The sequence below is a fragment of the Capra hircus genome, chromosome 6 (genome assembly GCF_001704415.2).
Source record: "Capra hircus breed San Clemente chromosome 6, ASM170441v1, whole genome shotgun sequence".
In the NCBI taxonomy this organism is placed as follows: domain Eukaryota; kingdom Metazoa; phylum Chordata; class Mammalia; order Artiodactyla; family Bovidae; genus Capra; species Capra hircus.
Genome location: NC_030813.1, coordinates 111,267,616 through 111,339,704, shown reverse-complemented (window position 1 = coordinate 111,339,704; position 72,089 = coordinate 111,267,616). Strand labels below are relative to the sequence as shown.

Sequence of the window (72,089 nt, the reverse complement as noted above, 5' to 3'; positions counted from 1 at the left end):
ATTGAACCCGGGTCTCCCGCATTGTAGACAGACATATCTGCATATCTGAGGTTATTGATATTTTTCCCTGCAGTCTTGATTCCAGCTTGCGCTTCATTCAACTTGGCATTTTGCATAAGATACTCTGTATATAAGTTAAATAAGGTTACAATACACAGCCTTGACGTACTCCTTTCCCAATTTTGAACCAGTCCATTATTCCATGTCTAGGTCTAACCATTCTTCTTGAACTGCATACAGTTTCTCAGGAGGCAGGCAAGGTGGTCTGGTATTCCCATCTTTTGAAGAATTTTCCACAGTTTGTTGTGATTCACACAATCAAACGCTTTAGCGTAGTCAATGAAGCAGATGTTCTTCTGAAACTCTCTAGCTTTTCCTATAATTCAACAGATGTTGACAATCTGACTTCTGGTTCCTCTGCCCTTTCTAAATCCAGCTTTGTAAATCTGGAAGTTCTCGGTTCACGTACTGTTGAAGCCTAACTTGAAGGATTTTGAGCATTACTTTGCTAGCATGTGAAATGAGTGCAATTGTGTGGTGGTTTGAGCATTCTTTGGCATTGCCTTTCTTTGGGCTTGGAATGAAAACTGACCTTTTCCAGCCCTGTGGCTACTGCTGAGCCTTCCAAATTTGCTGGCATATTAAGTGCAGCATTTTCACAACATCATCTTTTAGGATTCGAAATAGCTCAGCTAGGATTCCATCAAAACCTGGCCCACTGGAGAAGGGAATGGCAAACCACTTCAGCATTCTTGCCTAGAACCCCGTGAACAGCATGAGAAGGCAAAAAGATTACTGGGTTAAAGGTGGAAATTTTCTTACGGGTCAGGGAGATCATGGGAGAGCAGAGATAAAGAGTTGAAAACCGTTCTGTTTGAGGCTCAGTGATAACAGAACATATTTGTTGGTTACAATGATGTTGGCTGAGGTTAGGCTTCCAGCGGAGAACTCAGAAGTGGAATGTCAGGTTCCAAGCCAAGGTCCCATGATGGAGATGCCCACTGTGTCAGGCATGTGCCTAAGACTGGAACTCCACCTTAACCAACATGCTTGGACCAAGATCATGCTGCTGAGGACTTGTTAAGCATTTAAATTTAAACAACGTGTTTCCACCCTGCGGGCCTGAGCCTGGGCCCTGTTGTCCAAGTATGACAAAGAGTTGGATCCCTTTGAGGAGTTACTGCCTCCCTGAGAAGACCACTGGGATTCTCGGATGATTGATGGGGAGAAGATTGGTTCCATCAAAGTTCCTCTTCCTCCTCTTGATAGACTGCACTGGGCCTGATCACCATCAGGCTTCCCAGGTGGTGCTAATGGTAAAGAACCCACAGCAATGCAGGAGACATAAGAGATGCGGGTTCGATCCATGAGTCAGAAAGATCCCCTGGAGGAGGAAACGGCAACCCACGCCAGGATTCTTGTCTGGGAAATCCCACAGACAGAGGAGCCTGCTACAGTCCATGTGATTGCAAAGAATCAGACACGACTGAGCAACTAACACTTTCACTTTCACTTTCTACTCAACCTCAGATTTATTCTTTACTCTGGCTTCCCTGGTGGCTCAGAGGTTAAAGCATCTGCCTCCAATGCGGGAGACCCGGGTTCAGTCCCTGGGTCGGGGAGATGCCCTGGAGGAGGAAATGGTAACCCACTCCAGTATTCTTGCCTGGAGAATCCCATGGACTGAGAAGCCTGGTAGGCTACAGTCCATGGGGTTGCAAAGAGTTGGACACGACTGAGCGACTTCACTTCACTGCCCTGCTCTTCTCTGTCTGCAGGGAAGCTGACCCCTGAGGGCTCAGTGTCTTCTGGCTTCTTGACAAATTCAGTAGCTGCAGGAGTTGATGGAGACAGGAAGGTGAGGAAAAGAGCAAGATGAGGGCTACCCTCCCACCCTCTCTGCTTAGGTAGCCCTTCCTTCAGCAGGTCGGTCATCTCTGGGACTCCCTGCGTCTACCCAAGAGGCCCGCCTGGTCCCATCTCCAGCCAGGTGACCTGGCCCCTAGGATCTAGTGACAGTTTTTCCTTCCTTTGATTTTCCAGCCTTACAGTAGTGAAGGCTTCCAGCGGTTATTCTTCTCCAGTCCCAATCTTGCTTCCTGGCTTCCTTCATTACTGGTGCAGTAAATCCCTCTATTAAATGTATCCTCTTGTAAACAATTAGAGGGCTTTCCAGATTGCACTAGTGATAAGGAACCCGCAGGAGATGTAAGAGATGTGGGCTCGATCCCTGGGTGGGGAAGACCCCCTGGAGGAGGGCATGGCAACCTGGTGGGTGGGTGTGTGCACTGTACTGGCAGAAGACGAGCACTTTGATCTCACAGCTCGCCTTGAATGGGAGCGACAAGACAGACCTCTCAACCTGGAGCAGGTCTATCCGTTCCAGGACAGCTTGACCGTTGCTGTAGTTTTGCCAAAACACGAAGCCCTCTTTGTCATGTCTCATGCAGCTGAGGTCCCTTTAAACTCAACAATTTTCCCTCAGTTCAGTTCAGTTCAGTCGCTCAGTCCGACTCTTTGTGACCCCATGAACCGCAGCACGCCAGGCCTCCCTGTCCATCACCAACTCCTGGAGTTCACTCAAACTCATGTCCATTGAGTTGGTGATGCCATCCAGCCATCTTATCCTCGATCATCCCCTTCTCCTCCTGCCCTCAATCTTTCCCAGCATCAGGGTCTTTTCATACGAGTCAGCTCTTCGTATCAGATGGACAAGTATTGGAGTTTCAGCTTCAACATCAGTCTCTCCAATGAATACCCAGGACTGATCTCCTTTAGAATGGACTGGTTGGGTCTCCTTGCTGTCCATGGGACTCTCAAGAGTCTTCTCCAATACCACAGTTCAAAAGCATCAATTCTTGGGCACTCAGCTTTCTTTATAGTCCAACTCTCATATCCATACATGACCACTGGAAAAACCATAGCCTTGACTAGACGGGCCTTTGTTGACAAAGTAATGGCTCTGCTTTTTAATATGCTGTCTAGGTTGGTCATAACTTTCCTTCCAAGGAGCAAGCGTCTTTTAATTTCAAAGTTGCAGTCACCATCCACAGTGATTTTGGAGCCCAAGAAAATCAGAGTCAGCCATTTATATAAAAAAATTTTTTTATTGCTTCACAATGTTGTATTACTTTCTGTTGTACAGCAAAGTGTATCAGCCATACGTATCCTTAAGTGCTGTGTATGTCCTGCCCTAAAATTCACTGTGATGTGCTTAGTTACTCAGTTGTGTCCGACTCTTTGTAGCCCACCAGGCTCCTCTGTCCATGGGGATTATCCAAGCAAGAATACTGGAGTGGGTTGCCACGTCCTCCTCCAGGGGACCTTCCCAATCCAGGGATTGAACTCAGGTCTCCTGCATTGCAGGTGGATTCTTTCCTGACTGGGCCATCAGGGAATCCCCAGAATACTGCAGTGGGCAGCCTATCCCTTCTCCAGGGGATCTTCCTGACCCAGGAATCAAACCAGGGTCCCCTGCACTGCAGGCAGATTCTCTACCAGCTGCGCTACCAGGAAAACCCACATATACATATATCCCCTCTTTACTGGATTTCCTTCTGGTTTAGGTCACCACAGAGCACTGAACAGAGTTCCCTGTGCTGTACAGAAGCTCCTCAGTCGTCAACAACTTTATACCTAGTCGTGCATAGTCATCACGCTAAATCTCTCCATTCATCCCACCACCCCCCTCCCCTCCTTGGTGTCCTTGCATTTTTCTCTGTGTCTTTCTCTCCATTTCTGCTCTGCAAATAGATTCATAAGTACGATTCCACATACACGTGTTAATGCATGATACTTGTTTTTCTCTTCCTGACCTACTTCACTCTGTATGGCAGTCTCTAGGTCCATCCACGTTTCTGCAAATAGCAAAGTCTCTTTCCTTTTATGGCTGAGTAACATTCCATTGTATATATGAGCCATGTCTTCTTTCTCCAGTCCTCTGCTGATGGACATTTAGGTTACTTCCATGTCCTGGCTATTGCAAATAGTGCTACGATGAATGTCAGGGTGTATATATCTTTTCAAATTATGTTTTTCTCAGGGTATATGCCCAGGAGTGGGATTGATGGGTCATACGGTAGTTGTTTTTAGTCTTATTAAGGAATCTCCACACTGTTCTCCATAGTGTCTGTGCTAGTTTGCATTCCCACCAACAGTGTGACAGGGTTCCCTTTTCCCCACACCCTCTCCAGCATTTACTGTTTGCAGATTTTTTGTTGATGGTCATTTTGACCAGTGTGAAACGAACGTTCCATTTCATTTTTTTGTTTGAGCCCAATATGGTCACCTTCCTTCAGCAAACCAGGAGTGAAACAACTTAGAAAAACCAAGCTCACAAAGAAGGTTCAAAAGAACGAGCCAGTAGCATTTGAGCTATAGTCACAACTTGTTACCGTTTAGTTGCTAAGTTGTGTCTGACTCTTTTGCCATCCCACGGACTGTAGCCCTGGAGGCTCCTCTGTCCATGGGATTTCCCAGGCAAGAACACTGGAGTGGGTTGCCGTTTCCTTCTCTATGGGATCTTCCCAACCTAGCGATTGAACCTGTGTGTCTCCTGCTTGGCAGGCGGATTCTTCACCACTAAGCCACCTGGGAAGCCCATATAGTCACAAATAGAAGACAGTCTGAAGGGGGCGGGGGGTGAGTACTCACCTATTCACATGCCCCTTCTGGTATACATTGACAGAATGCAGATGGTATGAATAAATAGAACACGCAAATAAATAGAAGCTAAGAAGGCCCCGCCACCCCTGGCAGGCGTGGCATAGCCCAGTGGGTGGTCAGACGCCCTGCAAACCCTAGACCCTCATTACTCACCTCCCCAGCGACTGGCAGTGCTGGAAGCTGATGGTTCTCAGTTGAGTCTGCTCCAGGATTATTTCTGATGAAGGGACCAGTTTACCCACCTCTAATGACTGTTCAACATTCATTGTTCCAGCCCTTACCTCCAGGAGGGACTCCCAGGAGGACCATCCCAGCTCCCACTGGGATCAGCCAGACCTTTTCTAAGGCTGCCTGGCAAATTCATCTCTCCTTCTGGTCAAAACTGCTTCTTTTGTTTCCCCTCCCAAAGTGTTGATCCCAAGAGCACTGCTCATAAACTTTCTGCTCTCACATCCTCTTCTTTTGAGTCTCTATTTCCCAAGAATAACCTGATCAAGTTGTTTGAAGTCATGAAAGTATTTCTGAGTTTTCTGTTTTGAAGCAGGAAACTCATTTTTTATCATTTGGAAGTGTGTGTTATAATAAGTGTGTGCTTATAATTTGGAAGTGTGTGTTAATAAACAGATTACAGAACAGTTCCCATGATATGAGTATAATTTTAAATATATATAAATACACATATTCATAATAATAAAGATCAAGGACATAGTCAGTGAACTAAAACTTCTTGAGGACCTACTTTTTGACAGGGATGAAGCTTGGCATTACACCAAAAATATGAGAATGGTAATTATCTCTGGGTGATGGAATTAGAAGTCATTTTTATTGCCTTCTTCTTTTTCTTAATAGCATATTTCCCAAATTTTGTTTTGTAATTAAATACAAAGTTATACAAATTATATATCAACCTTACATAAATAAAGGTTCATTTTATCAAGTGTTCCAATAAACATTTACTGTAATTTTTATGTTACACGTAACCCCAAATCTTCTCTTTATTCTCTGAAAAGCCCAATACCTTCAAAAATAAAATGTGTCAATGTGATAGAAGTTGAAGAGCAAGTTTTAAATTTCAAAATCTGGGATATGCTGAGTTGTCATTAATTCTCCAATACTGAAATAAATGGCCCGAGTGTTTTCTGAATCATTTGCATTTTGAAGCTAGAAAAGGGGACTTTCAGGTACTTCCTGATGACGTCATTACATGGTGTAACATTCTGATTACATGGTAAAAGGAATATAAAATTTTCCCAGCATTAAGTCTTTGAGAAAGATACCACAGGCATGAAGAAAGGCAAAGCCTGGACTTGAGAGTTTGGGACCACACCCTAAATGCCCTGATATTCTTTATCAATCCAATCTATAATTTGTCATTCAAAAATTGTATCCTCTAGTTTTTCCTGGCCACATGTCTATTTAGAACATATTCTTAACTGAGAATATTTGGTCTTCAGTTCAGAGAGAAAATTCAATATATCCTCACTCTAAGACTAAAAGGACAAAATGTAGGCACAATTTTTAGATAAATATTATTATTAGTTATTATATTAATAATATTATATTGTGATATTCAACCCTGAATATTTATTGGAAAGACTGATGAAGCTGAAGCTCCAATACTTTGGCCACCTGATGTGAAGAGCTGACTCGTTGGAAAAGACTGATGCTGGGAAGATTGAAGGCAAAGGGAGAAGGCGATCCCAGAGGATGAGATGGTTGGATAGCATCACCGATTCCATGGACATGAGTTTGAGCAAACTCAGGAAGACAGCGAAGGACAGGGAAGCCTGACATCCGCAGTCCATGGGGTCACAAAGAGTCAGGCATGACTTAGCCACTGAACAACAACAATAACAACTATTACTAGGAAGAGTGAATTGCATCGCTTTGAAGAACGCTAATTCCTCATTCACTCTCAACTCATTTGAGATGTAAATAATTTAGGTGAAAATTCACGAGGAAAAGGGCGCATTCTCACAGCACCAAACCCTCACATTCTACTGCCCTGGTCCCCAAAGTCTCAGGGCTGTTGCGGCATTTAAAGGGAACATACCTGTGAGCTGAGATGAAAAAACCCAGAGAAGAAAAGAGAGGGAGGATTTGCCGGCCTCTCCGCCCCCTAGTGGGCTTCCTCGGTGGCTCAGACGATAAAGCGTCTGCCTGCAATGAGGGAGACCCGGGTTCGATTCCTGGGTCGGGAAGATCCCATGGAGAAGGAAATGGCAATCCATTCCAGCACTCTTGCCTGAAAAATCCCATGGACAGAGGAGCCTGATAGGCTACAGTCCATGGGGTCGCAAAGAGTCGGACACGACTGAGCGACTTCACTTCACTTCACCGCCCCCTAGTGGCCCAGGATAAAATGAGTCATTCATCATTTATCACCTCAGCAGCAGCGGCAGAGTTTGCGAAAACTGGGAAATAGTGAAGAACAGGGAAGCCTAGCGTGCGGCAGTCCATGGGTTCGCAGAGTTTTTTTCAGCAGAATTATTTTTAGCAATAGTTGACAATCAAAGACATTGAACATGGGTCAGTAAGCAGGGTGGCTGGACATTAAAGTCAGATGGTCCAAGTTCTAAGCCCATATTTTTAGCTACTGTCCTTAAACAGATAGGGCTTTCCTGTTAGCTCAGCAGGTAAAGAATCTGCCTGCAATTCAGGAGACCCCGGTTAGATTCCTGAGTCAGGAAGATCCGCTGGAGAAGAGATAGGCTACCCACTCCAGTATTCTTGGACTTCCCCTGGTGGCCCAGTTGGTAAAGAATCTGCCTGCAATGCAAGAGATTCCCAGAAAGGTTACCCACTCCAGTATTCTGGCATGGAGAATTCTCAAAGAATTGGACACGACTGAGCGACTTTTACTTATTTAAGATGCTTTTGAACTGTGGTGTTGGAGAAGACTCTTGAGAGTGTCTTGGACTGCAAGGAGATCCAACCAGTCCATTCTGAAGGAGACCAATCCTGGGATTTCTTTGGAGGGAATGATGCTAAAGCTGAAACTCCAGTACTTTGGACACCTCGTGCGAAGAATTGACTCATTGGAAAAGACTCTAATGCTGGGAGGGATTGGGGGCAGGAGGAGAAGGGGATGACCGAGGATGAGATGGCTGGATGGCATCACTGACTCGATGGACGTGAATCTGAGTGAACTCTGGGAGTTGGTGATGGACAGGGAGGCCTGGCATGCTGCGATTCATGGGGTTGCAAAGAGTCGGACACGACTGAGCGACTGAACTGAACTGAAGGAGGTAACTGTATGGTAGAAGCACAGATATGTAAATAGATCATTTCTATTTACCCCTCTGTCCATGGAGACATTCAGTGAGCATTTATTAACCATCTACTATATGCAGACAGGATGCTAGCCTCCGAGGATACACAATCCAGGGAAAAGTCAGGGCCCCAGAGTGCAGAGAACATGAGTTCAATCCCTGGACCAGGAACTAAGATTCCATATGCAGTGAGGCCGCTAAGTCCGTGTGCCACAACTACTGAAGCCCGTGAGCCTAGCGCCCACGGTTCTTAACAAGGGGAGCCACTGCAGGGAGAAGCCCACCCACCACAACCAGGAGAGCAGCCCCTACTCCCCACCACTGCAGGAAGCCTGTGCAGCAATGGAGACCAGCACAGTCAAAAGCAACAAATATTGAAAAGTATCTAGAATCATGAGAGACCTGGGTGAAGAAATGACTTTGGAAGTCAGACATACAGGTATGAAGGCCAGCTCTGCCCCTAATTGCTTTTTGTATAAATCATTAAACTTCTCAGAGCTTCGGTTTCCTCATCTGTAGAATGGGGATAGTAATCTACTTCATTGATCATGGTGAAAGCTAAATGGTATGATAGTTAACTTTATGTATCAACTTAGCAAGTCACCTAACAGAAGCAGAAGATGTTAAGAAGAGGTGCAAGAATACACAGAAGAACTATACAAAAAAGATATTCATGACCCAGCTAACCACAGTGCTGTGATCACTCACCGAGAGCCAGACATCCTGGAGTGTGAAGTCAAGTGGGCCTCAGGAAGCATCACTACAGGCAAAGCTAGTGGAGGTGATGGAAGTCCAATTGAGCTATTTCAAATCCTGAAAGATGATGTGAAAGTGCTGCACTCAATATGCCAGCAAATTTGGAAAGCTCAGCAGTGGCCACAGGACTGGAAAAGGTCAGTTTTCATTCCAATCCCAAAGAAAGGCAATGCCAAAGAATGCTCAAACTACCGCACAATTGCATCCATCTCACATGCTAGCAAAGTAATGCTCAAAATTCTCCAAGCCAGGCTTTAACAGTATATGAACCATGAACTTCCAGATGTTCAAGCTGGATTTAGAAAAGGCATCGGAACCAGAGGTCAAACTGTCAATATCCGTTGGATCATAGAAAAAGCAAGAGAATTCCAGAAAAACATCTACTTCATTGACTATGCCAAAGCCTTTGGCTGAGTGGATTATAACAAACTGTGGAAAATTCTTCAAGAGATGGGAATACCAGACCACCTTACCTGCCTCCTGAGAAATTTGTATGCAGGTCAAGAAGCAACAGGTAGAACCAGACATGGAACAACGGATTGATTTCAAATTGAGAAAGGAATGCATCAAGGCTGTATATTGTCACTCTGCTTATATGCAGAGTACATCATGAGAAATGCCTGGTTGGATGAAGGACAAACTGGAATTAAGGTTTCTGGAAGAATTATCAATAACCCCAGATACTCAGATGACACCACCCTGATGGCAGCAAGTAAAGAGGAACTAAAGAGCTTCTTGATGAAGGTGAAAGAGGAGAGTGAAAAAGCTGCCTTAAAACTCAGCATTCAAAAAAACAAAGATCATGGCATCCAGTCCCATCACTTCATGGCAAATAGATGGGGAAACAATGGAAACAGTGACAGACTTTATTTTCTTGGGCTCCAAAATCATTGCAGATGGTGACTGCAGCCATGAAATTAAAAGATGCTTACTCCTTGGGAAAAAAGGTATGACAAACTTAGACAGCATATTAAAAAGCAGAGACATTACTTTAGCAACAAAGTTTCATATAGTCAAAGCTATGGTTTTTCCAGTAGTCATGTATGGATGTGAGAATTGGACTATAAAGAGAGCTGAGCATCAAAGAATTGATGGTTTTGAACTGCGGTGTTGGAGAAGACTCTTGAGAGTCCCTTGGGCTGCAAGGAGATCAAAGCAGTCAATCCTAAAGGAATCAGTCCTGAATATTCATTGGAAAGACTGATGCTGAAGTTGAAGCTCCAATACTTTGGCCACCTGATGTGAAGAACTGACTCATTGGATAAGACTCTGATGCTGGGAAAGATTGAAGGCAGGAGGAGAAGGGGACACAGAGGATGAGATGGTTGGATGGCATCACCGACTTGATGGGCATGAGTTTGAGCAAGTTCCGGGAGTTGGTGATGGACAGGGAAGCCTGGTGTGCTGCAGTCTGTGGGGTCACAAAGAGCTGGACACAACTAAGTGACTGAACTGAACTGAGCAGGTCACTTTGTCCAGCCTTTTGGTCAAACATTATCTTGATGTCTCTGAGAGGCTGTTTTTTTTTTTTTTTTTTTCAGATGAGATTAACATTGAAATCGGTGGGCTGTAAGTAAAGCAGATTACCCTTTATAATGTGGGTGAGCCTCATCTGAAAAGTTGAAAGCCTGAGTAGTAGAACAAAGACTGACCTCTGCTGAACAAGAGGGAATTCTGCCAGCAGGTGACCTTCAAACTAGAGCTGGACCATTATCTCTTCTGGGTCTCAGCCTGATGGCCCTCCCTGCCATTTTGGACTTGCCAGCCTTCATAATCACACAAATCAACCTCCTAAAATCCTTCTCTATCTATCTATCCTCTATCTATCTATTACCTGTCTCTCCGTCTATTACCTGTTAGTGATCTATTTATTATCTCTCTATCATTCATCTACTTATCTATCTAATCATCTATCATTATCCATCTATCTAATCTATCATCTATCCATCTTCTATCTATCTATCCATCAATTTAATCATCTCCCATGTGGCTCAGATGGTAAAGAATCTGCTGCAATGCAGGAGACCCAAGTTCGATCCCTGAGTTGGGAAAATCTCCTGGAGAAGGGAATGGCAATCCATTGTAGAATTCTTGCCTAGGAAATCCCACAGACAGGGGACCCTGCCAGGCTACAGTCCATGGGGTCACAGAGTCAGACACAACTGAGCGACTGACGATCTCCTCCTCTATCTGTCTACCTACTCATGGTTCTGTTTCTCTGCACAACCCCAGCTAATACAAATGGTATGATTCATGAAGGCCCCTGACATATACCAGGGGCTCAATGGGTAATAGGTTTATCCCTGCATCCCCAGAGACCCTCAGGCTCTTCATTGCACCGTAGGAAGATGGTGGCCCCAAAAGGCTCTAGGATTTGTCCACTCCCTCAAAGTTCTGAGATCAACCAGGTAATCCACTTTGAGTTTCACAATTTAAGGCATGGAACATCTGTATAGGTTCATCTGGCCACATGTGATTGTTTACAGCCTCCCAATCTGAGAGGCACGAGATGTTTTAGACTTACTAAAGGCAAATTCTTTTGGGGAGTTACAAATTATTAGTATAGTGGGTTGGTTTGGAATTATATTGGTGAAGGGTTTTTCATTTGTTGTGTCAATAACTGCTGCTAATTCCCTGCTCTGGGTGGGACAAGGATGTCTCAGGTCAAACCTCTCTGCTGACAGACTAGCTTGTGTGACAGGATTATCCATACTGCTGCCACTAGGCACATGATTGTTTACTACCTCTCAACCATAAACAGCACAGAGAGTTTTGGAGTATTTTGAGAGTCTTAATTAGCATAGGGCTTTTTCTTCTTGTTGAGTCAATGATTGCCGTCAGGCCTCCATATCCTTAGGCACCTGGGAATATATTAATCAATGTATTTGGAATATAGAAAAGGAAATATAGTAGTTTTAAGGTTAGCAATACTAGACTTTTTGAGTTAATGGATTTTCTCTTTTGATATAGATCACTGTACTTTGTTATAAATCACTGTGTCCTTGTTATGTAAAAATGTAACTTTATCACTATCTTAAGACTAAATAGATCTTAAGGGGAACATTGGTGAAAGGATTTTCATTTGTTGGGCTGATGTTTGCTGCTAAATCTCCATGTTCCCTACCCTTATAATGAATATAACTAGCATATAGGAAGAAATAAGTATTAACATTTAAGCATATAGGAGAAATAAGTATTAACCTTTAAGACTCATCATGTTAACCTTGGGTTAAATAAATTCCTTTCTTGATTGTAACTCACTACACCCTCACCCTATAGGAATGCAACTTTATTTGGAGGGTGGTGCCTGGTTTAAGAAAAAACACCTTTGGAAGAAATAAGTTTTTTGGTTATCAGAAAGAAAGGATCATAAAATGTCAGCAGGTCTCACTCATGGCCAGAAGATGATGTAACATCCCTAAAACCTTTTTTTTATACATTTATGTGAAGCACCTGATTTTGATAAAGGTCAGGACTGCTGACCCCCGCATGACTCTGTATTGATCCCTATATGTAACAAAAGGTATATAAGCAAATCCAAAAATAAAGAAATGGGATCAGTTTCTGGAAAGACTGATTCCCCCAAGTCACTTTTTCTTGCTCCCGTTTTTCTGGCTGAATTCCCATCTGGAGCATGGATGCTATTCCACGTAATACAAGTTATTCAGCCCCTTTTTCCTCCACCAATCTTCCTACTACACTATCCGTTTCTAATCTCTCTCTATATCTGTAATTAAATGTGTATTTTTTCAAAGACACCGACTCTGTCCCCCGACCTTCGAATCACCCTGGATCCACCGGGGCTGGACCCCGGCACTTTTGTTAACAGTTGTACAAATCACAAAGTGCAATGGTGAAAAAAAGGAAATATTTCATGTAAACTGCTGAGTACCGGGTCTGGATTATAGGAAGCATTCAACATATGTTGTAGAATTAGGACCTCAGAGAAATTAAAATATGACAAAAGAGCAATGTAGCTAAATAATATTGCATCTGCAAATATGTATAAGTTCACAGTGATCCCATCAACTCAAACTCAACACCTCGTTCGTCTTCTCTCAGTTTATACATTCATTCTTTGCAGTCATTTGGTCTAACCTGCAAAACATCATACATGTCAAAAGAACTATTGATTAGAGTTAAAGATAGATTTGTGGTTATTTTCATCCTTAGAATATATTCCAATAATATTGCACAGTCAGTATATTATGTTCAAACAAGACTTGAGTTCATTTCTTGTGCCTGGGTAGTTGATTTATCAATAAGACGTACACTAGGGTCAGTTTGTTGCTTGTTTGTATTGATTTTAAGATCTGCTTTATTTCATCCTTTATGATATAATTTTGGTTTTTAATATGCTATACTTGTTTCAACCAGTAAGGACTAGGTTCACGGAAATAAAGTGATGGAAAAGCGTTGTCTGTCTCTAAAACTTTAGGGGTGGAAATGGTAGAGGAAACATACATGTAAACAGCAGGCATGCTAAGTCGCCTCGGTGTGTCCGACTCTTTGCCATCCCATGGACTGTAGCCCACCAGGCTCCTCTGTCCATGGGATTTTCCAGGCGAAAAGACTGGAGTGGGTTGCCATTTCCTCCTCCAGGGGGTTTTCCCAACCCAGGGATCAAGTCCGCACCTCTTACAACCTGGCAGGCAGGTTGTTTGCCACCAGCGCTGCTGGGGAAGCCCAGTGCGTCACTATAAACCATGTCCTGGAGGTAGGGAGGAGGCGGAAGGGTCGTAGTGGTTTCACTGGTAGATGTGCTGTGCTTGGTCATTGTCGTGTTCGACTCTGTGACCCCATGGACTGTAGCCCACCGGGTTCCTTTGTTCATGGGATTCTCCAGGCAAGAATACTGGAGAGGGTTGCCATGCCTTCCTCTAGGGGATCTTCCCAACCCAGGAATTGAACCCGGGGCTCCTGCATTGCAGGTAGATTCTTCACCAGCTGAGCTACAAGGGAAGCCCTCTTGTGGCTGACTGGTAGATAATGGGGGCTTAATAAAGCTTGCTGAATGAATCAGTGAATCAATGAGTCAAATTATCATTTGGTGTGTGACTCAGTGGTAAAGAACCCACCTGCCAATGCAGGAGACACAATTTCGGTCTCTGGGTCAGGAAGACCTTCCAAGAGTGGAAGCCAGCTCTTAGTGAAAGGTCTTAGGAGGATCTCTGGCCAGTCCTTTCAGGTGGGCAAGTAGTACCCACCTAGGATGATTCAAAGCCTACCTAGGATGAGAGAGTGTGGCTGACCCAGCTGGTTGTCAAGAGAGCCATTCCCTGCCCGAGAGGAGACTCCCCTGTCCATGGGATTTTCCAGGCAATAGTCCTGGAGTGGCTTGCCATTTCCTTCTCCAGGGGATCTTCCCAACCCAGGGATCGAACCCAGGTCTCCCGCATTGTAGACAGATGCTTTACCGTCTGAGCCACCAGGGAAGTCCTTTTAAAAAATATTACTTATTTATTTGACTGTGGCAGGTCTTGGTTTGGCACGCGGGATTTGTTGCAGATTCTCTAGTTGGGGCTCAAGGACCTAGTAGCTGGGGCGTGTGAGCTTAGTTGCTCCGTGGCATTTGGGATCTTAGTTCCTAGACCAGGGATCGAACCCACATCTCCTGCATTGCAAAGTGGAATTTCAACCACTTGACCACCGGGGAAGCCCTGGAAGGTTGCTCTTGACTAAGTGGCTTCCAAACTGTTCTCCTACCCTCCTGGAAAACCTGCCAGCCTCTGAGCTTCCCTAGAAAATGTATTTCTGGCCGGAGTTGTATTCAGTTGTTGCAGCTAAGGTCACTGGTTGATACACGTGTTTGACGAACCTTCTTCGGTTTCTCTTCTCTGCAGGTCTGCAGTGGTTCACGATTCCATTGTTTCACAATTATGTTCCTTATTAATAGTCACACATTTCACTATCTCATCACATCGACTCCTGGGAGGCCTCAAGTGAGGTTTCTTAACAGGGCAAAGGTGTGTCATCATATGATTCTCCAAACTTCCAAGCTGAGATTCTTGCTGGAAAGCAAAGAGCACTATTTATTCTTCGATGTCTCTGATGGCATAGAGGAATGGTGAGGGCTTATCAGGTCTTCAACAGACTATGTGCACCCCGCTGAGCATCTATTCCCACCTCCCCCATCCCCAAGACATCCACAATGACCGTCCATCCTCTCTCTGGCTGCCTGACTCACTTAACCTTGGGGTGGGGTTGGCGAGCGGCCATGTTGTCTTTGGAAGAGCATCTCCAGCTTGTTTGATTCTTCCTCCAACCCCGTAGACAATTGTGGCAGGTTTTGCCCCCCAGCTTTATTGAGGTATGATTGACGAATAAATATTGACATATATTTAAGGTGCACAATGTGACGCTTCGGTTTACATATACATTGCTCAATGATGATCACAATTAAGCTAATTAACACATTCATCATCTCGCATAGTTACCTCTGTGTGTGTGTGTGTGTGTGTGTGTGTGTGTGGTGAGAAAATGTGATATTTATTTTGTTGTTGTTGTTCAGATGCTCAGTTATGTCCGACTCTCTGCGACCCCATGGACTGCAGCACACCAGGCTTCCCTGTTCTTCACCATCTCCTGGAGCTTGCCCAAACTCATGTCCATTGAGTTGGTGATGCCATCCAACCATCTCATCCTCTGCCATCCCCTTCCCCTCCCACCTTCAATCTTTCCCATCATCAGGGTCTTTTCCAACGAGTCGGCTCTTCGCATCAGGTGGCCAAAGTATTGGAGTTCAGCTTCCCTAGTCACTGCGTCTCCAGAACTTTCTCATCTTATAACCAGAAGTTTACAACACCCTTTGACCAGCATTGCCCTGTTCCCCACCCCTTCGGCTCTGATAGCCACCTTTCCACTTGTTGTTACTGTGAGTTTGACTTTCTTAGATTCCATGCATAAGTGAGGGCAAGCAGTTTTTCCAGACACAATGGTTTTTTAAAGAATAAATCCACAAGGTCCTTTATTATTCAGTATTTGTATAATTCACTGATATCTGTTGTAAATATATTCCAAACTGGAGAGTCACAGATGTTAATGAACCTTCTCCCTGGGTCACTTGTCTCTTAATCCCACCGTTTTCACTACCTTGGGCTGTTTGCACTTTGCTTAAATGATTTTTTAAAAAAGCATGATGAGTCAATTTGAATTAAGTTCAAGGATAAACACTGTGTTAGGGATCAATTCAAACACTTCTGTGCTTTGTGAGTGTGATCTGAGGGCCAGCTAACCACTGCCTCTTGGGGTAGCACCCAGAAACTGAGTCCCTGATGGACTGATATAAAAAACATATATTCAAATGATGGCTAGCACTGTTTAGCCAGTACAAAGAAGAAACCTAAATGTCCATTGGCAGAGGAATGGATGAAGATGTGGTATGTCTATCCAAGGGAATATCACTCAGTCGCTAGAAAGCACGTGAAGTAACGCCATCTGCAGCACCACGGATGGGCCTGGAGATGCGTCACACTGTGAGAAGGAAGGCAGACGAGAAAGAGGCATATCGTAAGTTACTGGGGACAGGTGCGGGGAGGGAGAGCTAGGGAGCTTGGGGTTGACCTGTTGTTGTTTAGTCCCTCAGTTGTGTCCGACTCTTTAGGGACCCCATGGACGGTGGCCAGCCCAGCTCCTCTGTCCATGGGATTTTCCAGACAAGAATACTGGAGTGGGTTGCCATTCCCTTCTCAGGGGAATCTTCCTGTCCCGCGGACTGAACCCATGACTCCAGCATTGCAGACAGATTCTTTACCACTGAGCCACTTGGGAAGACTACCGCTCTATTTAAAATGGATAACCAACAGGGTCTTACTGTGTATAGCACAGGGAACTCTGCTCGATGTTATGTGCCAGCCTGGACGGGAGGGCAGTTTGGGGGAGAATGGGTACATGTGTATGTGGCTGAGTCCCTTCCCGGTTCACTTGAACTGTTACAACATTGTTAATCGGCTATGCTCCAATAGGAAATAAAAAGTTTAAAAAATGATGGTGAATGTAGCAAAAAGAAATTAATTGCTTCATTATTTAAAAACTGTGGGAAAATGTTAGGCTAGCATTGCATTTATAAAATGCTGTCTTCTAATACCTTTTTATTTTTGATTAATTTTTATTGGTGTACAGTTGCTTTACAATGTTGTATTCATTTCTGTTGTAGAGCAAAGTGAATCAGCCATACATATACACATATTTCCTCTTTTTTAATATCTTATCTTTTACTTATGTGAAGCTGCTATATAACACAGGGAACCCAGTCTGGTGCTCTGTGACAACCTAGAGGGATGGGATGGGGGTGGGGGTTGGGAGGCAGGCTCAGGAGGGAAGAGACATAGTTATGACCAACTCCAACTATCCTATGGCAGAAATCAACACAACATTGTACAGCAATTATCCTCCAGTTAAATAAATAAATACAAATGCTTTTTAAAGTTATGCTGTAGGTTTATTTTAACATTTTGCTTCATACAATTTTAACTTGCCATACAAGACTTGTATTCGTATAAATAACCACGTGCCCTTTAAAAAGCCACAAAAACACAGAGTCATTCTGCACCATGTGGATTCTACCTGAGATGCCCAAGTCACAGTCTTGGGAGTGGTCCTCAGGGAAACTGCATGCCAGGAAGTAAGTCAGCACAGCTCCCAAGGCATCTCTTCCAGCGGGGAGTGTGCAGGCTTGGGTGAGCTTGTTTCCAACAAGAGTGGAAAGGCACAGAAAGTTGTCGAGCCGAAAAGAATGTATTTTCCCAAAATATTTGACATGTACTTGGCTTTGTCTGCCAAGTATGTAAGAGACACAGATGTGGTGCGAAACAGGTCGACACAAATGGGACTAAGAAAGACCTACTAAATGCAGCATCCCTATGGACTGAGAAAAATGTGTGTACACATGTACACATATACACCATACGTGCATATGTGTATCCTTCCAACTATCAGAACTGTGTTTGAAAGTGTGCCTCAAATGTTGTCAAGTCATAAGCCATTAGAGAAGGAAAATAGTGCTCCTTGAGGAGCTGGAAACGGGAAAGGAGGCTACGGTTCATTCCCAGAGCCTTTGGGTGAATATGGTGGTGTGTAAAATTTGGGATAGTGACAGGATTTTTCTAGAGCACACAGGAATGAAGTGGGGAGATAAGGCATAGCAGGTTTAGGAGTAAAATATGAGGTTTGATGAGCAATCAGCAGTTTGGTAGAGATGTCACTTATAAGAAGAGCGATATAGAGGATCTACTTACGGAAAAAGTCCTTAGGGCTAGAGACACACGATTTAGTCACTGAGTCATATCTGACTCTTTCGACCCGGTGGATTGGAGCCCGCCAGGCTCTTCTGTCCATGGGATTTTCCAGGCAAGAATACAGGAGTGCATTGCCATTTCCTCCTCCAGGGGATCCTCCCAACCCAGGGATCAAACCAGCGTCTCCTGCACTGCACGTGGATTCTTTGCCAGCTGAACCACCAGGGAAGGCCCATGATGCATGGTCAATGGCAAAGATGCAAAATCAGAACTACAGGGAGAGCGGAGTCATGGACGAAGCATCATGCTAATGGAGACGCAAAGGTGGTGTGAGGAGCAAATAGCACCTCAGCCCCCGGCCGCCTCCAGGGCCCTCAGGGCGCTCTGCAGCAGGCGTGACAACCTGGGGACCAGCCTCCTCTTTGGTGTCCACCAGCTGTGACCTTAAGCACTCAGACGAGTCTTCTTGAGGGGAAGAGTCTCACAAACTGATTTTTACTCTATCCATTTCATCACTGAAAGGAGATGTTAAGGACAAAACTTTCCTGACACAGGGAGCCACCTCATGGGGTATCCCGGTAAACAAGGAAGGTACATTAAAGGACCCGGAACTCAGCAAGCTAGCCCAGCAATAAAGCAGAGTCTTGAGAAGAAAAACAGCTGGGTTACCCAGTGGATTAGCAGGGACCTATTTCTGAAGACGTTCTGCAGGTAGGCAGGAGGCAAGATTGCACCTTAACCAGAACTGGTCCCTAGCACCTATTTGCATGTCCAGCCAAGACCACATCCCACGAGAAGGCGGAGAACGGGCTGGTGAAGAACCCCTGCGCTGGTGGCGGTGGCGGTAGCTGCAAGAACTCCTGACAGGAACTGGACTGTCAATCAAAGGGCAGGCAGAAGGGCATCTACGAGGTTCTAGTGAATTCTTACATACGACTCACTGTGTTAGACTGTCAGTTTCTGTCATCTTCTTTAGTGTTCACCACACTCTGATGAGGGTAAATTTATAATCCTTATTTAAGTGACAAAGAAGCTGAAGTTCAGAGAGATTAGGTATTTCATTCTAAAGCACCGACTGATGCCAAAATATGGACCCAGAAACGTCCGACTTCAAAATGTATGCTGTTTTCAACAAACCTACTGGGCTCCCTGAAGGATTTCCAAATGAGTTTATCAATTCTCCACTCAATGCTTCTTCTGTTTTGACAAGAACAACAAAGAAGTAGAAAATATCTGGATGTTTAAAACTTAAGCAACACATTTTGAAGTAACAGTTATATCAGAAAATATTTTTAAATTATGAGGAAAAGAGACATATCAAAAATTTTAAGAGCTGCAGCTAAGGCAGCACTCAGAAGAAAAATTATAGTACTAAAATGCACACAGTTTGAGTTCTGCAAACTCAGTGATCGCAATTTCCATCTTAAGAAGCTGAATAAGGAAATACAAAGAAATTAGACTCTCTCTATCTCTAACAATACAGAGAAAAGTAAAACCTAAATAAGTGGAATGAGAAAATCAACAGTTAAATGTTGGTTCTTTAAGAGTAGTAAAAATGATCATTCCCAAGCAAGACTAATCAAGTAAAATTCAAGTGAGAAACAAACTGTCAGCATCAAGAACAAAGAAATACATTTTAACTGACTCCTACATAAGACAGGGAAATGAGGAGAAGCAAGGAAGAGGATGAAAAAATGTACCTGCTTTGAAGCTATGCAGACAAATCACGTTTCAGATTCTATTGTATTCAATTTAATCCAACATACATTCATTAGAAGAGAACATAAGGACTATCAATCTAGTATTATCTGCCTAGAAAGGGCAAGCACGTGAATCTTGGAAATAAAGTTGAGTTCAAATTCATTCTCTGCCTTGACCTAAATGTATGACTTCTGGGAAATTATACAAACTTTCTGAACTTATTCTTCTCATTTAACAAATGGAGGATAGTAATATCAACCTCACAGGGCTGTTGGAAGGATTAGAGATAAAACAACAAACACAGGAGTAACTCACATCCTACAGAATGTAACATGACCCATAGCCATGGCATCTAGAGTTTATCTGTAGGAAAGATACAAAAATATATCTTGAGGTAAGGTCATTCATTTTGATACGTGACCTTTGCTGAAAAGTCTGGGCATTTATTTTCCTTGACCGGCCAATAGGTTTGGAGAGCTCATTCTTCAACAGAGAGGATGTTACCAACATATTAGCAATATAAAAGAATCATATGAAAAATGAAATAAAAACTGTATAAAATTTCTACTCTAACTTTATATTATAATTAATTTTTCTTGACTATTAGATCAAGATAAAAACTATGTCAATAGCATAAGTTATTTTAAGATCCCAGAGGAAAAGGTTTCCATCTCTGGTGTTAATTTTATGACGACAGTTTCCCCCCAAAGTCCCAACTTTCCGCCAGCACGTCTCCTGAATCGTGTGTGTTGATCTGTACTGCCAGAGCTCAGCCATGCTGATTGACTCATCCGCAAGATAAATCCTCAGAATCTTCCAAGAAACTCGTCCCGGCTATGATGAGAAAGAAGAAAGGTCAAGAGGCAGTACAATACACCTCTTGGTCAACTTGCCAATGAAAGAAAGCCCTTCATTAATAGCAAAAGTATGCATGGACCACTTAGCACCCACACAAGTTTCTTCTGCGGCAGTGACAATGCCGAGAAAGGTCAAGTCCAAGACTGAAGGACTGAAACCACAGCCCAGTGTAGCTTCATTTCATGTGCAAAGCCGCAGCAATAGATAACTGATGTTTGAAGATATGTGGAAACGGGAACGAATGTCTGGCTCACACATGTCACAGAGAGCTGCTGTGAACCTCCGCTGATGTCAAGAAACAGCAGAAACAGCAACCAAAGAGGAGAGACCCCATATTTTCCATTGAGGATTGGTCTTCTCTTCTTCAAAAACTTCCTGAGGAAGTATTGGGTCAAAGCATCAGGCAGCAAGAGGTCATAGACACTCCAAAAGAGGGCTGGTTGCCGTCAGCGAGAGGACTCCGATTTTTTGCACAGAATACCTCCTATACTATCTGCAGGAGAATGACTCTAGTTTTCATAAAAATCAAATCACAAAGCAACAGAGTTCAATGGGAGTGGCTGGCACATAGTGGAAGGGGTTGTCTAGTGGGGGTAAAGTGGTTCCTTTAATTGCAGTCAAATCTGATTTTGTTAAATGTGAGTCAAGAAAGAGAGAGAGCCTTAGAAGTAGCTAGCAGCATCCCTGGGCTTCTAGGATGGACCATCTCAGGCTCATCTCTAGCCCTCTGTCGTGACCAGCTGGGCACACTGGCTCTAAGAAGAGTCATCCATCCTCATCAACATTGTGATCTGGGATCCCCCACGTGATCCCAGTGTGTGTGTGTGTGTGTGTGTGTGTGTGCACGCTCAGTTGTGTCTGACTCTTTGAGACCCCATGTCTTATAGCCTGCCAGACTCCTCTGTCCATTCTTGACTGGAATATTCCAGACAAGAATACTGGAGTGGGTTGCCATTTCCTACTCCAGGGGATCTTCCTGACCCAGGGGCTGGACCCTCATCTCATGTCTCTTGCGCTGGTAGGTGGGTTCTTTATCACTAGCGCCACCCAGAAAACCCACCTGAATACATTCTAGGTGGGAAAAGGATCCTCACTCTCCAGGAAATAATGCTATGGAAGGAGTCTACAGTCGACATCTATATCCATGACGTTCACTTTGAGCTCCCCTAGAGACAAGCAAGTTTCTTGCAAAGTCACCAAATTGTTAGATACCACAGTTCGATACAATAGGGAACTGTTAGATACAACAGGGGACCCTGAGGATCTGGTTATGCTGAATATATCATGACCTTATGGTTGGAACAAACCAGCAGTGATTTCAAATATGGTGCCCAAGTTTAAGGCCACATGAACTGATGCTTGTGTGACAGGTGCTGGCCTCCTATGTAGGCCACTCCACAAGTCCAGGTGGGAAGGTATACTTAATTATTTTTGCAAGGTGAAGGATGAGTGAGCTCACCCAGAACCTACAGTTTGGGCCATTCATTAAAAAAAAAAAAGGGTGAAAGGTTAATGTAAGGAAAGAGACAAAAGCGTTTTGTGAATGACTCACTTAACATTCCCTAATATTGCCCCAGGTTTTCGTATTCCATTCTCTCAATGCAAAAGATCTTTGAGTAACTCGGACTGGTCAGATGTCTGCCATGTCACTTCTATGGGTGTCCCTTTGTTCTGTTTTCCCATCTAACTGCGACAGAAAGCTTGTGTTATTCTCTGGCAGTTTCCAGAGAGAAGCCAGCTGGCTGATGGGGAATTCAGGTCATTGGAGAGACAAAGCCTTGAGTGAATGTTCCTTGAATCTGTCCCCCTGCCTTTCTGACACGGTTGGGGGGAAAGGGTGGTGGCAGGGAAGTGATGGGAAGCATTTCAGCTTCGACATTCTTTGAGAAAATGTTTTTCTCTGCATCTATTCTATGGGAACTGTCTGTCCCGTATCTATCTGTCATATATGGGAAAATTTCCAAAGATGCTTTTGGCACAGATCTCTGCCTGGAGTTAAATATCGACCACACATCTTAAAAATAGTGAGGGGTCTCAGTTATGATAACAGAGTTGTAGGTGATTTTAAAAAACATATACTCAGGGCTTCCCTGGTGGTACAGTGGATAAGAATCCACTTGCCAATGCAGGGGACATGGGTTCGATCCCAGATCTGGGAAGATCCCACATGCTGCGGGGCAAATAAGCCCTCATGCCGCCAACTACTGAGCCCCGCACACCCTAGAGCCTGGGAGCCACAGCAAGAGAAGCTACCGCCGCGTGAAACCCGCTCACCACAGCTCAAGACAAGCTCACACGGCAATGAATACCAGCATGGTCAAAAGTAAACAAATAACTAAAATTTTTGAAAACCAGAAAAAAATATATATATATATCTGTAATTTCAACTTTTCTCCAATAAATATGTGTTACAGGTAAACAGTTTTAAGAGTCTACATTTTTAAATTATAAAACCATAAAGCTTGCTCTTTATGATTTGAGATTATGGATATACCCTCTACCCTCTAAATCAAGGGTCAGGAAGGCCAAGCTAGGAAGTCTTAGAAATCACCCAGTCCATTCCAGTGTTATAGATGATGGATTGAAGCCCGGAAAGGGTGGTGGGCTTTAAGGAGAATAAATGTGGAGGCTTGAAGTCAGGCCTCCTGTCTGTTGTGAGTGTCTGCTTAAAGCCCCCCTGAGCAGATCTGAGTGTTGGTGTCTAGAGGAGCGAGGCACCCAGGGAGCTGACCTGGGTGTGAGCTGAGCTGTTTGTGTCTGTGTGTAAGCCACGAAGTGTTAGGCATCTACAACTGAGACCCAACCAAAGAAACCTCACCTGAAAGATATGGCAAGTCACAAGGCCTTTATAAATCCTTTGCTTTGGGCAAAATGTGCTTCTACACCCCTGAAAGTCAGGAGCTCTGGGTCACACCTGTCACATGGGAAAGCAGGAAAGATGCCCTCAAACCTGGGTCACCTTTAGAAGCAAATCACTGCTAGAGTGATTTGCGTGGGGAAGGACGAGGAACAGGGCAGGGGAGTGGACATCAGAAGGCCACTGGCTGGAAATGGCTTCCTGGCTAAGCTGGGAGAGGGGTGGAGTTCACTGAAGGTCATTACCCAGAGCGCAGTCAAGGCCCAAGTGAAAAGGGTCTGCATGTGGTGGGAAAGCATCAGTTACCTGAGATTATCCCTGCAGATAAATCTGACATTTCTTTCACTTAAGATGGACTTCAGTTTCATTATAGAGGAGCCAGAGCATGAGTCACTGGGGGAAAAAAAAAGAAAGTGTTAAAATAATAAGAGCTCACAAGCATTTCCTTGGAGTCGCTTGGTTTCTTCCAGGAGGTGGGCCCTGGGCAAGGCCCTCAGATGAAGACGTGAAGTGGAGGGAGCTTCAGAGAGCTCACAGGTCCGCAGCAGAGTCAAAGGTGTGAACTAGGTAGAGACCTACCACGGAGATACAATTAAGAGACTGTCGAGTGAGTGAAAGTCACTCAGCTGTGTCCGACTCTTTGCCACCCCATGGACTTAGTCCATGGAATTCTCCAGGCCAGAATACGGGAGTGAGTAGCCTTTCCCTTCTCTAGGGGATCTTCCCAACCCAGGGATCAAACCCAGGTCTCCCACATTGCAGGCGGATTCTTTACCAGCTGAGCCACCAGGGAAGCCCAAGAATACTGGAGTGGGTAGCCTATTCCTTCTCCGGTGGAACTTCCCAACCCGGGAATTGAGCCTGGGCCTCCTGCTGAGCGGATTCTTCACCAGCTGAGCTATGCTGGGACGGGGTACAGGTAGAGGAAGGCCCCATTCATTTCCTGAGCCAGTCTTTTCTCAGCGCATTCATCCCTGTGACTCTGGATTCTTTCATGAGCTGATTCCTGAAATAAGCCTGAGAATATATAGGAGTACAGAGTGATAACACATACCGGGGAGGTTTTCCAGGGTCATGTACCAGCCAAGCCTGTAGTGTAACCACTGGCTTCAAGTTAGGGGCTTCCACTCGTCCAAATATGCTAAGAGAGAAGAGACACAGAACATTGTTAACCCCTGACTGAATTGTTGGAGCACCCACAGCCCCTGTGAAAAGTCATCGGGCTGGGTGTCACTGGTTAGAACCTACCATTTGGAAGTGACCCATGATTTGCATCAGAATCAGCCACCTTTACTTATTCAGGATGACCCCAAATAAGTAAGATTCTCAAAATAAGGGTCTTCATCTGTACATTGATGCTGATTCTTTACACACTTGCTATTCCAAGAAGATACAGTTCTCTTACACTCGCTTAGACCGAGGTAAGGAGCTCACTAGAATCGCAGAATCTCTGCCCACCACCACCTGCTGAATCAGAGCCAGCAGCCCAACAATTCTCAGGCGATCCCCACGCACAGTGAGTCTGAGACGCGTGTCGTTGAAAGAGCCCTCTGTCCTGTTCTGCCCCCAGCCCTCAGCTCTGCCCATTAGGCTCCACTACTCCTGTCACAAGCGCCTGGGCCCCAGTATCAGATTACAACATTTTGGAAGGTTCACACTTGCACCCGAAAGCCCGAAAGGTTGGGGTCAGAAGAAGACAAGAGGACAAAGGCTCCTCCTGGACTCAAACAGTAACAGAGGGCAAGGAGGGGCTGCTCTGGTGGTCCAGTGGTTAAGAATCCGCTTGCTGTGCAGGAGACGTGGGTTCAAACCTTGGTTGGGGAACTAAGGTCCCACATGCCATGCGGGCAGCTGCAACTAAGACAGGATGTAGCCAAATAAGTATTTTAAAAAAAGAGGAAAGAAGGAGAATTCATCTGGGGCATCTGGAGTGCCAGGTGGTGGTGCTTTAGTCACTCGGTTATGTCCAGCTCTTGTGATCCCATGGACTGTAGTCTACCAGGCTCTTCTGCCCACGGAGAGGAAAACAGTGGAGCAGGTTACCATTTCCTCCTCCAGGGGATCTTCGCGACCCAGGAATTGAACCCATGTCTCCTGTGTCTCCTGCACTGACAGGCAGATTCTTCACCACTGAGCCACCTGGGAAGCTGTACAGGAGAGAGAGCTGCTGCTGCTAAGTCACGTCAGTCGTGTCCGACTCTGTGCGACCCCATAGACGGCAGCCCACCAGGCTCCCCAGTCCCTGGGATTCTCCAGGCAAGAACACTGGAGTGGGTTGCCATTTCCTTCTCCGACAGGAGAGAGAGCAGGTCTCAAAAAGCTAAGAGGAAGAGTTGGACCCCGTGCAAGGACCTTTAGAGAATTTTAAACATCGGAGAAACTGGACAAAAGTGTTGACTTAGACAAAAATCTCACCATAGAATACAACATTCTACCTTTTTCAGCCCACATATTCAGTCCTGAAGTTCGACATGAAAAGTATATTCTTCTAAAGGTGAAAGAGCCAGTAGAAGACTGTGTTAGCCCTGACCCACTGGAGGCAAAGGGACAAGTACCTCATTTCATTAAAGGCGTTCTCGAGCGACCCGTCGAGCACCACCTGGACTGTACCACAGGCACTTTCTGCAAACTTAAAAACAGAAACACCATTCCTCAGCATGCAGACTTAATGCCAGTCCCCAGCAGGTCCATCCCCAACAGCTCTTAACATCAGCTGGTGAAAGAGCAGCTGCCCGTAGGGTTCTACCTCAGATGTTTACCCCAAATTCAGTTCAGTTCAGTTCAGTTCAGTCGCTCAGTCGTGTCCGACTCTTTGTGACCCCATGGACTGCAGCACGCCAGGCCTCCCTGTCCATCAACAACTCCCGAAGTTCACTTAGACTCACGTCCATCGAGTCAGTGATGCCATCCAGCCATCTCATCCTCTGTCGTCCCCTTCTCCTCCTGCCCCCAATCCCTCCCAGCATCAGAGTCTTTTCCAATGAGTCAACTCTTCCCATGAGGTGGCCAAAGTACTGGAGCTTCAGCTTTAGCATCATTCCTTCCAAAGAAATCCCAGGGTTGATCTCCTTCAGAATGGACTGGTTGGATCTCCTTACAGTCCAAGGGACTCTCAAGAGTCTTCTCCAACACCACAGTTCAAAACCATCAATTCTTCGGTGCTCAGCCTTCTTCACAGTCCAACTCTCACATCCATACATGACTACTGGAAAAACCATAGCCTTGACTAGACAGACTTTAGTCAGCAAAGTAATGACTCTGCTTTTGAATATGCTGTCTAGGTTGGTCATAACTTTTCTTCCAAGGAGTAAGCGTGTTTTAATTTCATGGCTGCAGTCACCATCTGCAGTGATTTTGGAGCCCAGAAAAATAAAGTCTGACACTGTTTCCACTGTTTCCCCATCTATTTCCCATGAAGTGATGGGACCAGATGCCAGGATCTTCGTTTTCTAAATGTTGAGCTTTAAGCCAACTTTTTCACTCTCCTCTTTCACTTTCATCAAGAGGCTTTTTAGTTCCTCTTCACTTTCTGCCATAACAGTGGTGTCATCTGCATATCTGAGGTTATTGATATTTCTCCCGGCAATCTTGATTCCAGCTTGTGTTTCTTCCAGTCCAGCGTTTCTCATGATGTACTCTGCATAGAAGTTAAATATGCAGGGTGAAAATATAGAGCCTTGACGGACTGGAACCAGTCTGTTGTTCCATGTCCAGTTCTAACTGTTGCTTCCTGACCTGCATACAGATTTCTCAAGAGGCAGGTCAGTTGGTCTGGCATTCCCATCTCTCTCAGAATTTTCCACAGTTTCTTGTGATCCACACAGCCAAAGGCTTTGGCATAGTCAATAAAGCAGAAATCGATGTTTTCCTGGAACTCTCTTGCTTTTTCCATGATCCAGTGGATGTTGGCAATTTGATCTCTGGTTCCTCTGCCTTTTCTAAAACCAGCTTGAACATCTTACTGGAGGGCATATGCTTCCCTCCAGAGTTCTGGAAGCCATTGTTCCAATCTGTGTCTGAACAATGAAGTTCAGCTTCATTGCTGCTAAGTTGGCGGTTCAGAAGGCAGAAGTCCAGATGAGTAAGAACAGCATCATTGCCAGAGAAGGACGGTAACATTGCTTTCCTAACACCACGCACTGTAGACACCATACCTCTTATTCAGTGGGAGCAGACCCTTGAGCAGTAAGAAAGGAAGAAAGACAACAGAAAATGCCAAGGAGAAAGAAACTGTGACAGATGGTGGCCTTGAAGGCTGCATGGGAATACTGAGGAGTGGAGAACAATGAACGAGTGGGTATTCTTGAACATGGGGTTGTAGTTCTTCAGGCAACAAAGATTGAGCTGGAATCTTCGCTAGATGCTGGGGAAAATAAGATGAACAAAAGCATGTGATCTACGGAGGGGAAAATGGATACATGTATACGTATGGCTGAGTCCCTTCACTGTTCACCTGAAACTGTCATAACATTGTTTGTTAATCGGCTATATGCTAATACAAAATAAAAGCACTACGCAATCTACTATTTCTTCCAGGAGGCCCACCCAGACCCCCTGGGACTATCTCTGCATCCCCTTCTCACATTATCCAGCTCTAGGGAATTGTGATGATGAGTTTAACGTGGGTTTAGCCCCTGGGACTGAGAGTTGTGAGCCTGGCCGTCGCACCCACCTCCACAGCGCTGGAGCCTTGCAGCCAGGGTGGGTGCCCAAGGAAAGCCCATGGACGGAGAACAGGGAAGGAGAGCAAGATGCCCAAGCACCCTGTGATGGAGAGCAGCGAGGAACCAGCAAAGGCACAACAGAGGAGGACCAAAACCAAGTGCTAGAGGGTGAATAGGATTTCACCTGGTAGGGGTTGAGGCAGGTGCACAGAGAAAGGCCAGGACAGGGCTGCTGTAGTGGTCCAGTGGTTAATAATCTGCCTGCCAGTGCAGGGGACACAGGTTCGATCCCTGGTCTGGGAAGATCCCACATGCTTCAGAGCAATGAAACCCATGCACCACAACTTCTGAAGCTCCTGCGGCCAGAGTCTGTGCTCCACAACAAGAGAAGCCACACCAGTGAGAAGTCCTCACACTGCAACTAGAGAAAGCCTGGGTGCAGCAGTGATGACCCAGTACAACCAAAAATAAATAAATAAATAAAAGTATTTTAAAAATAAGCACAAAAGAAGCTTAGAGTGAGGCCAGAAATATATAGACAGAGGGGAAGATGGTATTTCCCAGCGTGAATTCTGGATCGGGAGTCAGACATCTTGGGACAAACACCCACGTTTGCCACTTGCTGCATCTCTTTAGTGGAATGCTTATTTACCTGCACCTCCATTTTGTCATCTGTAAAATGGATATGATACTCAAGGTGCCTGCTTCACAGAGTTCTTGCGAGGATGCATGATTTTAATCCACATAAAACCCTGAGGACTACACCTAGCACACAGTAAATGATCTGCAAATGTAGATTATTAAGACTGTTCCAGGAATCTAAGATGGGCCAATACCTGGATCAGAGGATTCAACCAAGCCAGAGGTGCCTGGCAGCCAAAGCTCCAGAAAAAGGCAGAAGCAGGACTCTTCACCTAGAGCCCAAGACCTTCCATGAATGGCCACAAATTACATGTGAAAGTCTTTGGGCACATGCTTACGAACATTTTTCTCAGGAAAGAACCCTAAACTTTTGTTTCTAAAAGGAGCTGGGATGCTCCCTTCTCCAAGTGAATTAAAACCAACCACTGATTGATGACCTCCTAAGCTCTTTGGTCTCCAAATTCTAGAATTTCATGTGTGGTACTTACCCTTTTGTTTGTTTTTCTTCATAAAGTGAATTATTTTATTTTAATATTTTTAACTGGAGGATAACTGCTTTACAATGTTGGGTAGATTTCACACAGTACAACAACATGCCAGTACCAGTGAAATTGCTCAGTCGTGTCAGACTCTTTGTGTTCCCATGGACTGTAGCCTAGCAGGCTCCTCCATCCATGGAATTTTCTAGGCAAGAGTACTGGAATGGGTTCCCATTTCCTTCTCCAGGGGATCTTCCTGACCCAGGGATTGAACCCATGTCTCCCACATTGCAGGCAGACACTTTACCGTCTGAGCTACCAGGGAAGCCCAAACAACATGAAACAGACATAAATATACATATATCCCCTCCCTCTAGACACTCCTTCCCATTCTGCCCCCATCCCACCCCGGTTCTTACCCTTTCGGACAGCACTTCCCAGAATACAGTAAGATAGTTTGTTCTGCAGTCTTTCTTCCAGTCTGGACAAGACCACGTGTTCAAATCTAAAAGACATGGTTTGCAGAAAAGTACTTAAAGTGGGAGAGAAAAGGCGTAATTCATCTCTGTTCTTTGTGGGCTGTCGGATCACAGTGGAGCCACTTTCCGCGGCATCACTGCCAAGACAGAGGACGGAGAACGGACGCCTCTCGACCCAATTTAACCAAGTGCCCCCTGAATCCCTTCCAAGTTCTCAGCTTACCCTCCACGCCCCAGACAGGAACACAGCTTTGAGTCACCATTCTGGGAAACTGCAGCAAAAGCTCATCTGACAGAGACAAGCCCCCAGTAGAATTTCCAGTTCCAGGAAGAATTTGAGATCATTTCCTCCCTCACCGCTTTCATCCCCACACCCTTAGGCTCAGATACCCTCAGAGTCTTCCTACACATACCCCATCCAGACAGGCTCAGCTGTCAGCGAGGAACCACAGACATAAGGCAGGAACACACAGTTTCTGTGCTACTTCTAGGAAGGATACCTGCCTTAACACACTGACATTTTTTGTATTGTTTTTTATTGAGGTATAACAGAGGATGAGCTGGCCAGCATGACCGACTCAATGGACATGAATTTGAGCAAACTCTGGGAGACAGCGCACGGCAGGGAAGCCTGGCTCGCTGCAGTGTAATGTGCTGCAAAGAGTTGGACACGACTTAGCAACCGAACAGCTGCAACGACAAATAATTGACAAAATCGTAAACTACCTGAAGGGTATAATATAATGATTTGATATGCATATACATATATATTGGGGAAAGATTCTTCCCCATCAGGCTAATTAGTGCATCCGTCACCTCACATTCTTTTTTTTTTTTTTATGAGAACTTTGAAGTCCTTATGGTGAAAGCCGAGTGCAGAAGAATTGATGCTTTTGAACTGTGGTGTTGGAGAAGACTCTTGAGAGTCCCTTGGACTGCAAGGAGATCCAACCAGTCCATCCTAAAGGAGATCAGTCCTGGGTATTCACTGGAAGGACTGATGCTGAAGCTGAAACTCCAATACTTTGGCTACCTCATGCAAAGAGCTGACTCATTTGAAAAGACCCTGATGCTGGGAAAGATTGAGGGCAGGAGGAGAAGGGGACGACAGAGGATGAGATGGTTGGATGGCATCACCGACTCAAAGGACATGGGTTTGGGTGGACTCCGGGAGTTGGTGATGGACAGGGAGGCCTGGCGTGCTGCAGTTCATGGGGTCACAAAGAGTTGGACGTGACTGAGTGACTGAACTGAACTGATGGCTTCTGTGGTGGCTCAGCAAGTAAAGAATCTGCCTGCAATGCAGGAAACCCTGGTTCGATTCCTGGATTGAGAAGATCTCCTGGAGAAGAGAACAGCTACCCACTCCAGTATTCTGGCCTGGAGAATTCCACAGACTGTATAGTCCATGGGGTCACAAAGAGTTGGACATGACTGAGCAACTTTCACTTTCTTTGAAGTCCTACTGTCCAGCACATTTCTATTATATAATACAGAGTTAACAATTATGGGCACCATGTTACACACTAAATTCTCAGATCTTATTTGTCTAATAAATGAAAGATTTTACCCTTCTTTCCCTATGTTCTCCACTTTCCAACCCCTGGAAACCACTTATATAGTTTCTGTTTCTATGGGTTCCTTTTTTTTTTTTTTTTTTAAAAGATTCCACTTATAAGTGGTACCATGCTGTATCTGTCTTTTTCTGTCTGGTTTATTTCACTTAGCATGATACCCTCCAGCTTCATCATATTGTCACAAATGATGGGACTTTCTTTTTTCAAAGGCTGAATAATATCCCATTTTGTGTGTGTATATCACATTTTCTTTATCCAATGCATTTGACTACAAGCATTTATTGAGTATTATGTCCTGGAGACAGAGAGATGAATTAGATAAAAGTTCTGCATTCAGAGGCCCCGGTGATCTGCTATAATCAAATAAATCAGAGAAAAGTCAATTTGGGTTGGGGGTGGTATACAGCACCAGGAGGGAAGGTGATGTTGAACTTGGTTTTGAAGGATGAATAGGAGTCTTCAGACAGATGAGCTACAGAAAGGGGCTCCATGAGGAGAGAGCAGTGCACAGGCATGGGGTTTAGAATGATCTTGGCAGAGCAGAAGGGATGGGGAGGGGCTGGACTGGTGATCAGGTGTATGAAGGACAGAATTCAGACTTTATCTTACAGGCAAAGAGAGCTGTTCGGGTTTTAGGTACGAGACAGAAGCAATCCCATTGGGATGGCCAGATGGAGGCTGACCTAAAGGGGTCAGGGGTGAGCAGTCTGTCCAGCAAGAAAGGAGATGATGTTAGTGAGCTGGATTCAGGCAGTGGTAACAGACACAGGAAGGAAAGGATGAATGCCAGGTAAATGACTGGGTGGGGACTGATTGGGCATGGCAGCGGAGGGCAGAATGAGAGTGAAGGCACAATCTGGCCTGGTGTCACCTTGGCTTTGCACCAGCAAGCAGGTCCTGGGGGGTGTGGAGAGACCCCAGAACCCTTTCTCGTGCCCCAGAAGTCAGACACATAGCAGCCGCTTGTCTCCTCTGCAGGTATGTGCACAGCTGACCCTACAAAAGCACCCATCTTTCTGCTTCCCTCTCATTATAGGTTAACTCATGTACCCCCCAAAAGATGTGTTGAAGGCTGTTTGCAGATGCAATCAAGTCAGAAAGAGACTGCTACTTCAATTAAAATAATTAATTTTTTAAAATGAGGCTGCTAGGTTGGGTGGGTCCTAGTCCCATAAGGCTGAGGTCCTTATGAGAAGGGAGGTTTGGTTACAGAGGCAAACACAGGGAGAAGATGCTGTGGAGACGCACAGGAAGAAGACAGCCAAGTGGGGATGGAGAAGGGGGTGGAGTGGGTATCCATGAGCAAGGTTTTCCAGCAAACACCAGAAGCTGGAAGAGTCAGAGTCTCTCCCTCTGGAACCTTCAGTCAGAGCACAGCCCAGCCGACACCTTGATCAAGGACTTCTAGTCTCCAGAAATGTGAGAAAATAAATTTATATTGTTTGATGTCATATTCATTAGATCATAGAGAAAGCAAGGGATTTCCAGAAAAACATCTACTTCTGCTTCCTTGACTACGCTAAAGCCTTTGACTGTGTGGACATGCCGAACTGTGGAAAATTCTCGAAGAGATGGGAATACCAGACCACCTTACCTGTCTCCTAGGAAACCTGTATGCAGGTCAAGAAGCAGCAGTTAGAACCGGACATGGAACAATAGACTGGTTCCAAACTGGGGAAGGAGTATGACAGGACTGTATATTTTCACCCTGCTTATTTAATTCATATGCAGAGTACATCATAAGAAACGCTGTATGAATCAAGCTGGAATCGAGATTGTGTGTGTGTGTGTGTGTGTGTGTGTGTGTACACTCAGTTGCTCAGTTGCGTCAGACTCTTTGCGACTCCGTGGAATGCAGCCTGCCAGGCCCCTCTGTTCATGGGATTTTCTCAGCAATAATACTGGAGTGGGTTGCCATGCCCTCCTCCAGGGGATCTTCCCTACCCAGGGATCAAATTTGCATCTCCTGAATTAGCAGGCAGGTTCTTTATCACTGAGCCACCTGCCAGGAGAAATATCAACAACCTTAGACATACAGATGATACCACTCTTAATGGCAGAAAGTGAAGAGGAACTAAAGAGCCTCTAGATGAGAGTGAAAGAGGAGAGTGAAAAAGCTGGCATGAATCTCAACTTTCAAAAAACTAAGATCATGGCATCTGGTCCCATCACTTCATGGCAAATAGAAGGGGGAAAAGTGGAAACAGTGACAGACTTTATTTTCTTGGGCTCCTAAATCACTGCAGAGAGCAAATGCAAGGATAAAATTAATAGACTCTAGCTCCTTGGAAGGAAAACTATGACAAACCTAGACAGCATATTAAAAAGCAGAGACATTACTTTGCTGACAAAGGTCTATTTAGTCAAAGCTATGGTTTTTTCCAGTAGTCATGTATGGAGGTGAGAGGTGGACTATAAAGAAAGATGAGCGCTGAGGAATTGATGCTTTTGAATTGTGGTGCTGGAGAAGACTCTTGAGAACCCCTTGGACTGAAGGGAGATCAAACCAGTCCATCCTAAAGGAAATCATTCCTGAATATTCATTGGAAGGATTGGTGCTGAAGCTGAAATAATTTGGCCACCTGACATGAAGAACTGACTCATTAGAAAAGACCCAGATGCTGGAAAGATTGGAGGCAGGAGGAGAAGGGAGCAGCAGAGGATGAGACGGTTGGAACGCATCACCGGACATGCTCAATGAACATGACTTTGAGCAAACTCTGGGAGATAGTAGAGGACAGAGGAGCCTGGTGTGCTTCAGTCCATGGGGTCACAAAGATTTGGCCATGACCTAGTGACTGAATAACAGCAAAAATGCGGTTCTTCATTATGGCAGCCTCAGGAAACTAACATAATTACAGATGTGGGCTTGACCATCAATGATGGAAAATAAAGCTCTAGATCAGAAACCTTCCAGGGATGAGGAAGTAATCCTGAGGGTTTCCATAATAATTAAATGCATTAGAAACAAAACAACACAAATTAGAGCAAAACCTTTTCCATGTACAGATGTAAATTAATACTGTGGAGTTGAAAGATAAATTTGAATCATCTCCAATAGAGGCAAAAATGTTGATGATAATGAAGTGAGCATACATTTTTGTAAGGTGCTACAATGGTGCCCCTGTTCATAGGGTTTCACGAACATAAAGCTCTTTTATCTTCACAACCACATCCAGAGAGAAGTTTCTGAGTTTGTCACCTACCTCTTGCCCACAAGGATATCTCCCCCTTGCCACCTGCTCATTAGATTAAAAGAAAAGGAGAGAGATTTTACAATAAAGAGAAATCAAGTACATAAAAAGCAGAATAAAAAGTTTTTTAAAAAACGGAATTAGAAGGTTACAATGGAAACTGCTGTTGCTAAGTTGCTTCAGTTGTGTCCGACTCTGTGCGACCCCATAGACGGCAGCCCACCAGGCTCCCCCGTCCCTGGGATTCTCCAGGCAAGAATGTTGCCATTTCCTTCTCCAACGTGTGAAAGTGAAGTCGCTCAGTTGTGTCCGACTCTTCAAGACCCCATGGACTGCAGCCCACCATTTTCATAATAAAGCAAAGCAACAAGGCAAAATTAATGTAACAAAAAATAAGGAAAAAGCATTTAAGCCAGACTGTAGAACAATTAAAACATAAATTTAGGAATGGAAAGACAGCAAACAAAACAAGGGGAAGAGGTTAAAATCAGTAAAACCTGAGGCCAAAGAAGAAGGAAGCTGACAAAATAAAATGACCTATATGGGATTTAATTGAAAAGAGAGCAACAATAAAGAACTCTAAATGGTAAATAGACGAGAAGTAGATGTTTATATACCTTTAACTTTAAGAAAGAATTGAAGTGGTAAATTGAAAAAAAAAAAACCTAAAAAGTTTTAAGGAAACACATTTTAAAGCTAAAAGGATTAAATGAATGACCATCAAAAGCTAAAGCAGGTGCACTCTTTACCACTAGTGCTGCTGGGAAGCCCAACTTACAATAAAGGACATTTTAAAAGGAGAGCAAGAAATATGGCGAAAACTGGAAGTTAGCCAAAAAGAAAAAAAAAAATGGAGACACACATTTATATGTCATATTTCTGGGTGGAAATTCTAGATTAAAAATGAATTGAAAATTAAAAAATAAACACACTAGATGAAAATATAGAAGACTTCAATCTTGCCTGAGGAAAACCTACGCAAAACAGGCAACCCAGTAGCCAAATGGGACAGGGTTGACAGACTTCCCTGCCTTTCTATAGACAAAACACAGAATATAAACAGTATGAAAAGAAAAACAGAAGCTGAGAAAAATAGATAGGTGACAGAAAACAGGCAGGATGTCACGTGGTTCAGAATACAGATCCTTCAGCCAGGAATCCTGGGTCTGCTCCAGCTCTCCCATTCACTAGCTGACAACCCACTCTGCAGCCCTGGGCCTCAGACTTCTCATCTGTACAATGGGATCATCTCAGGAGTCCTGAAGGATTAAATGAGCAAATATTCATACAGCACATAGAGCAATGACTGGGACTATTATAAGTCCCAATAAATGGGAGCAATCACTGTTGACTTATAGCGAACTTCTTTGAGAAAGCAATAAACATCCAATAAAAGGATTAATACATATGAGCTGTCAGTTAACAACAGGAATAGAAATGTCCACCATTAAATACACAAATATGCTGAGCCTCAAAATTGAAGCTAGGCAAACAACAAGGTCCTACAGTGTAGCACAGGCGACCACACACGATCTCCCGGGATCAATCATAATGGAAACGAATATTGGAAAAGAATGCACATGTGAGTTTAAGTGAGTCACTTTGCTGTACAGCAGAAACCAGCAGAACACTGTAAATCAACTATACGTCAGTTTCAAAAATTGGAGGAGCTTCCCTGGTGGCTCAGTTCAGTTCAGTTCAGTCGCTCAGTCGTGTCCCACTCTTTGCAACCCCATGAACTGCAGCACGCCAGGCCTCCCTGTCCATCACCAACTCCTGTAGCTTACTCAAACTCATGCCCATTGAGTCAGTGATGCCATCCAACCATCTCATCCTCTATCTTCTGCTGGGAGCCAGCATGAGGAATCCCGCCCATGGCAAAGGTCATGAGGAAGAGACCTGACAGGCAAAGGCAAGTCGGATCTCGAGGGAACCTCCCTGGACCTACTCGAGCATCTACCCCCAAACCAGAATCTGTTTGCCTTACTATATTATGCCTTTCACCAACTCCTCTGACATTAACAGGGGGCTGTCCCCCCACGACCTTTTTCTGGAAAAAGTTAATTTAGAGCTTTTAGATAATAAGTCTCCTGGGCATAATAAGAGTGTTTCAATCCAAAAACCTCTCTGATGGCTTTCTAGCCTGCCTGATAGGTTTATCCAGACTCTTAACAGCTATGCATGTGATTGTTCACAGCCTCCCGACCACGAGAGGCACAGGAAGCGTAAAGATCCTAGGAATGTAGGGCCTTCCAAGGAGTCAAAATCACTAGAATAGAACTGATAAGGGTTTCATTGTTGAGCCAATACTTGCTGCCAAGTTTTCATATCTTTTATTTGTTGATATAGTTGGTATGTAGAAAAAACAGGTAGTAGCCCTGGCATTAGCAACATTAGATCTTTGAGTTAAGTACTTTCTTTGTTATAAACCACTGCACCTTTGTTCTATGGGAATGCAACTTTATTTAGTACTTTGAGGGTGATGCAGATTAAATAAAAAAACACTTCAAGGGAAAATGAGTTTTCTGGTTGATAGACATTTATCTAGGAAAAGAGCCATAAAAATGTTAACAGGCCTCTTGGCCAGAAGATAATGTAAATCACCTGAGACCTTTTGTATACGGGAAGGTGTGCAAAAAGAAAGCCTGGTCTCAGTAAGGGTCAGGACTGCTGCCCCTGCATAACTCTGCATATTCCATTATTTCTCTATGTACTACTTAGGGTATATTACCTGCCTTTGAAAATAAAGTTGTGGGTCTTGCACTGATGCTTGGCTCTCCCATGTCATTCTTTTCTTATTCTCCCTTTTCAGGATAAATTCCCATCTGGAGCATAGAGGCTCACCGTGTCTACTTCTTTGCCTGGGCTTCTAAGACCCGCATGAGAGGGAGCCCAAGGTGGGGCACCCTTCGCTATTCAAGCGGGTGCCTGCGGCCTATGTAGACAGTGCCATTCCCTTGTCTCGGGGCTTTATTGACTTTCTATGTAAACCAAGGAATACAGCCTCTTTTCTCCTCTATTTTTTCACTACATTATTCTTCTCTAATCTCTCTTTAAATCTCTAATTAATCTCTCTTTAACTGCCAACTCTGTCCCCACTTCGGATACCCTGGATCCAACCGGGGCTGGACCCTGGTAGTCTTCCCCTTCTCTTGCCTTCAATCATTCCCAGATTAGGGTCTTTTCAAATGAGTCAGTTCTCCGCATCAGGTGGCCAAAGTATTGGAGTTTCAGCTTCAGCATCAGTCCTTCCAATGAATATTCAGGACTGATTTCCTTTAGGATGGACTGGATGGATCTCCTTGCAGTCCAAGGGATTCTAAAGAGTCTTCTCCAAACACCACAATTCAAAAGCATCAATTCTTTGGCGTTCAGCTTTTTTTATAGTCCAACTCTCACATCCATACACAACCACTGGAAAACCCATAGCTTTGACTAGAAAGATCTTTGTTGGCAAAATAATGTCTCTGCTTTTTAATATGCTGTCTAGGTTGGTCATAACTTTTCTTCCAAGGAGTAAGTGTCTTTTAATTCCATGGCTGCAATCACCATCTGCAGTGATTTTGGAGCCACCCTCCTCGCCACCACAAAAATAAAGTCTGTCACTGTTTCCACTCTTTCCCCATCTATTTGCCTTGAAGTGTTGGGACCGGATGCCATGATCTTAGTTTTCTGAATGTTGAGCTTTAAGCCGACTTTTTCCCTGGTGGCTCAGTGGTGAAGAATCCACCCGCCAATGCAGGAGACACGGGTCGATGCCTAATCCAAGAAGATCCCACATGCCAAGGAGCAACTAAGCCCGTGGACCCCAACAACAGAAGCCCATGCACCCTGGAGTCCGTGACTGCAACAGCAGAAGGCATGGCAGTGAGAGACCCACACACGGTAGCTAGAGTGTAGCCCCCATGTGCCACAATGAGAGAAAGAGCCCTCACAGCAACAAAGACCCAGCACGCCCAAAAATAAATAAGTAAATAAAATCATTTTTTTAAAAAAGAGGGTATCCTTTTTGTATTTGGAAACAGTGGACATCTGGGTTGAAGAAGCCATCACAGTGAGGTTTTTTTTTTTTTTCTTGGTAAGTAAAAAGCAATAAAATAATATTAAGAATAAAATATATAAAGTAAAAGAATAAAACTATATAAAGCAAAAATACCCACATTATAAATAAAAAGAGGAGGAGAAAAAGAAGTCAATGCACAGTCAGACTTTCTCGGCAGAAATACCTTCCTGCAGGGAGGTGTTCTCTGTCTTTCTGGGAAGATAAAGGGACCTCTCACCTCTGGCAGAGCCGCTCACAGCCTGAGACAGAGAAGCCCGGCGTGGGGCCTCTGGGGGCTGTTCTGCAAATCAAGGGCTTCTGCCTGGCTCCCTTGGAGGCTCCTCCTGCCCGAGAATTCTTTGGTCCTGAATGGCACCATTAGAGAAAGCAGACCACCATTTCAAAGCAGGCTACACCTTCCCTCAGGAAGGAGAGAATCAGGAAGCTTGGACAGTCCCAAATCCTGAAGGCATTTTTTCTCTAGAAAACATGAGCTGGCCTACGGAACGCTGTCTTCCATTGGCTCGGGGAGCACTCACAGAGCCCCAGGCTCCTGCACACTGCGCTTCCCCGGGGCCACCCCACACGGTCCCAGAGCTCACCAGAAGAGCCTGGCTCTCCACACCAGCTGAGGCCGTCTGCAAGGGAACCCAGCAGTGTGTCCTCCAGGGTCACCAGGCCCCGCACTTTCGCGTATTCACCAGCCAGCTCCTTTGTTTTGCTCCATAAGACTCTCTAGGAAAGAATAAAGACAATCTATTATTGAGATCAACTTACTAAGTTGAATAAAAACATCAAATCTGCATCTTTTTTTAATGAAAGAAAACATGGGAGACATCATGTAAGTCACCTGTATAAGAGTAAGGAGGGTGGGCATCGTCAATTTCTGTGTGTGAGTGCGAGGGTGCGTATGTACGCGTGTGTGCATGATCATGTGTGTGTGTGTTCTCTAGGTCACAATGTAAAGTGAAGTGATTTTTCTGGACTGCAGGAAAAAAGCCTGAAAGCCACTAATCGGTATCTTATAATAGGACTTCCCTGCTGGTCCAATGGTTAAGAAATTGCCTGCCAATGCTGGGGACACAGGTCTGATCCCTGATGTAGGAAGATCCCACATGTCAAGGGACAACTAAGCCTGTGAACCATGACTGCTAAAGCCTGCGCCCCCCAGACTCCCTTCTCTGCAACAAGAAAAGTCACGGCACTAGAGAAAAGCCTGAGCTCAGCAACAAAGACCCAAAATTAAATAAATAAAAATTAAAAATAAAAAAGTGCAGCCAAAGTTAAATAAATAAAAAATATTTTTTAAATCTTAGAATTCTTAAAGCTCCAAACACATCTGGGGAAGGCATTAAGAAGTTCCAAATTCCTGAAGTTCTTGGCAAAACAATTTTTGCTATATGCCATTTTCTGGGAGAACTGCTCGTTGCTTCTTAAAGAGCTCTATAATTGCCGCTTTCCCCCTCAAATCTCCCCTTACAAGCAGAGGAAAAGAACAAACACAGTGAGCTCTGTCAGGGACCCTTGTAAAGGTCCCTTGTAAAGTCAGATTTCAGAACCATCTTCTGTTCCATGGGTCTGTTTATTCTCAGTAGGAGGCAGTGGAGGGTGTACTTTGCAGCCAGGCCCTGGAGTCTCGCTGCCTTTATAAAACCCAGCATCGGTGCTCACTAGCTCTCCGACCTCGGGCGACTAAGGAATCTCTAAGCCTCGCGTTCCCCATCCGTAAAATGGTGTGTGTGTGCTTAGTTGCTTCAGTCGCATCTGTCTTTTTGTGACCCCGTGGACTGTAGCCCACCAGGCTCCTCTGTACGTGGGATTCTCCAGGCAAGAACACTGGAGTGGGCAGCCAGCCTTGGCTTCCCTGGTGGCTCAGATGGTAACAAGTGCACCTGTGATGGATGAGACTCGGGTTCGATCCCTGGGTCAGGAAGATCCCCTGGAGAAGGAAATGGCAACCCACTCCTGTATTCTTGCCTGAAGAATTCCATGGACAGAGGAGCCTGCTGGGCTACAGTCCATGGGGTCACAAAGAGTTGGACATGACTGAGCATTGCCATGCCTTCCTCCAGGGGGTCTTCCCAACCCAGGGATCAGACCTTGGTCTCCTAAGTCCCCTGCTCTGAGACCCTGGTCTCTTACCTCTCCTGCATTGGCAGGCGGATTCTTGCCTCTTAGCCACCATCGATAATAATGGTAAGGAATCCCTGAGATGCTGAGGCAAAATGAGACAATACGAGGCAAGCGCTTGTCAGCGGTCCCATCACTTATTCAGCCAGCGTCTCCCGGGTGGTAATCTACTAGCAGCTCCTCTGTGAAGGGCCTCGTGCTTGTTGTACCAACCAGAGCGCCATGGTGACCGCAGCTCTAACAGTGGGGGGAGACGCTGTAATTCGTGGCTTTAAGGCTTCGGGGCTACATGAAGATGCTTTGGGGCACACTGAATTTTCACCTTAAACACCGATTTTAGAAAAGACGCACTCCATGGGTGCGGGGATTTGCGATGGAGGGGACACATGTATACCTATGGCCGATTCATATTGATGTATGGCACAGACCATCACAATACTGTAAATTATCCTAAAGTTAAGATAAATCAAGCTTTTAAAAAAGAAAAGATGCACTCCGTTAGAGACCTTTCCCAGTATAATTAGTGTATTAAAATGCAGGCCTGTCTGGGTCTAAATCTTGAACTCTGTGCATTTCAGCTGGGTACTTTCAAGAGCATCAAATTCAGTCATCACTGGTCCCCCAACTCAGGAAGCCTCGGTGTTCTTTCTGGTGAAATGGAAAGACTGATGCCTAACCTGCCTACTTCACAGGTTCACAGTGAAAACTTAACAGGATAAGATTCAGAGAGTCCTTTGTAAGCAAAAAGGACACTCAGAAAATTCAAAAAGGCGTTGCTGTTACCATCATCACTATCACCAGAGGTTAGGGAGAGTTTTGAATTTTATCAGGTGGATCACTTTGGTTTGGATTGGGTTGGGATTTATGCTAGGTTTGTTTTGCCTGATTTTTGGCCAACTTTCCTTTCCTCTTTCTACATCCCCAATCCTCTCTCTCATCTCCTGTCCCCCGGGGTATCCTGAATCCCTGTGACATCCTGGTCTCCCAAAGGCCCACAAGCTCCCTCCCCGCCAGTCAAGCCTACATCCTAATATCCAGTTTTCCTCTTCCCTCACCCTGATTATGACCTCTTCCCTTTCGCTTTGACGCTCAGGTTTTAAATCCATAACTTGGCCGCAGTTACCTTGTTGCAAGGCACAGTGGAATCTGCCAGGTCGATCAGTCGTCTGTAGTCTTCCTTTGTCGCTTTGCAGGGATCCTTGGAAATGAATGCACTCATGAATGCCTGCTTGATCTCTTGGCAGTTTCTGCTTCTGTGGGATAAGACAGGAAGCAAAGTAAAAGATGAATAATGCGATTTCAAATATATGTTTAGAGCACAAGGCCTCCCAGGTGGCTCTAGCGGTAATGAATCTGCCTGCGAAGGCAAGAAATGCAGGAGACGCGGGCTCCATCCCTGGAAGGGAAGGTCCCCTGCAGGAGGGCATGGCACCCACTCCAGTACTCTTGCCTGGAGAATCCCACGCACAGAGAAGCCTGGTGGGCTGCAGTCCACGGGACCACAAAGGGTTGGACACGACTGAGCACACACACACGCCAAAGAAGTCTCCCTGAGAAGGTCACTCTGTGCCAAGCGGTTCATCCACACCACTGCGTCCCATGTGCACAGCATCCTTATGGGATGAGCATCAGCCTCCCCGCCCTACAAGGTCCCTGCCCTCGTGAGGTTCCTCTCTGGTCAGAAAGACAGATCAGACGCAAACAAGCAAATAAGCTAACAAAGTAAGTACAGGTGATGACAGGAGCATAGGGAATCAGTGGGGAATTTTGGTGCAATGGCCACCTTAGGAAGGCTGGTCAGGAGATGGCTCCCTAAGACTAGATGTTGGGAGGGGTGCGGTCCAGGCAGAGGGCCCTGCAGCTGCAAAGGCCCTGAGGCAGAAAAGAACTTGCTGATTTTGAGGAAGTGAGTGAAGAACAAGGGGAGCAGAGGGGAGAAGTCAAGTCAGAAAAGTAACTGAGAGGAGATCACGCCGGCCTTTTAGACCAAGGAAACGGTTCCGAATCTTACCTAATTACAAGGGGAAGATGGTGGATAGGTGAAAGCAGGGAGGCGGCCTCTGCTGACTTTTTTTTTTTTTTTTGAAAAATCATTCTGAAAAAAATCTGTGATGGCCTCAAAGATGGAGAGAAGTCTTTGAAATAGAAACTTGAACCCCACGGCCCCCTCCAAACAGCCCCTGGTGGAGAGCAGGCAGGCTGGCAAGGCAGCAGAAATGAGGGGAAACGGGGTTTGCTGGAGGAGACCGAGCTGGACCTTCCCTTGTGAGTTTGCGTGGCACGTGAACCTGAGCCCTTCGGTGGGGGCAGGGAGTGGGTTTCCATTGGCAGAGCTCAGCTATCGTCATCAGGACAAACTCTGGCCTTTGGACTTGGCATCCCAAGTATAATATCAGATCAGACAGCTGGACCCAGGGGAGGGAGGGCGAGCCTCCAGTTTTTTATTCCCTCTGAGCCTGCTTTGTCCCTGCGGGGCACTAGCCAAGCTGTCATTCCAAGGGTCTTCTGCCTTCTGGCCTCAGGCTGGCCAAGTCGAGTGGCTCCTTCCTCCTGATGAGCCCAGGAATCGAGGAATATCAGCGAGGCCCAGCCGCTATGGCCTTCCCTGGTGGCTCAGTGGTAAAGAAACCACTGCCAATTCAGGAGACGGAACAGACACGGGTCTGATTCCTGGGTTGGGAAGATCCCCTGGCGAAGCAAATGGCAACCCACTCCAATATTCTTGCCTCATGGGAAATATCATGGACAGAGGAGCCTGGCGGGCAACAGTCCCTGGGGCTGCAAGAGTGGAACATGACTGAAGAGACAGCACATGAAGGCTTAACTCCATCCCCTTTGCCTCCTGGCAGCATCCAGGGAAACCAGCCTCCTTGAAACTTGGCCAAAATCTCATAAAACAAGTCCAAATCCTTTAAGTCCCTTCTAACATTCTTAGACTGAGAAGGAAATGGCAACCCACTCCAGTACTCTTGCCTGGAAAATTCCATGGACAGAGGAGCCTGGTAGGCTACAGTCCATGGGGTCACAAAGAGTCGGACAGGACTGAGCGACTTCACTTTCTTTCTATAGTTCCTTTTGGAGAAAGAAATGGCAACCCACTCCAGTGTTCTTGCCTTAGTCGCCGGACACGACTAAGCAACTAGCACACAACATCCTTAGATGGAGCCCTCTCCTGCCCCTGTGCATCCCTAAGGTGAGCATCCAGTTGTTCTGCAAAGAGCAATAAACCCACTTTGTTCAACCACAAAGTGCTTGTGTACGGGTGTAGGGGTAGGTGGGCAGGCATTGATGGTAACCAGCAATCTGAACTGGTTTTTTTTGTTCTTCAGTCACTAATTTGTGTCCAACTCTTTGCAACCCCATGAACTGTAGCCCACCAGGCTCCTCCGTCCATGGGATTCTCCAGGCAAGAATACTGAAGTGGGTAGCCATTCCCTTCATCAGATCTTCCCAACCCAGGGATCGAACCCACATCTCCTGCACTGCAGGCAGATTCTTTACCATCTGAGCCACCAGGGAAGACTGTGAAAAATCAGCATGCTTCATCAGTGTTCATGCCTGACAAGCTCCAGGAGCAGCTTCTGAAAAAAGTGATTTGTCATAAGCAACTTTCTGGGTTGAGCTGGGCTCCCAGGCTGATAGCAGTTTGCTGTTTGCTTCCTTAATTGCTGACCTAGAGTCTCGATGCGTGCAGGCTGGGCACCAATGTCAGGATTCAAGGTCGCTGAGATGTCCTCCTCCTTCCTATCACTCAGCTCCTTCCCACAGACCCCCACCAGCTTCCCTCCCGCCTCTCCTGTTCGCCGCTGGCCCCTTCTTCCTACCTCTGGCCCACTCACGCAGGCGTCTGCAGTGCCCAGAGGCAGGGGAGTGCTAGAAGGAGCGAGGAGAGGGTGTGAACACCGCAGCGCGCACCGCTGCTCATCGTGGACGCGTCCGATTTAACCCTTACCCCAGCCCTCCTTGTGTGTGGGGGCGGGGGAGGCGGGGGGATTACCCTCTTCCCTGCTTTGGAGCTCCCTAGTCTCAGAGCTTAGCAACCTGCCCAAAGCCAAACAACAGTCAGCAGGCAGGACAGGTGCCTTACCGCCAAACTTCTCTCTTTCTGCTAAACAATGCTGCCCCCTTCAGGAAATTCAAAATCATGTCCCTACTTATCCCCAGTCAATCCTAAAGGTACTCAACCTCAAATAGTCATTGGAATGATTGAAGCTGAAGCTCCAATCCTTTGGCCACCTGACTCATTGGAAAAGACCCTGATGCTGGGAAAGACTGAGGGCAGGAGGAGAAGGGGACGACAGAGGATGAGATGGTTGAACGGCATCACTGACTCAACGGACATGAGCTTGAGCAAGCTCCGGGAGTTGGTGATGGACAGGGAAGCCTGGCATGCTGCAGTCCATGGGGTCGCAAAGAGTCGGACACGACTGAGGACTGAACAACAATAACAACTTATCCCCAGAACAGAGCTGAGTCCTAACAGGAATTAGGATCCGGTGGCTCAGATGGTGAAGAACCTGCCTGAAATGCAGGAGTCAGTGGATTCTCAAATTTGAGGCTCCTGGAAGCCTGTGCTGAAGGAGAAGACCACCAGCTACTGGGAGGAGAAAGACTGACGGCATTCACTGAGGTGGTGAGGATTTTCTCAGCAGAGTCTCAAAATCAGAAGGCTCTTCAGGCTTAGGAAAGCTCAGAAATCATTCATTCATTCACCTGGCAAATATTTATTGAGCATCTCCTATGTTCCAGGCACATTTATGAACAAATAAGATACACCAGTGAACAAAATAGACAAGACCCTCTGTCCTGGGTGGATTCCATTCTATCAGGGCAAGACTGATAGCAGACGGTAAACATAGTGAGTATCCCAGCAGTTTATAAATTCTATGGGGGTGGGGGGAGGGAAAATAGAACAGGATAAGAGAGTCAGAAGTCATGGGGAGGAAGTGTCTGTGTTGGGTGTTAAACAGGGAGGACAGTAGATAACACGAGCAAAAGATCAAAGGAAGCAAGGAAGTTACTTGCACAGACACCCACTGCACTCTGGGCAGAAGGGACAGCGTTCACAACAACCCTGGTGCCTGGTTGTTCCTAAAACAGCAGAGAAGCCAGTGTGGCTGGAGCGAGCAAGGTGGACAGTGGACGGAAGTGAGGTCAGAAAGGCGATCCCACTGGGCCGAGCTTAGCGAGGTTCTACTCATGAACTGGGGAGGCATACTGGATGCTGAGCGGGCGAGGAGGCGCGGGACATTACTTAGGTTTCACAGCACTTCTCTGACTGCTTTGTTAAATATAGTCTGAAAATCGGAAGAGGCAGAGAAAGGTGAGCAACTTTCTGGGTTGAGCTGCGCTCCCAGACCAGTAATCCAGACAAGTGCCAATGGTGATTTGCACCGGGATAGCAGCAGATGTGATAAATTCTTGATTCATTGCAGATTTCCTAACAGATAGGATAAGTAGTGTTAGAGAAATAGTTCGGTTCAGTTCAGTCGCTCAGTCGTGTCCGACTCTTTGCGACCCCATGAATCGCAGCACACCAGGCCTCCCTGTCCATCACCATCTCCCGGAGTTCACTCAAACTCACGTCCATCAAGTCGGTGATGCCATCCAGCCAGCTCATCCTCTGTCATCCCCTTCTCCTCCTGCCCCCAATCCCTCCCAACATCAGAGTCTTTGTCAATGAGTCAACTCTTCACATGAGGTGGCCAAAATACTGGAGTTTCAGCTTTAGCATCAGTCCTTCCAAAGAACATCCAGGACTGATCTCCTTCAGAATGGACTCGTTGGATCTCCTTGCAGTCCTAGGGACTCTCAAGAGTCTTCTCTAACACCGTAGTTCAAAAGCATCAGTTCTTTGTTGCTCAGCTTTCTTCACAGTCCAACTCTCACATCTATACATGACCACTGGAAAAACCATAGCCTTGACTAAACGGACCTTTGTTGGCAAAGTAATGTCTCTGCTTTTGAATATGCTATCTAGGTTGGTCATAACTTTTCTTCCAAGGAGTAAGCGTCTTTTAATTTCATGGGTGCAGTCACCATCTGCAGTGATTTAAGGAGTCAATAATTCCAGGGTTTGGGGCCTGTGACCCTGGAAGGATGGAGTTGCCATGAACTAGGATGGAGAAGTCTTTGGGTCAAGGTGGTATTGATCAGGATATGTAATATATTGTATCTGTTCAGTTCAGTTCAGTTCAGTCGTTCAGTCATGTCTAATTGTGACCCCATGGACTGCTGCACACCAGGCTTCCCTGTCCATCACCAACCCTGGAGTTTGCTCAGACTCACATCCATCGAGTTTGTGATGCCATCTAACCACCTCATCCCCTGTCGTCCCCTATTATGCTATAAACTATATATTAAATACTATATATTAAGTATTATATGAAAACTATATACTACATATTATATCAAAGTAGAACATATACATGTATATTAAACTATAGGAATGCAAAAATTGGAAATATTAACAAATTTAACAAAATATATGCAACTTATGCTCTGAAAACAAAACATTGCTATGAGAAAGTTTCAAATGCCTAAGGGCTTCCCTGATGGCTCAGATATTAAAGAAATCTGCCTGCAATGCAGAAGACCTGGGTACCCTGGGTAGGGACGATTCCCTCTCCAGTATTCTCGCCTGGAGAATCCCATGGACAGGGGAGTCTGGCAGGCTACAGTCCTTGAGGTTGCAAAGAGTCAGACACAACTGAGTGATTAACATTTCAAGGAAATAGATACACCATATTTATGGGTTGGAAGGCTCAATATTAAGATGGTAACGAATTCAGCATGCTGTGTTAAACATATTGACAAGTTGAGTCTAAACTTTATTATACAAGCTAGCCAAACCAATCAAAGGGAAAAAGCTAGAGGACTTACATTATTGGATTTCAAGATTTACTAAAGAGCTTCAGTGATCTAGACAATGTAGGAATCATGCAAGAATTGATATAAATCAAAGAAGTAGAAGAGAGGGAAGAAAGAAACCCAAACATACTTGATGCTATAGATTGAATGTTTGTGTCCCCCCAAAACTCATAAGTTAAACCTGTTTCCCAAGGCGATAGTATTTGGCAGGGGGGCATTTGGGGTAATTAGCTTATGAGAGCGGAGCTGTCATGAATGGAATTAACATCCTCATAAAAGAGACCCAGAGAACTCCTCCTTAATCCCGGTGAGGACACAGCGAGAAGGGGCCATCTTTGAAACAGGAAGTGGGTTCTCAGCACACACTGAATCTGCTGACATCTTGGTCTTGGATGCTCAGCCTCCAGGACTGCGAGAAATAAATTTCTGTTGCCCATAAACCACCCAGTCTATGCTATTCTGTTACAGCCTCTGAAACTGACTAAGACATGGTCAACTGACTTTCAGGAAGGGAGTCAAAGAAGGCAAGGGAAAGCTTTTCCCATAAATGATACTACAGTTGTGGCCGACTCTTTGCAACCCTATGGATTGTAGCCTACCAGGCTCCTCTGTCCATGGAGATTCTCCAGGCAAGAATACTGCAGGGGTAGCCATGCTACCCTCCAGGGGATCTTCCTGACCCAGGGATCGAACCGGAGTCTCCTGCTTGGCAGGCAGATTCTTTACCACAGTGCCACCTGGGAAGCCCAAATAATACTATAGCAAATAAATTTGCATATGCAGAAAAAAGAAATTGACTCTCATTTCACACCATACACAAAATTAACTAGAAATTGATCAAAGACCTAAAGCACAAGTTGTATAAAAGAAAATGAATAAATCGGATCTTATAAAGGGTTTTTTTTTTTTTTAAATTTTGGTCCTTAAAACATTCCATTAAAGAAGATGAAAAGACAAGTTACAAAGTGAAAGAAAATATGTTTAGGACACATCTGATAAAGGACTTATTTGAAAAGACCCTGATGCTGGGAAAGATTAAGGCAGGAGAAGGGGACGACAGAGCATGATATGGTTGGATGGCATCACCGACTCAGTGGACGTGAGTCTGAGTAAACTGTGGGAGTTGGTGATGGACAGGGAGGCCTGGCGTGCTGCAGTCCATGGAGTTGCAGGCAGTCAGACACGACTGATCGACTGAACTGAACTGATAATGGACTTGTATTCAGTATAAATAAAGCACCTACAACTCAATAGTAAGAACAAAAACCTAATTTGTTAAAGGTTGGCAAAAGACTTGAATACATACTTCAATAAGTCCACGAGATGATGTTCAATATCATTAGTCATGAGGGAAATACAAATCAAAACCACTGTTCAAATACCACTGCAAGCCCATTAGAATGGCTAACACATAAAAGCCCAACAATAACAGTGCTAGCAAGAATATTCATACCCTGATAGTGAACACATAAAGCTATGCCATTACCTTGTGAAACAGTGTAGCAGCTTCTGAAACAGCTGAACCGCAATGGCTCAGCTATTTTATTTCCGGGGATTTACCCAAGAAAAATGAAACCACATGTCTACACAGTAACGTGTATACTAATATTCATAGAAACTTTACTCATAATATCCAAAAAGTGAATACAAGTCACATACAAGCCAACAGATGAATGGATAAACACACTGTGGTATATACACACAAGGGACTACAATTCAGCAATAATAGGGAAGGAACTATTAGTACAAGACGGATGAATTAGAAAACATCATGCCACAGCCGTGGAAGACACCACACAAAAATACGGAGTATGTAATTCTGTTTGCATAAACTTCAAAAAAAAAAAGTAAACTAACAGAAAGAAGAGGTACCCTACTCAATATCAAGACATTAGTAATTTAAACAATGTGGAGTGGTTTAGAGATAAAAAGATCATAAAACATATTAGAGCCCAGAAATGAACTAATAAACCTGATATACAACCAAAGTGGCATTATAAAGCCCTTCATAAATAATAGATTATTTAATAGATGGAACTTACAGAACTGACTATCCAACTATAGGGATAAAATGAATTAGCCTCCTACATTATATCACACACAAAAATACATTCCAAAAGTATAAAGCACTAATGAAATAAAATGTTTTAAAAAAATTTTTATTATATGTGACATTTTGCAGCCTCTGGTAGAAAATAAGTTCTTAAATAAGATACAAGGGACTTCCCTGGTGGTCCAGTGGTTAAAATTCCGAGCTTCCAATGCAGAGGGCATGGGTTTGATCCCTGGTCAGGGAACTAAGATTCCACATGCCCTGCAGTGTGGCTCCCCCCAAAAATAAACATTTTTTTAAAGATGCAAAAAGGCATAACCATAAAAGATAATATGAGTATATTAAAATCTTCAGTAAGACAAGGGACCTGATAAATAAAGTCAGGTCAGACCACAGATAGGGAGAAGTTATTTGCAAGCCACATAACTGATAAAAATTTAGAATCTTTATACAATCAGTATGAAAAAAAATTCAATATAAAAAACAGGCAAAAGATAAAAATAGGCATTTCACAGGAAAAACCAGAATGACATAAACACATTAGAAAGTGATCAGTTGCGTTAGTAATCAGGGGAACAAAAATTAGAGCTGCAAAAGATGGGCAAAACGTTTTGACAATTTCCAAGTGCTGGTGAGGATGCATGGTAACGAGTAAATTCACACTGTCTTTGTGAAGGGAAATTGACACCACAAATTTGGAGGCCTGTTTGGCCATATATGACATAGCAGACAACCTTGCTTTCCAACCCGAATAGATACCCTCACTCTTCTTCCCTACTGGCAAAGCACGTCTCCTATCATAGAGATTCCAAATATCAAATACTCACTTTGCAAGCCTCCTCTGCAGTTTGGGGAGCCATATAGACCAATTCTGGCTAATGAAGTTCAAGGAGGAAGCACAGAGGCAATTGAAGGAGAGCTCTGGGAAGGATGCTATTCCTTGATAAGGAGACTTGCAGGGAAGGCAGTCTTGCCATCCCCCTGCTCTCTGTTCCTGGGTATCACGATATAAGGACATAACGCCTGGAACTGCAGCAGCCGTCTTGTGACAAGAAGCACAAGGATGAAAGCCACCCTAGGGAGATGGAGGAATGGAAGGTTCCGAGTAACGGGTGAGCTGCTGAACCTACCCAAGGACCACCCCACTTCTGTATATATTGTTATGTGTGTCTATTAAAAACCTCTTGTTTTAGACCTCTTATAGTTGAGTATTCTTTTTCTTGTCACCAAAAGCATCTTCATTGATATATCCATTGTTATGAGCTAAATTGTGTGCCCTAAAAGATGTATCCGTTCTAACTGCCAGTCCCTCAGAAGGTGACCTTATTTGGAAATAGGATCTTTGCAGATGATCAAATTAAGGTGAGAATAAGGGTGATCCTTTACCCACTATGACCAGGGTCCTCAGAAAGGACGGAAAATTTGGACCTAGAGACAGACACACACAGAAGGAAGAAAATGTGGAGACACAGGGAGAATGCCGTCTGCTAGGCAAGGAATGCCTGAGGTGTCTAGAAACTGGAGAGGAGCCCGGAACAGAGGCTTCCTCATGGTCCTCCAAAAGAGCTGAGCCTTCTGACACCTTGGCTTCAGACCTCTGGCCTCTAGAACTGTGGGACAAGAAATTCCCATTGTTTAAGCCACCCAGTTTGTGGTGGTTTGTTACGGTGGCTCTAGCAAACTAATGCAGCCTGGACAGGTGAAAACGGCGAATTCTGTCTCGAGCTAAACATCTGAGAAAAAACACAGGCACAAGGAGATGTGTGTGTTTCAGCACGGTTTAGGTCAGCGAAAACAGAATAAGGGAGGATTTGCTGTGTGAAACAGAGCGCTCAACCCAGGGCTCTGTGACAACCTGGAGCGGTGGGATGGGAAAGGAGGCGCGAGGCAGGCTCAGGAGGAAGGGCGTGTGTGTCCCTGTGGCTGACTCAGGTTGATCGTGGCAGAGGCCAACACAAAGCTCTGTAGAGCAGCTCTCCTCCAATAACTGTATTTTCTTCTACACGTCTCAATATTGTACAAGGACAATCTGTGATAGTTAAAAAAGAAAGAAAAAATTTTAAAATAAATTTATTAAATGTATACCTTTAGAAAAAGGAAGTCTATTCATAAATGTAGGATACAGTCATTCACTAGGCTACTATGCAGCAGTTAAAATGAATGAGCTAGTGCTCATATAGCAACATGAATAAATCACTAAAGTAATGTAATTGAAATCACCAAAACATATTGGTAAGTGGAAAAAAGAAAAGTTTACTCTACAGGGCAAAAACGCAAAACAAATACAAACTAGAATTCAAAGGCAGTAGCATCTTCCCTTATCAGACTGACAAAAATCAGAAAGTTTGAAAACATCCTGTGTAGTTAACATATGGGAAAATTAAGTTTCATTGCCTCATGAAGAGGATTGCTTCATCAAGAGAAGTGTGTCCATGTTTTGAAAATGCAGAGTGGTACATATTTTGACTTCTAGGATTCTGTCTTACAAACCCAAGGATTTTATTGCAGCATAGTTTGCAATCTATTGCAAAAGTTTAAAGTGAAGTCGCTCAGTTGTGTCCGACTCTTTGCCACCCCATGGACTGTAGCCCACCAGGCTCCTCCATCCATGGGATTTTTCAGGCAAGAATACTGGAGTGGGTTGCCATTTCCTTCTCCAGGAGATCTTCCCGACCCAGGGACTGAAACTGGCTCTCCCATATTGCAGGCAGACGCTTTACCGTCTGAGCCACCAGGGAAGTTTTAAAACAACCTAAATGTCCATCAATACAAGTCTAGAATTTGGTAAATCTATAAAATGGAACACTACTATAGAATGAAACAGAACTACATTGATAATCAAGATACACTATTAAGTGAAAAAAAAAGTGAGATAGAGATGAAAGACTGTGTGCAAAAAAAAAAGAATATATGCATATGCGCTCATATATTCAGAAAATATTTCTAGAAAGATACAGGTCAATCAAGTATTGCTTGCATCTGAGAAAGAAGAAAATTGAAGGAAGATGTACTTTGATTTTTATCTCTAACATGTTTCTTTGAAAACTAGGGGGGAAAGATCTGAAGGAAATATGACAACCATTTTATTGTCAGTTAATTCTGCATGATGAGTAAATGGATATTTGTTCCACAGATATTTCAGTGTGTTTAGCATTGTCATGATTTAACATGTTTAAAAGAAAAGACTTGAGCGGATACATGAACTGAGGAGTAAGGAATATTGAACAAGGAAAAGCATGAAGAAAACTAGAGCTGTCAAATACAAAATGCACAACATTCAGCACAAACGGATATGTTCATAATCTTGGTTTCTGAACCTTTAAAATTATTTTTTATTTTAAAGATCAACAATTCATGAATGAAACAGCACCCAGTTTAGCAGACAGAAAGGAGCTCCAAAGAGCTGTACAAAAAGAAATATGAGTGGGAACAAAGAAGTTATACTAGACAAGAAAAAAAAAATGCAAGGCTTTAAAATTTTTTACCAACAAGTATTTAAACATGAAACCAGATCCCCCAAATACAAACAGTTACCTTTGAACTCAGCCTCACGCATTCCTCTGTAGTTTTAAATCTCTCCCAGTTTCCATACAAAACTGTATGTTTTCCATCTCTCTTTACTCTTAAAGAATCCCCAAGGAGATTTTATTACTGCTTTGCTACTGCTACTGCTAAGTCACTTCAGTCGTGTCTGACTCTGTGTGACCCCATAGACGGCAGCCTACCAGGCTCCCCTGTCCCTGGGATTCTCCAGGCAAGAACACTGGAGTGGGTTGCCATTTCCTTCTCCAATGCATGAAAGCGAAGAGTGAAAGTGGAGTCGCTCAGTCATGTCCGACTCTTTGTGACCCCATGGACTGCAGCCCACCAGGCTCCTCCGTCCATGGGATTTTCCAGGCAAGAGCACTGGAGTGGGCTGCCATTGCCTTCCCAATTACTGCTATAGACAAGCTAATTCATACACAGAATCTTACTCTGAGAAAACAAGATAATGAAGAAAGAAATTTTATTATGCATTTTACAATATTTAAACTGTGGGTGCCAAACAGAAACCACTTTATAATGTTTGCTTGATAGTCACAAGAGAAAAGAAACATCTCAACCATGGCAAGGCGAGTATGGATCCTGGCTAAGTGAAAGCATGGGGAGAATTGTTAACATCAGTTCAAATCAAGCTTTACTAACTGCTTCAAAACATCCAGAGACTAAAGAGGTAGACAGCTTTCTGCTATACAGATGCATTCAGGTAGGAAGTGGAGAATGTAGATCAGCAATTTTTTCAATGTCGTATTATGGGGGAAATTTGAATTATATCTATAAAACTGCTTAGCTGAAGCCACCCATTTAAGCAGGTATACACCTTACTTTTGTGAATCACCTTAATTTTTGTGGTATGCCCCACTGGTATTTAGAATCCCACTTTGGGGCTTCCCTGAATGCAAGAGACCTGGGTTCGATCCCTGGGTCAGGAAGATCCCCTGGAGAAGGAAATGGCACCCCACTCCAGTACGCTTGCCTGGGAAAATTTCATGGATGAAGGATCCTGGCGGGCTATATAGTCCATGGGGTCATAGAGTCAAACACGACCAAGTGACTTCACTTCACTTCACTTGGGGGTTAAGTGATTTTATAGTCTTCTCTACACTAAAAAAAAAATTTTTTCCACGTGTTCTAAAAAGGGCGTGTTTTATTTTTAAAATTAGAAGAAAAATCCCTGCAAGGAGAAGGAATATCATTCTCATGCAGCACTTATTCAGGCTTCTGACCTCAGGTTTCACTTTCTTTTTTTATCTTTAAAAACAACCTTCCTATCATCCCTCCCAGTTCCAGAGCAGGTATTTACTGGTGATATTAAAAAAACAAACAAACAAACAAAAACAAAAAAACATGATCTCCTACTGAGAGAGTCAGTTCCTAGGCAGGTTGATAAGAAGTCCAGGGTTCCCAAGGAGGAGATAGGGGTCTGGAATTCTCAAGGAGGAGGAAAGGACAAAGTTTTTTCCCTCTACATTCCTTAGTCTTAGTCACATAAAACATTTTTTCTTTAAGCCTGGAACTGATGATTACACAACAAAATTTAAACTCTGTCCTAAGGATTACATAACAACAATGTATCCTGCTTGAGGACAGTTTCTCCTTCCTGAAAACCTTCTGGCTAATCCTGTTATCTTAAAATGTAAATTATGGGAGTGGGTCTAGTAAAATGATTTACTACCTTGGGACATTCTTTTGATTTATTGTAATAATTAATTAAAAAATATATGACTCCCTTGCAAACACCAGCAAGGGGGGCATTCTCCATGCCCTTCTGATGTCTATGTCAGAAGCTTTCTCTGAGCCTTTTCTTGACTTGAATAAAACTCTGCTACACAAAAGCTCTTGAGTGATCAAGCCTGGTCCCTGGTCCCGAAGCTAAATCTTCTTCGGAGATCATGAATCCAACATCGTTCACCATAAGCTATCACTACTCTCCACTCAGATCAACTACGAAAACTTGTGAATATAATCAGTCATTTCCTTCCACGCACACACAAAAGCAATTCTTGATTTCATCCATCATTCAGTTTCATGTTTCAGCCTCACCATCTTGCATCTGTTCTTTACACCATGAGTGTGTGTGACAGTCGCTCAGTCGTGTCTGACTCTTTGTGACCCTATGGACTGTAGCCCACCAAGCTCCCCTGTCCACGGGGTTTTCCAGGCAAGAGTACTGGAGTGGGTTGTCATTTCCTTCTCCAGGCGATCTTCCCGACAACAGGGATAGAACCCAGGTCTCCCACATTGCAGGCAGATCTTTACACCACAGTTCATTTAAAGAAAAGTTTGTCCTGGTAGTTTTGTGAACTGAGGCAAGTAAGAGATCTCTAATGGCAAAAAAAAAAAAAAAATGCAATGCCTGACCATTTCTAAAATCATTCATTGCAAAAATGAAAAAAGAAACTCTACCGGACCCATGTTTAACTGAGTCTCTGTGTTAACACCACCATTTGTCACTCTCCCTACACAGGTTGCTTGCCTTCTACACAATCACTAGGCTACTTTCTAGGATACCCAAGAGCTTCCATTTTTACTCATTTGGTTCTTTATTTATCTATTCTTAAGTAGGTGTATGCCTATCCTTTTTGCTTTAATTATACCCTTTCATTAAATTGGATGCATGAAAAAAGAATAACTTTTTTCCTGTGAAAGCTAAGTTGAAGTTTTGGGTAAAAATGACCAAGGTGAGTCACTTTAAAAATGCTGCTCAGTTTGATATTGGTAGGTCAATTGTTAAAAACCTTAGAAAACCGTAGAAATTTAGACGCATTCTTCACTTAGACAACTTCTCAGTCCACTTCAAAGAAGCTGTCTCTCAAACTAGCCCCGATTTCTCCCATCTTGGATGCCCCGCTTATCCATCCAATCACCATGTCATTTCTGCTCTCCTTTCCGGCAAGACTCCTAGGGAGAGCTGACTATTTACAATTTCCAATTCCTCTCTTCCCTGCTTCTTCTTCAGTCCATTATGACAGGCTTTCCCCATGACCACTCCTCTAAAACCCGTCTTGTCAAGTCATTGATCCATTGGTCCATTTTCAGCTTTCATCTTGTTTAGCCAGTCAGAACCACTTGAAGAAGACAACGAACACTTCCTCATCATGAAACATCAGCTTGAATTTCTACGCACAGTTGACTTTCACATTCATATCTTCAGCCCAGACCCCTCCCCAGTACCCTCACTCACAGCAGCCAGCATCCTATTCAGTGTCTGCACTTCAGTGGCAATGGACAAAGCTAATATGTACAGAACCAAACTGGTGGTTCCTGGCCCAACTTGCTTCACCCCAGTCTTTCCCTTGTTAATATAGGGAAATGCATTTTTCTGGTAACTCAGCCCACAAACCTCAGAGATTTTTTTTTTCTTTTTTTCTTAATATCCTATATTCAAGCCCATAGCAAATCACATGAAATCTGTTTTCAGAATATATCCAGAATATGTCCCCTTCTCACCCCCATCCATCAAGACCAAATCCGCAATCACTTCTCACCTGAGCACCTACAGGAACTTCTACACGGCCTCCGTGACCCTTCCTACCGTCTATTCTCAACCCAGCAACCAGAGGCGTCCCTTTAATACAGTGTCAGACAGTTGTACACCACTATTCATCACTATACATCACTATTCATCACTAGTGGGATGCAGCCTCTATCCTAAGGACCAAAAGAATCATAATGATATGTACACATTTTGCTAATAACAATAATAATGTACATATAATTACTTAATTATTTCATATATACATATGAAAGAAAATATATGATTATGTTAATGCTATTAGGATCCAAGATGAACAGTAAATAGGACATTTTCTATGGATCTAAGTAAAAGCATTTTGACAGAAAAGAAAGGAAACATCCATTTTACAGCTCCTATGGAAATAATCCGGAGAAGGCAATGGCACCCCACTCCAGTACTCTTGCCTGGAAAATCCCATGGACGGAGGAGCCTGGTGGGCTGCAGTCCATGGGGTCGCAAAGAGTCGGACACGACTGAGCGACTTCACTTTCACTTTTCACTTTTCTGCACTGGAGGAGGAAATGGCAACCCACTCCAGTGTTCTTGCCTGGAGAATCCCAGGGACGGGGGAGCCTGGTGGGCTGCCATCTATGGGGTCGCACAGAGTCGGACACGACTGAAGCGACTTAGCAGTAGCAGTATGGAAATAATCAGTCTTGGCAATAATCATCAAATGCTGCTAAACTAATTCAATGAAAAGTTGTTGTGGAACTTTATAATGAATGAATTAGGCGGTTAACGGCCAATATTGTTAACGCCCCTAAATGCAAGACAACGAGACATTATGTGTCTCCTGAGGTGATACCCAAGGAGTTCTACAGCTCCCTCTATGAAGCATTCCTGACCACTCCCAAATCTAATCTGACTCTAACCTAGCTCTCTGTCTGCAGGTCATACAGGGACAGGAGATGTAAGAGGCGTGGGTTCAATCCCTGAGTCCAGAAGATCCCCTGGAGGAGGGCACAGCAACCCACGCCAGTATTCTTGCCTGGAAAATCCCATGGGTGGAGGAGCCTGATGGACTACAGTCCATGGGGTCACAAAGAGCTGGAAGCAGCTGAGTGACTGAGCCCGCTCACCACAGGGACTAGAGAAAAGTGAGGTCGCTCAGTCGTGTCCAACTCTTTGCAACCCCATGGACTGTTACATGAGAGTATGGTATTACATGGGCTTGAATTTTTTTTATGTTATTTTTCATTCAAGATTCAGACTGAAGTATTTACAGACAAAATAATGTGAAGTCTGGAATTTGCTTTAAAGAAAGTGTTTTATGGCTACGGTCCCCAAACTTTTTGGTTTCATGGAAGACAATTTTTCCATGCACAGGGGTCGGAGTGGGGTGGTTTCAGGATGATTTGAGCGAATTACATTTATTGTGCACTTTGTCTTTTATTATTACATCAGCTCCACTTCAGATTATTAGGCATTAGATCCGAGAGGTTGAGGACCTCTGCTTTAGGGGAAAAAAAAAAAATGTGAGGAGACAGATTAAAGAAGAATAGCAGGATGTTGATAATTTTTGAGATTGAGTAATGGGTGATTGCAGCCATGAAATTAAAAGATGCTTACTCCTTGGAAGGAAAGTTATGACCAACCTAGATAGCATATTCAAAAGCAGAGACATTACTTTGCCAACAAAGGTCCATCTAGTCAAGGCTATGGTCTTTCCAGTGGTCATGCATGGATGTGAGAGTTGGACTGTGAAGAAAGCTGAGCGCCGAAGAATTGATGGTTTTGAACTGTGGTGTTGGAGAAGACTCTTGAGAGTCCCTTGGACTGCAAGGAGATCCAACCAGTCCATTCTGAAGGAGATCAGTCCTGGGTGTTCTTTGGAAGAAATGATGCTAAAGCTGAAACTCCAGTACTTTGGCCACCTCATGCGAACAGTTGACTTATTGGAAAAGACTCTGATGCTGGGAGGGATTGGGGGCAAGAGGAGAAGGGGAAGACAAGATGAGATGGCTGGATGGCATCACGGACTTGATGGACGTGAGTCTGAGTGAACTCCGGGAGATGCTGATGGACAGGGAGGCCTGGCGTGCTGTGATTCATGAGGTCACAAAGAGTCAGACACGACTGAGCGACTGAACTGAACTGAGTGCACTTAAGCATCCATATCTGAAAGTGAAGGGAAAGAATATCCCCAGGTGGAATAAATAGTATTTTACACTTATCTACTGATAAGCAATGTGATTCTGCTGCAGAATCACAAATAGACGTCACACACAAATAGTCTCTTGGGACTATTCTAACCAACTGCTAGCATCTATCTACACGGCAGGCTGAGGTTGAACCCAGGCTCACCCCCATGTGCTGTGATCAGTAGGCACCCAGGATTAGTGTGCTTGGTATGAACCACATCCTTCCTGACCCAGTTCCAAGAGATGATGGTTCAAGACGTGAGATAAACCACAAAGACTATGGCTGCTAACTAGCGCAGGCATGGTACTCTGCTGCCTTACCTGCAGAAATGTGTAGTATGTCCCGAAGCACAAACATTAGGACCTTGCCTTACTAAATGGAGACCTGTGACCTCACCCAGCAGCCTAATGACTCACCTTTGAGATGACGGAGGAAGACACCTCCGTCTGGAGACAGCAGAAACGCTAATACACCGGGAATGTGTTGCCTCTGGCCTCGGACTTGCTTAGAACACCCTCTTTTGGAAACCACTGAATGGGACGGCGCCAGGCTATGCAGTCAGTTCAAAAGCCAGTTCTACCATTTAGCCAGCTCTGACCATGGGAAAAGCACTCCCTGTCTCTGTTTCCTCCTCGTTTGAATGGGCCTGATCATTCCAAGGGTAGAAAGAGATGAGTTTCGGTCCTCACTCTGCTGTGTACTAACTTCAAGATTGTCTTCATGCATTGATACAGTCACAGAGAGCCCGGGGCTCAGAAAGACTGCACTTAGAGTTTAATGCTCTGAAGTCACTGTCTGGAAACTTTTAAAAATTTTACCTTTGCTTTTGTGTTTCTAAAAGAGAAGCCCGATAGGACACTGGGAGGGGCGCCAGGGCCTTGAAGTTTGGCTCACATATGGTTCCCCATCTGCTGCTTCTCCACCTCCCTGGGGCAGGGTCTTGCCTGTGAGGACCCTTCCTCACTCTGCCCACCAGCAGGAGGGTCCTGTGGAGTCAGGCATCCCTTCCCTGTGTACCAAGTTGCGGGGAGTAATCCGGCACCTGTGAGGGTCTGAACTCTTCCTGCCAGTAACCACCATGCTCAAGGAAACCCGGCAACCAGGAAAGGTTAATTTTGAATTTCTGCTGGATCTGTTTCTGTGACTGGAACCCTCATCTTGCCTGTTTTGTTATTATCTGCGCGCACAATGACCGGCCTCAGGGAGATGAGCTGAGCCGCCCACCTGTGAAGGTCTGCAAGGAAGTGAAACTAACACATCCCCCTGCCTGACTTGCCATTGTGGGGGACATTTGTAAGGACTGAATAGTCTTTTTATTCAGTTTCCTCACCTCCCTGCATCTCTGATCCATTAAAGAATCTGGCTTCCAGGCCCCACAATATGGTTCTTTTGAGGCGCTGGTCGGCCGTCTTCTCAGTCAGCTGCCTCCCAAATAAAGTCCTGATTGCAGGGCCTTGTCTCGGATTCATCACAGTGAGCTTGGACTCGGTAACAACCCAACTTCTAAGAGCAGGCAAAGACCACCTGGCAGGGCTTCCCTGGTGGGCCAGTGGTTAAGAATCTGCCTGCCAATGCAGAAGAAATGACTTCCATCCTTGGTCTGGGAAGATCCCACATGCTGGGAGGCAACTAACCCCATTTTCCACAACTCCTGAGCCAGCACTTGGGAGCTCATGGTCCCCGACAGGAGAAGACCTGGCACCAACTAGAGAGGAGCCTCCTCTGGCCGCAGGTAGAGAAAGGCCACGTGTAGCAACCAAGACTCAGCACAGCAAAAATATCACATAAAATAATAATGATAAACCACCATGTCTGACTCTGTGCGACCCCATGGACTGCACCGGGCCAGGCTCCTCTGTCCATGGGATTCTCCAGGCAAGAATACTGGAGTGGGTCTCCGTGCCCTCCTCCAGGGGATCTTCCCGACCCAGGGATGGAACCCATGTCTCTTATGTCTCCTGCATCGACGGGAAGTTCTCTACCACCAGTGCCACCTGGGAAGCTCAAGACCACAGAATAAAAGGGAATCTTCCTCCTGCTTTCTGAACAACGAGCAAGTCATCTTTATTTGTACGAGGACCCCACAAGTTACCTTGCAAGCTCTAGGAAATCACTCAATCATTTATAATAACTGTCTCGGCTCCATCCCTACAGTGTGTGTCCTGAGACTTCTCCGACAGGAAGCGAGATAGAGCTCCTAGTGCACTGCAGACAGCCCATTCACATGGATTCCCAACCTTTATCCCTTTGAAATTTCTAAACAGGCTTTTTGCAGCTGTTTTCCAAGGGATTTTCCCTCCAAAGAGGAAGGGAGGAAGCAGAGAGGCCGTGAGTGCTCACTGTGGTACTGAATAAAGGTTTTCTTTATTCATGGCCACTTCCTTGGGTTATTAATAACGATACCAGGGAGGGAGCTTGGGCGGCAGACAGCTGCAAACAGCACCGACCTTTCTAAGAACAACATCAGAAGCAACAAAGAAGCATCTTTGGCCTGGAAATGACCTCTCTCCTTCTCTCTCTCCTCTGTTTCTGTCCTCTCTCACTCAGCCATCTAATGGGCTCCCAGAGCATGCAATTAACCCCTCCTTCTAGAAGAGTCTGCCCACCCCCAGCTACCTTTCCCCAGATATCCTGGGAGCACCCCAAGCCCCACAGGCCCCACACTCAGCTTATTTGCATATGTACTCCACTTCACCCTTCCTTCCACAGATAACTCAGCCCTAGGGTCCGAGTTCCCTCCTCGTAACCATAGCAGCAGCTCAGACCCTTGTTTCACTTTCCACATTCAGTTGGGCTCACCTGAGACCCTCTGGCCACTGGTCCCAGCCTCAGAAGCCCAGAAGGAAAGATAGGCTTGAAGGAAACCTGATAATCACAGAGAGTGCATGGGTGAACCCAAGGCCCTGGGTGCGCTGATGAAGTTCAGGGTCTAACTGGGAAGAGGGGCGATGAGCAGGTGGCTGTTCCATCACCGCAAAGGGAAAACATACTGCCATTCTGTCCCTTGCAAGGACGGTCACCCTCTCACAGTCTCATGTGCTGAGAAAGTTCAGGTTGTACACGGGCCGGCATGACCCTCTAACCAGCGAGATCCTCCCGAGGGCCCACAGCCGTCAGAGAGTTTTGGTCCACGGATTGGCCAATCTGCCGCAAGCAGTGGCATCTTATCTATCTTCCAGACTTTGTTCAACAGGGTTAATACACACTCTTGGGAACAGCCTTTTGTGGAAACCCTACCATTAAAGGAAGACTTCATGCATGACCTCTTTCATCAAGCCCTTCCCGATTCAGCCGCTCCAGGTGGGTTCAGTTTGCTGAATCTCGGTGGTGCTGCTGTGACCCTTGGTACGTGGCAATTCATGTACCGATATTTTCTCGTTTGATGGGTACCTGAGTACATCCCACACGGCCCTGGAGAATCCAGCAAAGGGCTAATAGCAGAGAAGCGGCCCCTCCCTCCTCAGGGCCCCTCTCGTCTGGATACAACCCTCTTAGCTGCTGAACATCGCACTGTCCCGCGTTACTGTTTCCAGGCCAGTCCTCCTAAACCTGCCTTGCAGGACCCGGAGGGCAGGACTCAAGTTCTCTTTCTCCCTGAATCCTCCACGTCTCGCCCCAGCTACACACACACATACATAAAAGCCTTGACTAAGAGTTTGTATCAATCTGCTATTGGGTACAAATTTTTGCTCATACATTTAATGGGAAGTGGAAGTTAAAGAAATGCTAAAGTCATTAAAATGGGAGGCATGGGGAAGTAAAAATGAAGTGCTGGCCCTGAGAAATCTTATTGGAAATTTTGAAAAGGAAAGAGAAGCTGAAACAAATGATGAACTAGAGATAAAGGCATCGGAAAAGACAGTGGATGCGGTCACAGAAGGGATCATTAGCAGCTGGGAAAAGATCAAAGAAGAATCTTCTCTGACTAGGGCTCTCATTGCTTATGTATCAACAAGCATGGTGTGGACTTCAGCAGGTTCAAGCCAGTAAGCACGGATTAAGACTCTGTAAAGTGATGAAGGACATGCTGGACCACAGGGAATGCAGAGATGAGTTAAACAGCCCCTCTCCATCCAAGGGGAATGGCAACCAACTCCAGTATTCTGCCTGAAAAATCCCATGGACAGAGGAGCCTGGCGGGCTACAGTCCACAGGGTCACAAAAAGTTGGACACGGCAGCATGAGCAAGCAAACAAGGCCTCCAGCCAGGACCCTAGCTTGTCTCAGGACAGGGACAAAAATAATCATTTATTATGATTTTGTTCATTTCTATTATCTGTAATATACTGGCTTATATATTGTTGTTATTTAGTCACTAAGTCATGTCTCTTTTGCAACCCCATGGACTGTAGCCCAACAGGCTCCTCTGTCCATGGGATTTCCCAGGCAGGAATACTGGAGAGGGTTGCTATTTTCTTCTCCAGGGGAATCTTCCCAGACCAGGATCCAACCCATGTCTTCTGCATTCCAGGCGGATTCTTCGCCACTGAGCCCCCTGTAGCCCCTGCTAGCTTGTACATTACTCATTCAATCCAGCTAAATATTTTTGCTTATTGTATCCCAGGCACTTCTTTAGCTTCTCAAGATATATCCCTCAACAGAATGTCTCTAGACTAAATGACCGTACATTTCATGAAGCATCTGCTAGATTTTTAACATTTTAAAATCTAGGATTTTTTTTTTTTAAAAAGGCAATAAAGTAGAAAGAGATGTAACAGAAAAACAAAAAAGATGATAAAGAAATGAACATTTAAAAGCTAACATAAAGATACATAAAGGGTGCAGCTGCCCACAATACCTCCGTCACTCCTGGCATGGGGTGGGCAGCGTTGTTTCTCTGCCTCCCGAATCTGGGTTGAAGGGGCGACTTGACCAATGTGGAAGTGACGCTGTGCTGGTTACGGGTCTAAAGCTTTAGGAAGGGCTCTTCTGAAAGTTTGGGAACTTGGAAGAAATCCAGCTGCACCACAAAGAGATCGTATGGTGACACCACGAGGTTAAGAGGGGCCCTGAGAGGAACAGAGAGAGAAAGCAAGGCCACCACCCCAGCTGACACCACGGGCCACGGCGCCATCTTGTAAGTGCCACGTTTCAGATGTTCCAGCCAAGTCAGCTGCTCATGACTACAGCCCCAGCTGGCACCATGTGAAGCAGGCCATCCAGCTGATCCCAGACAAGCCACTCAATTGGGAAAGATAACAAATGGCTGAGGCTTTAAGCCCCTATGTGTTAAGGTAATTTTTGATGCAGCAAAAGATAAACAAAACAGAAAGCGCACCTGGAAGAGAGGCATGGCCTAACGGAAACCTAAAACACATGTTCAGTCCAGTTCAGTCGCTCAGTCGTGTCCGACTCTTTGCGACCCCATGGACTGCAGCACGACAGGCCTCCCTGTCCATCACCAACTCCCAGAGTCCACCCAAACCCATGTCCATTGAGTCCATGATGCCATCCAACCATCTCATCATCTGTTGTCCTCTTCTCCTCCCGCCTTCAATCTTTCCCAGCATCAGGGTCTTTTCCAGTGAGTCAGCTCTTCACATCAACTGGCCAAAGTATTGGAGTTACAGCTTCGACATCAGTCCTTCCAATGAATATTCAGGACTGATCTCCTTTAGGATGGACTGGTTGGACCTCCTTGCAGTCCAACATGTGTACGATGGTTCCTTTTCTGTGTCAGCTTGTAGCCCGTGGTACCCAGAGATTTAGTCAGATGCAACTGGATGCATGTTGCAGTTAAATGGATGCCCTCTGAGTAAAGCAGCTGACCATCCACGGTCTGGGTGGGCCTCGTTCAGTGAGCTGAAAGCCTTAAGAAAAAGACTGACTTCTCCCAGGGAAAAGGGAATTCTGCCAGCAGAGGCCTTCAGATTAGAGCTGCAGCATCAGCTCTTCCCTGGATCTCTAGCCTGCCTGCCCACCCTGAAGATTTTGCCTTGTCAGACACCAAATCACGTGAGCCAATTCCTCAAACATTATTGACTGGAGGATTTTTGCAGAAACTAATGCCTATGGCCAGCGATTTGTTATGCAAGTGAATATTGAATCACAAAGGATTTTAATCTTTTTGTTGGCCTAATAGTCACATCGTCTGAATCAGAAGTATATTCTGAAGAACTATCATCTTCTGAGATCCTAGTATTTATGTTGCTTGGACAATCAGAGAAAGTATCTGCATAAAATTCACCGAAAAATGCCTCTTCACTTAAAATTTCATGATGCGTCCTTTTAAAAAATTTTATGGTAATAAACTTGCTGATGATATACATAAGGTTGGGACAAAAACCTAATGGAGCAAAATGTGAATGATAACAACCACAAGGTGTATGAGGAACCCTTGATCAGTTTTTAGCTCTAACATCTTTGCACGGTGATGTTAATTGTATCACTCTTAAAAGCACATTGCCGTGTCTCTGGTCAATAATATGTTAAATGAGCACTTTCTCTCTCTTTCTCTCCCTCTGTCGCTATCTCTCTGTCTCTGTCTGTCTCTCTTTCTTATTACAACGTGGCTTTAGCATTTAGCACTGGGTGACAAGCTACAGTCATTAATAGAAAGGCCTCAAGAAGACTGTTTGTGAAGGCTGAACAGGCAGGACGGAAATTGTTATTGGAGGCTGGGGAAATGAAATCTGTGCTCTGAAGACCTGTCACCTGCCATAATGGAACTAATAGAAACAGACCTAGTGACCTTAGGGTTTTGGCCACGGAGCTTTCCAGGCAGAATGCTGGCAGTGCCAACTCATTTCTTCCAGCTGTCTGTGAGAAAGATTCAGGGAGAAAGAGAGAAATAAACCAAAAGAGAACTGTTCATTTCTAAGCAGATTCAAGAGCAAGCATTTCCAAGTCAAGATTTGTTAGGTTTGAAATAAAACTGCTTTTCATTCCCAGTCTTTCCTAGTAAAAGAATTTCAAAGCAAGAAATGGCCTCAAGGCAATGATCACATCCAGGGTGCTGCTAATAAAACACATTCACAGGGTCAAGACTTCAGAGGTGTGACTGGAAGGCTCTGAGACATCATGGAGAAGAAGAAACTCAGCATTTCCAGCATTCCAGCTGACACCAGCCTTTCAGCTGACTCCACCACTATGGCATTCATGGAAGTGATGTCTGCGCTGTTTGGGATGCTCCAGCTTAGTTAAGCCCCCCAGTGACTTCAGCCCCAGCCGACATCATGAGGAGCAGAAGAACCACCTAGCTAAGCCCCATCAATCCTCAGAATCATGCAAAACAGTAAAATGGCTTATGTTTTACGACACTAAGTTTGGGGGTGGTTTGTTACATGGTAATAGATAAGCCAGATACCAATTACAGATCATTTGAAACTGAAGAGTAATAAGGGAAGAGACCTACCATAAGCCTGCTGATGGCAGGGGAGTAATAATTATCAGTGGCTAACAAGCCCCTTTACCTAGCACTGCCATATTCTGTCTTTCTTCCTCGACACTCAATTTTACACAGCTGCAATTATTATACTCATAATTTTTATGATGGTTTTGTTTTGCATGATATTACTTATCACAATTTTGTGTTAGACATAGTTTGAACCAAGTACTGCAGAGGTAAGAAGAGCTAGATCAGAGTAGAAATGCCAAGTTGAATGGTTGGCATAAATTGCTGCTTTGGCCCACTATAAATGACCAAGGCAGGAGAGAGTAGTCTAGGCAAGAGAGGGAGGCAAAGGAGGATTGCAGAAATGGTCTCAGCTTTCATCAGGGAAGAGAGGGTATGACTACAAGGGAAATAGCATGCTAGACTTTCAGCAACATAGAACGAGGAAGTTATTAATCAAAGAGCCATGACCTTGAAGTTAAAAGTCTCTGGGGGAACAGAAAGTAGAAAGGCTATAAGAACAACAGGCAGAGAGAAAGAAAACATCACATAGATAATCTACAATATATAAAGAATTCTCATAGAAAGAAATAAACAAGCAACTCAGTAGAAATTAACAAGGATCTGAACAGGAAACTCATAGGAAAAAAAATATAAACAACCAACGCTGCTGCTGCTACTGCTAAGTCACTTCAGTGGTCTCCGACTCTGTGCGACCCCATAGACAGCAGCCCACCAGGCTCCCCCGTCCCTGGGACCAATAACCATACACAATATGCTAAGAATCATCAACAGGCAGGGAACAATTAGTTGCTACTGTTGTTCTAGTCAGCAATGACAAGACTGTGGGAAAGTATGACCTCTGATGGATGGTGATGGGAGTATAAAATGATACAGCTACTTTGGAGAGAACTCAGAAATATTTATCAGATTTTAAAATATGCATAATACTCCCTTTGGCCCAGTAAATCTATCCTATAGAAACACTCCCATACGTACACAAATATACTTATATGTTGTTGTTTAGTCTCTAAGTCATGTCCAACTCTTTACAACCCTATGGATTATAGGGCCCCAGGCTCCTCTGTCCTTGGGAAGCTCCAGGTAAGGATACTGGAGTGGGTTGCCATTTCCTCCTCGCAGAGATCTTTCTGACCCAGGGATCGAACCTCTGTCTCCTGTGTCTCCTGCATTGCAGATAGATTCTTTATGAGACACTTGGGTAGCTACATATATATATAACATAATATATATAGCAAAAATTATATATTTCACAAAAATATTCATTGCAGCATGTTTCTCCCCAACCAGCATGGTAGCTTCATGAGAGTGGGCGCTTTGTCCTCCACTCCTGTATTATATCTACATCCACCCTACAGAATGCTGGCTTCTCCAGTGGCTCAGAGAGTAAAGAATCTGCCTGCAATGCAGGAGACCTAGTCCTTGATTGGGGAGATCCCCTGGAGAAGGAAATGGCAACCCACCCCAGTATTCTTCCCTGGAAAATCCCATGGACAGTGGAGCCTGGCCGGCTATAGTCCATGGGGTTGCAAAGAGTCAGACAGGACTGAGTGACTAACACACACACACACACACACACACACACAGACACAGACACACACGCACACAGGAAATATTTATATCCACCCTACAGAATACTATTAGCTGTTAGATGGTGCTAGTAGTAAGGAACCTGCCTTCCAATGCAGGAGACATAAGAGATGGGGTTTGATCCCTGTGTCCTTAAGATCCCCTATAGGAGGGCATGGAAATCCACTCCAGTATTCTTGCCTGAAGAATCCCATGGACAAAGGAGCCTGGCGGGCTACAGTCCATGGGGTCACAAAGGAGTCGGATATGACTGAAGCAACTTAACCTGCACAACCTATGTGTAATGACACTGAAACATCTCTGGGACCAATTATAAATTAAAAAATGATAATTACAGTAGAAAAAGCTTTTCATCATTGGAGACTGATTTAGTGGATTGTGATTTAAATAAATCTAATCTTAGGCACCTACTTTTTTTGTTTTTTACTTTTACTTTTATTTGGAATTTTTTTTTTTTTTTTTGGCAGCATTTATTCCCAGGCCATAAGTTTTTGTTTTTTCAGTTTCTTCTGGGATATCTTTTCCTTTTGTGCAACCTCCTCTTCTGATTTAGGAATAATCTGTTCTTTTTCAGTGAAGATCATCTCAGTGTGGCCAGGAGAACTCATGTATGGGTTGATCTGACCATGAGCTCTGCAAGTCCTGCACCAACAGGAAATGGTTTTTAGAGGTCACCTATAGGCCGATTACGGCAAAGGAACATCTGTTTTGATGTTGGCCTTGGTCCATGTTCATTAGCATTGAAAGATGTCTGTGATATTGCACTTCCCTCAAAAATAGCATGTTGAACGTTTAGAATACATCAGGGTCTTTCCTCCTTATTCTTATCATTCCCCGCATGTGGTAGGCACTTCCATTCCATTTCACAGCTGAGAACATTGAAGCTCAAAGAAAGTAATTTGCCCAGAGTTATGCTGTGACAGAGCTGGGATTTGAACCCAGTGTGCAGAGTTCCTGCTCTTAAACTACCCAAGGATAAAGTGACTGTATGTTCTGTTTAAGCCCAGCATAATTATTAATAGTGTCCTCTTTCTTTCCAAAAAGTTCCAGACACAGTCAATGCATTATGGTCCCTCTACCTACAGAACCTACATAGGTAGCAGAGTGTTAAGAGTTGTTTCTGGAGCCAAATTTGGGGCAGTTTGCTCAAACTCTCCAATTCAGTTTGCTTATATGTAACATGGAGATAGCACTAGTAATGCCTCAGATTGTTGTGAAACGGCTAAATGGTTTGATATTTTTAAAGTGCCTGGCACACAGGAAGTACAAGATTAATTATTAACCTGTTTATACAAAGTGTGTGTGTATGTGTATTGTGAGATATCTGGAAAGATGTTTAAAAAATAATAACAGGAGTTATCCCCATTAATATTTTAAAAGTATGTATATACATATACATTCGCCAACGGATGTGTCTTTTAGATATTGTGTGTTTTGAATACTGAGTGTGTATTTAACATTGAGTAGGCATCCTGACAAGCACTAAAAAGCCACCTGGTCTCTATGGCATCTTGCTTGCTATATGGATGTGAACGCCCTAAAGATGATCAAACACAGCAATTTAAAGACTATTAAATTAAGTAAAAATAAAATGATCACTTTCATCATTACCATTTCAGATTGTGTATCACTTGATTTGAGCTTCCAGGGCAGCTCAGCTGGTAAAGAATCTGCCTGCAATGCAGGAGACCCTGGTTTGATTCTTGGGTGGGAAAGATCCCCCGGAGAAGGGATAGGCTACCCACTCCTGTGTTCATGGGCTTTCCTGATGGCTCAGATGGTAAAGAATCCGCCTGCAACGTGAGAGACCTGGGTTCAATCCCTAGGTTGGGAAGATCCTCTGGAGGAGGGCATGGCAACCCACTCCAGTATTCTTACTTGGAGAATCCCCATGGACAGGGGAGCCTGGTGGGCTACAGTCCATGGGGTTGCAAAAGTTCGGACACGAAATGAGCAACAAAGCACAGCACTTCACTTGATTTAATTGCTACGTTAATTGAAATCTAAAGGAATGGCTCAACTTCTACATTTTCTCTCAATTAACTAATTGTAAGCAAAACATTTGAGACCATGGCAATCTTTGGACTAGAACAATTTGCAAGTAAGAAACTTCAGTCGCTGTGCTAGAACCTGAACTCATGGGCACCCGCAGGGAGGCTGGGGGGCAGGAATGAGGGTTCTCTCTGCCCATTTCCTCTCTCCCCAGCCCGGGTCAAGAGGCAGAACTGATTTGAATCGCACAGGTGGATATCACGGCTAGCCTGCCCGCCTTGGGCAGTCTGGAAAAGGCAGCCAGCCAGCACCTTTTTACTTCCTAGCTTATTCTACTTCATGTACAATTTCAAAACTGAGTTTTCCGGGTGAAACTAAGCCCTGGTAATGGAAGTCAGGAAATGGGTTCACTTTGGGGTGAGATTAGTGGCTAGCTGGGATAGGGCCGGAGAAACCTTCACAAAAGTTTCCATAGGCTGGGTGTTTCCGGGGTCCCTACAGACTCATAAAGCAGATGCACTTTTGAGGCTGTTAGAATCTTAATTTTTAACCTTGCTGTTACTTTGTTTTCTGTCGTTAATGGGAGCTCTGGTCACATTTATTTCAGGGCGCACAAGGAGGCTCTAGGGGCTGGCATATTAATGAATGAAACGAATGTCGGTGATCCGGCCCCCCAGACACTGTCCTCCCCCGACCCCAGGCTCCGCAAACCACTTAATCCAGTGTCATCTACAACACTCCGGGGACTTGGGAGGCAAGAGTTGGCGAACAGAAACCCCGCGCGAGGTAGATAACGCCAGCAACTCACCGGCCTCGCGTTGGCTTTCCGAACCAGTCGCCGGGTGGTGGGCGCCCAGAGAGTGCTGCGGCCCCAAATGGAAGGCCAGGCTCAGGGCGTCTCGGACAAGTTCCAGCAGCCCAGCGGACGCGCCAGCAGCCGCGCGCTCTCGGCGGGCTCCCTGGGACCACCGGCCGCCCGCACCTCTAGCGAGTGGCGCGCGGACTGCCTACTCGGCACCGCCCGGCGCGCTCTCAGCTGACTCGGGACAGTAGATGCCTTGTTGCCAGCAAATCCAGACGGCTGCTGTTCGGCACGCGGCGTCCAGCTGTGCCCAGCTGTGCCCAGCGCGTCCCGCCGAGCGCCGTCCCCACCGCGCGTGGAGCCCCGCAGGGCGCCTAAGACGCCCACTCACCTGGAATACGACCAGATCTGCTGGGGGTAGGTGTCGCATCGCTCTTGGATGATTTTCTGAAAATCGGCGGTGCTGCCTAGCCCGTGCCACCTGTTGAGCCCGGAGTGGTACCACTTGTGGATTCCGATCGCCCCCCCGATGATCCCCGCCACCAGGAAGCACAGAAGAAGGCAGTAGCAAAGCTTCTTTCCCGTGCAGCAGTCGGCCATGGGGTCCGATGAGGTTCTCCCGGACCGACTTGTAGAAGAGGCCGCTGGAGTCCGCGCGGCCGGGGAGGAGAGCGCTAGCCCGGTTCTCAAACTGCACTTCCCCTTTAGCGCTCGCTCGCCTTTTCTCTCGCTTCCTTTCCCACTCCTCCCCCCTCTTTCAAAGTGCCTCAGTGGCTATCGCTCAACCAATAAGGATCTCAAGGTCTTAAAAAGCCTACAGCTGTTCACTTCCTCGATGGCAAGAGTGAATGCTGACATTTTAGGAATCAACGAACTAAAACGGACTGGATCAGATGGATTATATTCTTTGCAGCCAAAGATGGAGAAGCTCTATACAGTCAGCAAAAACAAGCCCGGGAGCTGACTGTGGCTCAGATCATGAACTCCTTCTTACCAAATTCAGACTCAAATTGAAGAAAGTAGGGAAAACCGCTAGACCATTCAGGTATGACCTAAATCAAGACCCCTACGGTTATACAGTGAAAGTGACAAATAGACTCAAGGAATGAGATCTGATAGGCAGAGAGCCTGAAGAACTATGAACGGAGGTTCAAGACATTGTACAGGAGGCAGGGATCAAGACCATCCCCAAGAAAAAGAAATGCAAAAAGGCAAAATGGTTGTCTGAAGAGGCCTTACAAATAGCTCTGAAAAGAAGTAAAAGGCAAAGGAGAAAAGGAAAGATATATCCATTTGAATGAGGAGTTCCAAAGAATAGCATGGAAAGATAAGTAAGCCTTCCTCAGTGATCAATGCCAAGAAATAGAGGAAAACAATAGAATGGGAAAGACTAGAGATCTCTTCAAGAAAATTAGAGATCCCAAGGGAACATTTCATGCAAAGATGGGCACATTAAAGGACAGAAATGGTATGGACCTAAAAGAAGCAGGAGATATTAAGAGGAGGTGGCAAAAATACACAGAAGAACTATGCAACAAAGATCTTCATGACCCAGATAACCATGATGGTGTGATCACTCACCAAGAGCCACACATCCTGGAATGCGAAGTCAAGTGGGCCTTAGGAAGCATCAGTATGAACAAAGCTAGTGGAGGTGATGGAATTCCAGTTGAGCTA

General features: G+C 44.9%; 1 protein-coding gene across 1 annotated transcript; it reads right to left on the bottom strand.

Moving 5' to 3' along the window:
• Positions 17,112-71,125, bottom strand: CD38 (CD38 molecule). The gene is made up of 8 exons (XM_005681912.3): positions 70,804-71,125; positions 41,676-41,805; positions 39,025-39,157; positions 29,550-29,635; positions 25,901-25,974; positions 24,400-24,486; positions 23,652-23,738; positions 17,112-20,464 (listed from the first exon to the last, which is right to left on the bottom strand). The coding sequence occupies exons 1-8, from the start codon at positions 71,010-71,012 to the stop codon at positions 20,437-20,439; spliced, it is 834 nt and encodes a 277-aa protein (XP_005681969.2). The 5' UTR covers positions 71,013-71,125; the 3' UTR covers positions 17,112-20,436.

Bases quoted from the DNA above. Each gene is read 5' to 3' on its own strand.
- CD38 (XM_005681912.3), bottom strand. From the start codon at position 71,012: ATGGCCGACTGCTGCACGGGAAAGAAGCTTTGCTACTGCCTTCTTCTG. The intron at 25,975-29,549 runs GTAAGAACCGGG...TCTGTTTTTAAG, and splicing joins GGGAAGTGCTGTCCGAAAGG to TTTGCAGAAAGTGCCTGTGG. The intron at 24,487-25,900 runs GTACTTGTCCCT...CTTCTCTCTTAG, and splicing joins AACGCCTTTAATGAAATGAG to CATATTTGGACGAGTGGAAG.